The following is a 72,089-nucleotide window of genomic DNA, read 5'->3' on the forward strand; positions in this document are numbered from 1 at the left end:
ACACAGAAGAACCTCATCGGGATTTGCGGTGCAAGATTTCACTACTCTCATGATATCCACAAAATACCTCAAGAACAGTTAGTACCCACTCACAAAACGGTGAGTAGTGTTCCTTGGCACGGGTGCCAGGGATAGAACTCCACGGCTATAGTTCACAAAAGGTGAAATCCACACTTTTTGAAGCATAGTCGTGGGGATTATTTTAGGGTTGCTACTGGTCTTGGGGTATGGGTTGGACGGTGCACTGGTGCAAGGCATTAATCTGGTGTGGAGATGTTAAATGGCCAATACGCCATGGGCATCAAATTTGGAAATGGGGATCTGTTATTTCAAATGTATCCGAATTAAGTTGGGAATTTTTAAGGTGATTTTTAAAAAAAATTTGGGGTCTAAGGGGGGAACATTACTTAATAAGTTCAATTACGGATTTTTACGTTGGGCACATATCTAGGATATCAAGGTCAATTTCTTGGACACACGGATTGCCATGCAAGACGGGTGACTGATGACTTAGTCATTCACATCAGACAGGGGGGTGATATAATCCGATGTAATCCAGGCATGATTCATCTTAACAAAAAAGTGAGCATCTCCACACTGTGGCAAGGGAGCCTCGTTCTTTGCGGTGTTATGATGTTACCCGCCGCACTAAATACCCTCTCTGACGCCACACTACTGGCTGGGCAGGACAGCAGAGCCAAGGCAAACTCTGCCAGTTGAGGCCAAATCTCGAGTTTTTCTGCCCAGTACTGCACGGGGGCGGTGACACTTTGGGGCAGGGTAGAATCAAGGTAGGCTGTGACCTGGTGGCTGAGCTCATGCTGGTCCACGCCATGAGTCCGGTGCTGTGTCCTTTCTTCACCAGCTGGCTGCATGAAATCGCTCATGAGGGCTTGCAGGCTGTAGCGACTTCTGATACCTCCACTAGTGGTGGTGGGAGTGAAGCGCAATTTTTTTTTTAAACATTTTTGGTTGCGGGTGGCAAGAGGGGTTTGACGGCAACCAGCAGAGCACAAACGGACAGCTTTTGTGGGGCGCTGACTTTGCCTCAAATAGAACAGCTGATCACAAACAAACAAACCAACTTTTTAAAAAAAATTTTTAAAGGTTTTTTTTAAAATTTTTTGGTTGCGGGTGGCTAGAGGGGTTTGACGGCAACCAGCAGAGCACAAACGGACAGCTTTTGTGGGGCGCTGACTTCGCCTCAAATAGAACAGCTGATCACAAACAAATAAACAAACCAACTTTTTTTTTTTTTTAAGGTTTTTTTTTACTTTTTTGGTTGCGGGTGGCTAGAGGGGGTTTGACGGCAACCAGCAGAGCACAAACGGACAGCTTTTGTGAGGCGCTGACTTAGCGTCACCTAGAACAGCTGTTAAAAAAAAAATAAAAAATTTGGTTTATTTGTTAAGTTTTTTTTTAAACTTTTTTGGTTGCGGGCAGCTAGCCGGGGTTAACGGCAACCAGCAGAGCACAAACGGACAGCTTTTGTGAGGCGCTGACTTAGCGTCACCTACAACAGCTGATCACAAACAAACGTTTAGCGTCTCCTCTCTGTCACGGAACAGTAGCTGGTTCAATGCTACGTGTCCTGAGTGACTCTTCTCACTTTTCTCTCCCTATTTCTTTTTTTTTATCTCCCTATTTCTCCCTAGATATCACGATTTTTGAGTTAGATGGCTATCTCTCCCTCTCTCTACCTAACTCTTGATTTCTCAGCCTCTTTCACTATGTATGAGCTTATCAAGCTTTCCCTGTATCTTGCGATTTTTTTTTTTTTATCTTCCTCTCTCCGGCTTCTCTCACAAACAATATATACTTCTTCTCTATCTCTCCCTGTATTATCCAGTTGTTTTGATATGTAATCTATGTGTTTTCCCTCTCTGCCTAACGTACACCTCCTCTCTCTCTGCAGTCTAGACACACAATGAGAAAGAGCATGGACGCTCAGGCACTTCCTCACACACCTTGATATTCACATAATAACAGGATACAAAGGATTATAGGAGTAATAATCCTTTGTAGCCTGTTCTATTCTCTGATTAAAGTACAGTTTTGCGACGCTGTTGCGATTTTAACGAACTTCGTCACAAACTTTTTGCAAAGTTCGTAACGAATCTGGTTCGTAACGGTTCGGTTCGCTCATCCCTAATCCTAATATATTGCACAAACCTAAGTTTACATCCCGAAATACCAATACAATATATTGTACTGGAGGACATTTGTCAAGGTCTGTATCTAGTGCACACAGGTAAAAAGTCACTCATTTTTGGCTCAACAATTTTGTCTTCACTCTGCTCACCAAGTGGACAGAATGGGGGCACCGCATTGCAAAAAGGAGGCACACGGACGTAAACTGTATAAATTGTAATAACAACCTACTGTGTATCAAGTTGGTTTTTTTTTACTCCCTCCTGAGTACTTGAGGATGTTTCTTTGCTCAGATTTCTGTGACTTCTGCATAGCAGTCTCAGATAGCAGGACTTATTGAGATTTTTGCTTAATCCAGCAGACAGACAAAGGGCCACCCCCATTGTGTCAAGTTAAGCCCCTATTAAACGGGGCGATAAGCGGGAACAAGCAAGCGCAGGCCTCATTCCCCGCTCACTGTCGGCGCAACTACACGCATCAACAGCGAGCTGGTAAGTATGGGGGGGGGGGGGAGAGGCCGCAGGGATCTTGGGGGCGGGGCTCCTTGAATGATCCAGAGATAGTCCGGGGAACCCAAAGGAGATATTTGTGGTCTACTGACGCTGCTCTTATTACACAGAGCGATGGCAGAAGATTGTTGCTATCGTTGTATTTCGTCTTCCAACATGTTGAAAGACGATTAATCATGCATGTCGGCTGATTGTTGCCTTTTATTACACAAAGTGATTATTGCCCGTAATGGCCGATAATCACTTCGTATTATAGGGCCTTTAGTACACTCATATATACTGATATACACTTAAGCACAGGTGGTTCTGCTTTAAAAGTAAAGAATGCATGTGTGCATATATAGTATTGCATATGTAGTGTATTGCCATTAGGAGGATGAAATAGATATAACTTACTCTGTTATCTCTCTCTTCCTCTCACAGGTAAGGTTCAAACTATGTGAAACACCGGCAGTTCCGGGATTTTGCTAGGCACAGAGCCGAACTCTCCATTGTGTGACCTGTCAGGCTTGTGCAGCCGCTATTTAATGAATAGCTTCCGCACAAAACTGACAGGTCAGTTTTTCGTGCGGCCACTAGGCATCCCCAAAATCCCTCAGACTGCAGTGCAATGTAAATTTTGTATAACCAATGGGCAACAATTGCCATGATTAATACAAAAGTTACGTTGTGTGAACATAGCCACAAGAAAGAAAAAAAAATCCTTTCTTCCCTCCCTTTTTTAATCTTTATCCTACAGCTGCCTTTCAATTTTGCTTTCATTTGATAAGTTATGGTTTATTTAAGCCTAAGAAAATGCCAATTCTTCAGCCGTGGTTCCCTAGAGGTTTCCACAACAGGGGTTTTTCCTTCTCTTGAGTTTCATTGCTTGTTGAGAATTAGCTTTGTTTAGCACAATTTTAATACATTTTGCCTAAACTTGTAGTTCTAAGTTATACATTAATGGCATTGAACACTGAACTAAGGGTTTAAAAATTTGAACGTGTTTTACTATCACAGCTTTTTTTTGGTGATTTAGAAGTCAATGGCTAAGCACAGGAGTGAGGATATTCAGAAGGGTCATTGATGTCCTTAACATGTACTAGCTCTGCTAGAACACACATAGCACTGGAAGGCCCTCACATACTTTTATTTTGTCTTTAAAACAGCTAAAATTCAAATTTCTCAGCATGATAAAGACAATCTGCAGTAAAGAAGATAATGGATGTAACTCTAAGGTGTGTAAAAGTAGCAGTCATACCTAGTACCTGCAAATATATAATAATTCTGCCTTCTAGAGGGGGGGCCCTGTTACTGATTTTTATTGGAGGTCAGCATGTAATGCCACTGTAGGGTATATAGCAAAAGTGCAGCATTCTGTTGGATATCCACCTATAAAGCTATTATTCAGAAAGGGCTGGTTGCTAAGTAGTATACCATGCTGACTAACACCCCATTGGTTATGCCCATACTACTAGGACAGATGGGCTGCCCACGACCTTCTGAGTATACCACAGTATAGTTGGTTGTTTTTCCAACGTCCCCTGATGTGTCGTTCCCACAGGAAATGATAACTCAGCATAAACAGTTATCAAAAACATGACGAAGTAGAAAATGGAGGACAATGGGAGGAATGGAAAATGGCCGCAGCAGCAGAGCGGGACGGATAAGTATGCTGCATTATTGTGTTCCCCACAGCCCTGGTAATAGTGTAGATGTGCAGTTTATGCCAGACAACTCTTTTACTTTTTACTGTTACACAGAAAACCATTTGATGAAGAAAGAAGAGAACAATATTTAAATTGTGCACTCCAATCCTTAAAGCTCCATAACAGGAAAGATGTTTCACATTGGTCCCTCTAGGGCATTGAACAAATCTAAAAAACATTACAGGTCTGGCGGGGAGGTAAAAAATTATTACGGGCAGGTGGTGGGGGGAAAATAAAAAACACTATGCTTATTGCTCCCAGTGCCTGTGCTGCACCTCTGTCAGATACCGGGCCGCCTGACAGGAGAGCCGACAGTGTCCCTAGCGCTTTGCCTGGCTGATTGCCAGGGGCACGCCTCAGCCTCAATCACACATGGGGCTGGGACTCCAGGTTCCATAAGTATCCTCACTTTGCATGTATTCCTTGCCTGTGATGGTGCCTAGTTTACTAGTATATCTTAACCCAGCATTATATCCTGCATTGTATTTCTGGCTTTCTGACTTCTGGCTCTTGACTTTTCACTAGTCACAAACTAGCTGAGTGGGGCATGTGTCAGCTGGGTTATGACATAGTTGGCGGGGAGCTCAATAGACAGCCAACAGGGTCCAGGAGCGGTACATGGTTCTGCACCGGCAGTGGGATAGGTAACTATAACTTGTTTTTTATTTTGCCCCCACCCCCCTGCCCATAATCACTTTTTACTTCCTGGACAGACTTCTCCTTTAAAGAGAGGAGACTAAAAGATGAAGCTTGTGAAAAGTGAAATGTAATAGAAGACACTACAAGGGGGCTCAGTTACAAATCACTAAAAATAAAAAAGGAGAACCACTGCTTTACATACTGGCATGAAAGAGCTGGTAAGCTTTAAAGGGAACCTGTCTACCCCCATGTCGGGGCAGAGCCTGGCCGACCCCCGGAGCAGACCCATATACTTATGGCTTCCATGAAGTCCCGTTCCCGGAGCACGTCCCGCTACAGAGAAATCCCCGTCCGAAGCCGTGCGCGTGCTCCCCAGAGATGAGTCCGACGCCCGTAGAGAATGACGGCTCCAGTCATCTTCTATGGACGTCAGACTCATCTCTGGGCAGTGCGTGCGTGGCTTCAGACGGGGATTTCTCCACGTCAGGACGTGCTCCGGGAATGGGACTTCATGGAAGCCGTAAGTATATGGGTCTGCACCGGGGGGTCAGCCGGGCTCTGCCCCAGCATGTGGGGGTGACAGGTTCTCTTTAAAGGTCCTTACTCTTACATTATAAATCTTTTAAAATTTTTAGCTTTTTCCCTATAGCATCTTTTATATCTCCGTTTCTCAGACTGTATATGAGGGGATTCAGTGTGGGGGTTACAGCTAGATAAAAGAGTGAAAATATAATGTCAATTTTCTCTGATTTCTCGGATGGTGGCCGGAAGTAAATACAGAAGACGGATCCATAGAATAAGAGAAGAACGATGAGATGGGATGAACAGGTGGAGAAAGTTTTATATCTCTGCCCAGTGGAATGGATTTTCATTATGTTTAATATTATTTTTGAGTAAGAAACGAGGATGAGTGAGAATGGGCAGAGTCCGAATACAAATGTGTCCAGATAGTTCATAAGTTTAAACCTTTCTTTGTTCCCACAGGAAAGAATAGTGAGAGACTTCATGTCACAGACCGTGTGTTTTATGTCTCTAGAGCCACAAATATTTAAAGTAGATGCAAAAATTGTGAAAATAACAGCATTAGAGCATCCGGTGATCCAGCAACCTGCCACAAGCTGAAGGCATTTTCTTCTTTCCATGAGAAGGACGTAATTTAACGGGTTACAAATGGCGACATATCGATCATAAGACATTGTGGTGAGCAAAAAAATCTCTATAGTGGCCAAGGAAAATAAGAAATACAATTGAGATAAACAGGCAATATAGGATATTCTGTTATCTCCTGTGAGGATGACATCTAGTAATTTAGGAAGTGTTACTGTAGTATAGAACATGTCTACAAAGGACAAGTTGCGCAGGAAGAAGTACATAGGGGTATGTAAATGCTCATCCAGGAAAATCACTATAAATATGGCTAGATTTCCTATAATGCTTATGATGTAAAGCAGGAACAACATTACAAAGGACAAACACCGCTCCTCAATGCTTTTTGAAAAAGTGACTAAATGAAAGTAAAATGTCTCGTTCTCCATTTTGTAGTTTACACAAAGTAGTTCTCTTGGAAAGCTTTAATGGTCGTTGACATTGATCTGAAAATAAAATATCTTACTTTACAACCTTTAATAATTTATTTCTCTAAATATGGCTTTTCCCCATTCTAAAATGTTGTCACATTTGCATAAAACACAGGGCGCTGAAAATGAGGATTTTAAGCCCCATTGTCGTTGGGCGTCAGAGCGAAGTCATTACATTATGATTAGTGAAAGCAGTCTGAACAAAAGAAATGGTATTTGTTTAACTAAATCAATTTAAAAAAAAAACTTACCTGGGCTTGACCTTGACCCCAAATGAGTGAACTTATATCCTTGAACGAGCTCACTGGAGTTCTTTGAGTTCCCGCCTTCAGGACACTGGCTACAAAGTGTTGTTTTGTTGGTACCGGTTGTAACGCCCGGAGTAGTGGATCCACTGGACCGGCACCAGCGATGGCACAAACCTCACCTGGGAGCGGAGTCTAAGGGGCCGCTGGTTTTCACCAGAGCCCGCCGCAAGGCGGGATGGACTTGCTGCGGCAGGCGACCCCCAGGTCGCTACCCCTGGCTTGGTTGCTGGTGTCGGCAGGCGAGGCGTGGCAGGAGATGGCACAGGCAATAGTCTGCAGATGAGAGAGCACGTGACAGGCTGGACACAGGAACAGGTGGAGTGACAGGGGAACAGGAACCAGGAACAGGGACTTGGGACCAGGTAACGGACAGGACTCAGGAACAGGGACTTGGGACCAGGTAACGGACAGGACTCAGGAACAGGGACTTGGGACCAGGTAACGGACAGGACTCAGGAACAGGGACTTGGGACCAGGTAACGGACAGGACTCAGGAACAACAGGGAGCTGGGCCAAACGCTATGGGAAGCATGTAGAGGCTCCAACCCAGGGGACAGGGCATGCTGGGATTTATAGGGGAGTGATTAGGTGCAACTACCAATTAGGAGCGCACTGCCCCTTTAAATCTGAGACAGCCGGCGCGCGCGCGCCCTAGGAGGCGGGGACGCGCGCGCCGGCCGGCACAGCAGGAGACAGGAGCGTGGAGAGGTGAGGCGCCCCCCGGGGCCGAGGTGATAGCAGCGCCGGGTCCCCGACTATGGACACCGGCTGCTGCATGGGGCAGGAAGCGGTCGCGGCGGCGGCCCGGAACGCGGGACGCCGCCGCGGCCGTGACAGTACCCCCCCCCTTTGGCCTCCCCCTCTTTCTTGCCTGCAGATGGCACAGGAAGCCACAAAGTCTTTGACATCTTGAAACAGACTAGGCCACCAGTAGTGGCGAGAGATCCGTTGGCCGGTCTTACGGACTCCAGGGTGCCCGGCCTCCAACGAGGAATGACCCCACTTCAAAATACCTCTTCGAAGCGCAGGGTGAACATGAGTCTTTCCGGGGGGTACTCTCTGAAGCGAGGAGGTGACGACTGGTGCTAGGCGATCAGGCGGTAAAACATGGCAAGGGACTGTGGGTCTGTGGACGAGGACCTTCTGTAAGTTCTCCCGGTGGTGAGAGGACACGACCTTAGTCTTGGGTACGGAGAGAGGGTACACCTCGGCAGAGAAGGCATCCGCCGAGTCTTGGTCTTCTGCCGGTAGGTCGGGTAGAGGCTTGGCTGGGACAGGAAACGACATAGTACACTTGGTCTGAGGTGACCTGAGACACTGGTTGGAACAGTCCTGACCCCAACTGAGAATCTCCCCGGTTCTCCAGTCCAGTTGAGGGGCATGTTCTTGCAGCCACGGGAGTCCCAGGAGGACCGCGGGGGAAGAATGGGGCAGGACGTAGAAGGATATCTCTTCTTGATGTAAAGGACCCACCTGGAGGACTAAAGGTGCGGTCTGGTAGTACACACGGTCGGTAAGAATTTCGCCTGTGACCGAGGAGATAGACAGGGGCCTGGCTAGTCGGGTCACGGGTAGCCGCCATCTTTGGACCAATGTTGCCGCAATAAAACTGCCTGCTGACCCAGAATCGAGGAAGGCAGTAGTCTGATGATTTCGTCCTGAGAGAGTCCGGATGGAAACTGGCATAGACAGACTTGGAATGGTGGCATTCACACCTAGGGACACCTGTCCCACCGGACCTAGGTGCGAGCATTTTCCGGATGTTTGGGGACGTAGGGGACATCCCAGCCGGAAGTGATCGGAACCACCGCAATAGAGACAGAGATTCTGCTCCAGGCGCCGGATTCTTTCATCAGGCGTCAGGTGAGCCCGTTCCACCTGCATAGGAATCTCAGGAGAGGGTTGGGACATCGAAAGGTCAGGATTCTGGAAAAACCGGCGCCAGCTGGGGATGGCGACGGGAACGGGTTAGTAAATGTTCATGCCGAACCTCCTCCTCCCTCTCCGAAAAACGAGTATCAACTCGGGTGGCCAGTAGAATGAGTTCGTTCAGGGAGGTAGGCAGGTCTCGGGCAGCGAGCACGTCTCTCACACGACTAGACAGGCCCTTCTTGAAGGTGGCCAATAGGGCGGCCTCGTTCCAGTCCAATTCGGCTGCCAGGGTGCGGAACTGGATGGCGTAGTCACCAACAGAGGAGCTGCCTTGAGAGAGGTTGAGGAGAGCAGTCTCGGCTGAAGAAGCACGGGCAGGTTCCTCAAAGACGGAGCGAAACTCGAATAGGAAGGCCCGGAGATTGGCAGCAACTGGATCATCACGGTCCCACAGTGGCGTGGCCCAGGCCAGGGCTCTACCTTCTAATAGGCTGATGATGAAAGCCACTTTAGAGCGCTCGGTGGAAAACTGACTACTCAAAAGTTCAATGTGCATGGTGCACTGAGTCAAGAATCCTCTGCACAACTTAGAGTCCCCAGAGTACTTGCTTGGGAGGGCCAGTCGGAGTGAAGAAGAAGCGTCAGGAGGTGGTGTGCGCTGGGCAGTAGTCTGCTGCTGTAAGGCGGCAGTGAGTTGCTGGATCTGCTGTGACTGCTTCTGGATTTGTTGCACCTGCTGAGTGACCACTCTGGCGACATCACGGAGATCAGGCACCTCGCCGGGATCCATGGTTGGAGCCTACTGTAACGCCCGGAGTAGTGGATCCACTGGACCGGCACCAGCGATGGCACAAACCTCACCTGGGAGCGGAGTCTAAGGGGCCGCTGGTTTTCACCAGAGCCCGCCGCAAGGCGGGATGGACTTGCTGCGGCAGGCGACCCCCAGGTCGCTACCCCTGGCTTGGTTGCTGGTGTCGGCAGGCGAGGCGTGGCAGGAGATGGCACAGGCAATAGTCTGCAGATGAGAGAGCACGTGACAGGCTGGACACAGGAACAGGTGGAGTGACAGGGGAACAGGAACCAGGAACAGGGACTTGGGACCAGGTAACGGACAGGACTCAGGAACAGGGACTTGGGACCAGGTAACGGACAGGACTCAGGAACAGGGACTTGGGACCAGGTAACGGACAGGACTCAGGAACAGGGACTTGGGACCAGGTAACGGACAGGACTCAGGAACAACAGGGAGCTGGGCCAAACGCTATGGGAAGCATGTAGAGGCTCCAACCCAGGGGACAGGGCATGCTGGGATTTATAGGGGAGTGATTAGGTGCAACTACCAATTAGGAGCGCACTGCCCCTTTAAATCTGAGACAGCCGGCGCGCGCGCGCCCTAGGAGGCGGGGGCGCGCGCGCCGGCCGGCACAGCAGGAGACAGGAGCGTGGAGAGGTGAGGCGCCCCCCGGGGCCGAGGTGATAGCAGCGCCGGGTCCCCGACTATGGACACCGGCTGCTGCATGGGGCAGGAAGCGGTCGCGGCGGCGGCCCGGAACGCGGGACGCCGCCGCGGCCGTGACACCGGTTCCCAGTCAAACGGCTTGCTATCTGGCCGACCGGACTTGCTGGAGGTGCAGTGCCTCTGAGGGCACTTTCTTACATATCTTTTGGTCCTGCCCTTCCTTGTCCTCCTTTTGAGAGACAGTGAAGAGAGTGACTAGTGAGGTCACCGGGATACCGAATTTCCTTTACCCCGACTCTGTTTCTCCTCCACCACAGCAAGATCTCAGTGAAGAAATATCGACGTTCATTGCTCCACTTCCTTGTAATGGCAGCGAGAGCTTGCATCCCATTCTACTGGAAGCGGGCGGTTCCTCCACCTATTTCTCTATGGCTCACCAAGGTTAACGAATTGATGAGGATAAAGGTCCTGATCTCCTCCCTTGACAACTCCATTGGCTGATTCACATGCACCAGGATGGCTTGGTCTGAGTTATGAGACACTGCCACCTACGCCTCCCTGTTGGGGATGGACATGGATTTCTAGTACACAGGCATGCAATGGACAAATGTGGCGCCTGTAGTGGGTGGATTTCTTTGCCCCCCACACCCCATTCCCCTCTGTTTTATTCTCCCCCCCCCCTTTTTCCCCTCTGTTTTCTCTTCTTCTTTTGCTTGGATTCTCCAAGTGTATGCCTTTCTTTTCTCTCTTCTTCCTACATTCTGATGGTTTTTTGGCCAGTGAGTGGTCTGTCCGCTCACTTGCCTGGTTTATGATTCATTCAAAAGAAAATGGTTGTATGGAGGTGGGTGGGGCGGCTACGCTGTACCTGCAACCTGCTAGTGTCAGTTCATGATTCCGTTGTATTGTGGTAATTGCGGGGTCGGAGTTGTGTACACTCTGTCTACTGTCTATGGGTGGAAAACGGTTTAAATAAAGAATTTATATTTAAAAAAAAACCTACCTTTCCCTAAAAATAAGGGAAAAACTATATATTTAAAAAAAAAAAATCTGCTTTATATTACAATTTATTTGTATAGCGCCAACAGATTCCGCAACACTTTTTATACACAATGCAGAGGTTACATTTACACATTATAGAATAAAATTATTAAAATAAACTTAACCTCTTGACATACCGTGATGTATATGTAACCTCTTGACATGCCGTGAAGTATATGCCATGATGACTGGTAAATTACTTGCAATTGAAATTCTGCCCACAGGATCAAACACAGCTTTACTCCCCTGTGACTGCTGAGACTGGAGCTTGCCCTAGTCTCGGCAGTTTAACTGTTGCTGTTGAAGGTCTTGATAGGTGGGAGCCGGATGTGTCAGGGCAATGAGTTCCAATTACGCTAAGCTATAAAATATTCTGTTATCCTGGCAACTGAATGAGAAATTTGCCTGGATGAGGATGGTAATACATTATTTTTTCTTTACAGCTATTCAATTGTCAATGGTGTCTAATAGCGCTTGTGTAATAATTCTTAAACACAAGTTTAGTGGCATTGACATATAACAGAAAAATACCTAAATGTCTTGGAGCAACAGAAAATATGTTCTCACAATGTACATTTTATAACAAGAACAGACGTTGTTTTCAATTAAAACGGCCATTCTTTTCAAAGTGAAATGGGTTGCATTGACAATGGAAACATTGGCCTTTGTACACACAATGCTTTGAACAACGGCCGTTGTTTGATACGGCCTTTAAAATAATGGCCATGTCAATTATTGTAGATGGGTGAGAGAGTCATAGCATGGAGGTGCAGGAGGAAGAGGTAGCTAGTTGGGTCACAGTTAGAAAACGGGGTAGAGAGAAGAGTGTAAGGGAGGCTAGTCCTGATCTGGCACACCCCAACAAGTTTGCCAAATTATCGGATGAGGGGGATGTTCAGGGGTGGCAATGCTGCAGCAGGACACTGCCTCTGAAAGCCAGGGGGGTGTCTGCTCCAGTAAGGTGGGAAACAGGAGTTCAGGGCAGGCCAGGCAGGTACTGGTAGTGGGGGACTGAATTATTAGGGGGACAGACAGGGCAATCTGTCACAAAGACCGGGATCGTCGTACGGTGTGTTGCCTTCCTGGCGCTCAAGTTCGTCACATCGTGGATTGGGCTGACAGATTACTGGGAAGGGCTGGCGATGACCCAGCAGTCATGGTGCACATTGGCACCAATGATAAAGTTAGAGCTAGGTGGCGAGTCCTTATAAAATGATTTCAGGGACTTAGGCAGGAAGCTTAAAACTAGGACCTCCCGGACCCCCAAAATTCATCTGTTCATTGAAGTAGTGAATTTGAAATTATTCTGCTGAAAAACAGTCAAATAGTAAGAGCCTGTATATGTCTGCAAAGCTTCTATGGGGGAGATTTATCAAACATGGTGTAAGGTGAAACTGGCTCAGTTGCCCCTAGCAACCAATCAGATTCCACCTTTCATTTTCCAAAGAGTCTATGAGGAATGAAAGGTGGAATCTGATTGGTTGCTAGGGGCAACTGAGCCAGTCTTATTTTACACCATGTTTGATAAATCTCCCCCATATGGTGACTGGATAACTGTGTACTCAATAAAAGGCATTATGGGGCAGAGTGCCATACATTAAAATTTTTTTGCTTCATAGAAGATTTTGAGAATTTCAGATAAATTTGGATCCTGTATATAATCTTGTACATGATAATATATGCATGTCAGTGAAAGTCCCTTTCTGTTTTAGATGGTGGAAATGGTGGAGAAATTTTTGTGTATAATAAAAATAAATTTACAATATGTTTACTTACCATCCCCCCTTTTTATTCTATTCCAGGGTAAATCACATGTAGTATCCTAATACATTATATTTATGACTTCAATTTCTATATATGAAATGTAGAGAAAGCAAGAAGGTTCTGGATCCACAAGGATTGAGATGTAATCCTCTGCCTATGCACTTCATATATACTGAAGATTTCAGCACAAATCATCTCCTGGGATTATATTATGAAAATATTAAATTATTACAATATGTCTCAAAGCGATGAACGCTTTATATCTAATAATCAATGTACAGATGTAGCCAGCGTCACCCTGATCCCCGACCCATTAAGATTCTACTGCACTGCAGATGTTACTCTAATGCATTACACAAACCTACGTTTACCAGTGATCCTCAGTATACCAACACATGAGCGAAGCGAATCTGGCGAATCAAGATTTGCTGCGAATCCCGCTGCAGAAAGAAGCGAATTCACATTAATTCGTTAAGGAAATTCGTATAAAGTCATTTTTCTGTAATAGTTTCAGTATTGTAGCTACTATAGTTTGGGCTGTTTTGATGAAATTTTTTACGATTCGATTCGCAAATCTTAAGGAGTTTGACCGAAAATTTGCAAAGCTCGCAAAACAAATTTCTGGCTGCTTCGCTCATCTCTCGTTACAATCTTCACCAGTTTGGAGATGACATAGATTTCTACCACGGCAGGAATTATTAAGGGGATGGTGACTCTTAATAAATCCAGCAGAGCTGACACAGGGGAAATATGGGATTTTTAGACTACAATGGAGTATGAAGCACTGATCTTAATAAAATCATAAAATAAAAAAATCCATGTCAGAAAAAAGTTTTGATTGATCCGGGTCTAGGTATGCCTAGTAAGTGCATGCAAAAGGACACTGGTTGACCTCAGGAAGATCAACCAAAACACTGCAGAGACACCAACACGTGTCTCAACGTCAGTGTATTCTAGGACATTGCCCCTTGGGAAATAAAATATGCAAAGAACACTGCAGAGACACTATCACGTGTCTCGACGTCAGTGAGCTACTTTAGAATCAAAGGAGCCGCGTCATAGAGGGGAGGGAATTCCCTCCCACTGTGGGCGGTCCGGCCTACCTCCAGTGCTTGAGCACCAGCCGGTAACCGTGGAAAAAACGGTTCTATCCCTGTGTCAGGTTAAAGAGGACGTACCTGGTGGTACATCCTCTTTAAAATTATATTACCTATTTATCTTCTAAGGAAGTACAGTCATTAGGGGGAAACTATTTTTTAGAATCTCCAAAATTCTTTATTGTATTTTCCGGGGTATAAGACAACTGGGTGTATAAGACGACCCCCAACTTTTCTAGTTAAAATAATTTTGCTTGGGATATACTCGCTGTATAAGACTACCCCTCTTTCAATGCACACTAAATAAAAATTAATAAAAAACATCAGACAGCAGCAAGATCTGAGAGGCAGGATACAAGGGTGGTAGGATACAAGGGCACAATAACACTCTAACATATATCTTTTTTTATACCCCGGACGCTTTCAGCTTGCTCTGCCCCTTATACGGTCGCCACCTACAACTGGGATGTGACTGTTTTTTAGCTCCACCCACCATATGTGGCGACCACAGATTCTCCAGTCCGGTTCCAAAGTTTTTCAGCACCCGCCCTATAAGACGCCACCCGTCGAAAAGATGACTCCTGACCTTTGAGAAGATTTTCCTGGGTTAAAAAGTAGTCTTACAAGCAGGAAAATACTGTATACATACACCTAATAACAGTAAATGTAAAGTCAAACTCTTTAAGATTCATGAATCGAATCTTAACGAATTTTACGAAAACAGCCAAAACTATTGTAGCTACAATACTTTGACTATTACAGAAGGGCAATGTTGTTGTAAAAGTGTCAAAAATCGAATAATCACAATTTAAAAAAAATGTCAGCCAGCCAATCATCCAATTTCTGCCATTTCTCTCCTCTCTGTCCCTGTATTGCTCTGTTAGTCTCCCCCTGCTCTGCTCTAACTGCCTGCTGCCATCCTGCTCTCTGCTCCACACACAGCTGACTGGCCACCTCCGTTAACAAACCGCCTTATATAGAGGGGAAGGTGGTGACATCACAGAGGGGCCTGCAGCTGATTGGTTGGACGGGCACTAAGGATTATGGTTAATCCCTTTCTCCCACCACGTGATGCTCCAGACAGCATGTGCGGCCGCCATTTTGTTTTTTGTGTAAATCCCCTTAACAAATCAGAGGGAATTCGCTTTGCAGAATCAAACGAATTGACAGCGTAATTTGCTGCAAATCCTGATTCACCAGATTCTCTACTTATTACTTTTACATTATGAGGCCTGGTTCACACAATGTATGACAGTGGCCGTTCTCTGACATAGTCGTGTCACAGAACGGCTGCTGTCTGTGAAGTTCAGCCTGGCGGCTACTGCAGTATCGGATGGATGAACTTCATTTCTTTCTAATTCGAATGTGGGCACACACGGGTGTGACCACGTTCCAATTAGCCATTCAATGAATAGCGGCCACACAAAACTGACATGTTAGTTTTCTGTGTGGCAACATGGAATCCCCATCTGGGATCCCATAGCAATTAAAACAATTTGTTAATTCATTAAATAACAGTCATGGTTGCAAACTTGCAACTACGGCCGTTGTTTTATAAATTTATACATTGTGTGAACTTAGCCTTAATTTAATTAATATTTTTTATCTTTTTCCCTATAGCTTTTTTAATATCCTTGTTCCTTAAGCTATATATCAGGGGATTCAGTGTGGGGGTTACAGCTAGATAAAGCACTGAAAATATTACGTCAAGATTTTCTGAGTTCTCTGATGCTGGGCGCATGTACATGCAGAAAAGAGATCCATAGAATAAGAGAAGGACGATGAGATGGGATGTACAGGTGGAGAAGGTCTTCATTCTTTGTCCAGTGGAGCGAATTTTTACAATGTTTGCTATAATCTTTGAGTAAGAAATGAGGATGAGTGAGAACGGGCAGAGTCCGAATACAAATGTGTCCAGATAAATCATAATTTCAAACTTTTTTTTGTTTCCGCAGGAAAGCATGGTGAGGATCTTGGCGTCGCATACCGTGTGATTGATATTTCTAGACCGACAAAAATTAAAAGTAGAGGTAAGATAGGTGACAAAAAAACCATTAGAGCATCCGATGATCCAGCAACCTGCCACAAGCTGGAGGCATTTCCCTCTCTCCATTAGGAGCACATAATGTAATGGATGACAAATGGCGACATATCGATCATAGGACATTGCAGTGAGCAAGAAAACTTCTGTAGAACCCAAGGAAATTAGAAAATATAACTGAGATAAACAGGCAATGTAGGATATTCTGTTATCTACTGTAAGGATGATATCCAGCAGTTTTGGAAGGGTAGCTGTAGTATATAATATATCTACAAGGGACAAGTTTCGCAGAAAGAAGTACATAGGGGTATGCAAATGCTCATCCAGGAAAATCACTATGAATATGGTTAGATTCCATATAATACTTATTATATAAAGCAGGAAAAACATTACAAAGAACAAAGACCGCTCCTCAATGTTTTTAGAAAATGTGACCAAATGAAAGTAAAATGTCTGGTTCTCCATCATATCGTATACATATGATAGGTATCGTAGAGATAGCAACCTGAGGATAAAATCTCTAAACATGGCTCATTGTCAAATGTGTATCCAGCTTAACGCACGACATTGTCTAAGAAGAGAAGATATAATATGTTTCTGTATCATACATTGTATGCCTGCTGCTCAATTTACATTAACCTTGGCATTGGCCCACTAAATAATATATTCCTGTAGGTATGGGGTGATTCTGTCAGCATCGTCATTTACACTGTTTACTGATCAGTAAGTTGTATAATAATATATGCCTCGCTGCTCAGTACACAGGCTAAATGGCGTACATTTGTAGAGGAGCAGGGACTCCTGACATTTTAACAGGTGTGCCTGTTCCTCTACAGCAAATCTTCTCAAAAAAGTTATAAAATTTTGGGTACTTAAAGATATGCAGTTGCACTGTCTAGATGGACAGACAACGGACCTGATTGCGCCACAATCCGAATAGTGGTGCTGCACGGTGGTGAGACTGGACCTGTCATCCACAAAAAAGCAAAGGAATAAAGGCTTCTAGTTCACCGGCGTGGGGATCTAGAAGCAACCATCGGCACTACTCACTATTAAGTGTGCACAAGAATTCCCCTCACAACCACTAAGGATAATAAGTAATGGGAATGTGACATGCAGCAGTGACCTGTAAATGATGCAGGATACACTCCCTCAACTGAATACACACTAATCTTTCAGTTTGTAGAGCATATCAATACACATTGGTGCTCGTACCTAGGTGATTGGAGCAAGTCCCGATCAGAAGAGTTCATTCAGAGACGGTTTGCAGCAATCATAAACACAGGGTTATCTTTGTTGGTCAGTGGGGTGCTGAGTACAATGGTAATGGAGATGATTCCAATCGGAACCCAAGTCACAAGATAGGCGGTGTGATAGTTGGTGAAGGGACACGCGTGCACCATAAAACACTTCCGCCCAAAAGTCTAGTGACGTTACTGACATAAGATAAGGAGGCCGTGGAAGATCAAAAACCTCCAACGCGTTTCAGAAAATAGTTTGTTTTCCTTCATCAGGGAGGGACTCCATAGGTGTGTAATCCTCCTTATATCACTTGGTCTTGATTCTGTTTCTTGTCAAAGATCGGGACTTGCTCCAATCACCTAGGTACGAGCACCGATGTGTATTGATATGCTGGAGCGGGCAAGGTGATTATTTGATGTTCTACAGACTGACAGATTTGCGCGTATTCAGTTGAGGGAGCGTATCCTGTATCACTGTATCAGGTCACTGCTGCATGTCACATTCCGCCTACTTATTATCCTTATTGGTTGGGAGGGGAATTCTTGTGCAACACTTAATAATTTTGGATACTTGTTTAGGCTTGGTTCACACTACGTATATTTCAGTCAGTATTGTGGTCCTTATGTTGCAACCAAAACCAGGAGTGGATTAAAAACACAGAAAGGCTCTGTTCACACAATGTTGAAATTGAGTGGATGGCCGCCATATAACGGTAAATAACTGCCATTATTTCAATATAACAGCCGTTGTTTTAAAATAACAGCAAATATTTTCCACTCAATTTCAACATTGTGTGAACAGAGCCTTTCTGTGTTTTCAATCCACTCCTGGTTTTGGTTGCAATATGAGGACCACAATACTGACTGAAATATACGTAGTGTGAACCCAGCCTTATAGTGTACAGTATGTTGCTGCCCTATTAGAAAACATATTTTGTTTAGCTCTCCCTGTTCCCCTGGTGTCCTGCTGCTGCATCTCCACTTCCAAAACTAACTTGTTTTGGGAGTGACAGGCCAGTCAGCCAATCAGTATCAAAGATGGGAAAGCGCCACAGCCAGTGATTAGCTGAGCAGGATGTAACTTCCAAAGTTTATTTTCGTACATGGTGGTGGTTGCAGTCAGCAGGGGACACGCCACAGCAGGACATCGGGGGAGAGCAGAGAGGTAAGCATTAGATGTTTGTTATATTTCCTTTTAGGGCAGAAACATATTTAAAAGTATCTAAAGTCAGATAACCCCTTTAAATCTACACAGTTCTTTTTCTGACAGCAACAGTATGGAGCAATATCTGTAATTTACGCATTGCCTTCTACCATAGGATTGGGAAAAGTAGGAGATCGCGAACTCTGAACCCCCGGCAATCTCCGTATAGGACCCTGTCGGCTCTGTTATGAATAGAGCCCCTGGTCGTCACGTGACTTGCGGCTCTATTCATTCCTATGGAGCGACAGAAAGAGCCAAGTACAGCGCTCTTCCGCCGTACTCATCGCTTTCCAGCGCTACATAGAAATAAATAGAGCCACGGGTCACATGCCGACCCGGGGCTCTATTCATAACAGAGTCGGCGGGGTCCGATACGGAGATCGCTGGGGAGTTGATAAAATATAAAAATATGTTTTGTTTTTTTTAAATAAAGAATTTTCACTTACCGATAGTATTCAACAATAGTTTATATAATAATTAAAGTGTATTTGATAAGCCCTCATTTTTATGTCTCATTTTTATCTACTTCGTAGAAATTCTGAATAATCATTTTTGACTATACCTAGAAATTCCACAAAACACAACTTACATACGAGACACAAACAACAATGAACTAATATCATTTTTGATAGGCCAGGAGCTTCCCAGATATCCATATACAATCATGACTTTATTTCTTCAGGACAACCGTAACTGTGCATGTAATTTGTTGATGAATCCATTGCCATAGAAAACTCTGAAAGGGTTATCTAGGGAAAAAACAAAACCAAAAAACTTTGGACAGATGCATAGAACAGAATTTTAAGGCCAGTACTGCAGTACCGGCCAGATGATCTTCATTCCTGGTGAATTCGGATGCGGGCGCCCAGTGTGTGCCCGCATCCCAATTTACTGCTGCACACAATGGAGCATGCGGCCGGAGCCGAACGCTCCATTGTGTGAACTGACATGTCTCTGCGGCCACAATTCAATAAATAGTAGCCACAGAAAACTGACATGTCAACTTTTCGTGTATGGATGGAATCCCAGCCGGAGCGTATACTATGTGTATACTCTCCGGCCAGGATTCCATTCATTCAAATACAACGTATGTTTAGCATAAATCCCGGCCGCAAATTGCAACAACAGCCGTGATTTATGCTAAACATACGTTTTGTGAACATGGCCTCAACCTGTTACATGCAAAACCTATGGTACGCGCAAAGATAGCCAATGGTGTACTCGGCTACCTTCAGCACTCCCTTAGACAAAACGCATTGGCTGAGTATACACACTGATGCTCCATTTAAGGCCGTATTACACGTAGCGATTATGGTTCAAACATTCGCTATAACGATCGTTTGCTACCAATAACTTGCGATTTTGTAGCGAACAATTCTGAAGTTATTACATTCACTGATTACTGTTATGAACAATCATTTTTATGTAGTTATATCGCTAATCGTTCCTCAGGACAGCCCACACAACATGTTTCATCTGCGAACTACCTATTACACGGAGAGATATGTGAACGATCTGCGAACTACCAACCATAATTTTTTTAATATGTTGAAAGACAAAAATGACTGATTTTTCATTCATCATTTGATTGTTGGGTGTTATTACACGGACACTTTATCTCTCATTTCGATTGTTTTAGCAAATTTTTAAACAATAATCGTTCTGTGTAATTAGTCCCATTCTTTTTTTTTTTTTTTTTTTTTTTTAAAACTGTTTATTTAATTTTTTTAAATTTTTTCTTATCAAAAAGCAACATAACAAGGATCAATCACAGAGAAATGCTTAGACATCTATAAGAAGCACATATCAATGTAGAAGGAGTACCAATTTTTCAATATTGACAATATGGTAACGGACGGACAAGAGCGGCCTAGTAAATGGGTACATATTACTGCTTCTCCTCTCAGTACTCAGGAGAGAGCACCTGTTCGCCAAAGGTGAAATGGCATAGCAAATCTCTGTAGTCAGACTATGTATTTTGAAACAGAAACACTGAAAAAACTGAACCAAACATACATACAAACATACAAACAAACAAACCCACAGACAGGGGGGAGACAGGGAAGAAACATTAGGAAGAGGTTAGGATGCCCAGGGTCGTGTCCCATGGTTCCCATATTTTCTCAAACTTTTCTACCCTATTGTCGTTCAGTGCAGTCAAGTACTCCATCCGCCTGATATCCCTAATCCTCTGGACTAGCATATCTCGGGATGGGGCCTGTGTATTCTTCCACATGGCAGGTATCGCGCATTTGGCCGCTGTAAGGATGTGCAGGAGGAGTCTGGCTTCAGGTTTTCTCAACCGTTTAGGTGGGACATTGAGTAGGTATGTCAGGATATCTAGTGGAAGTCGTGTGCGCAAGACCGAGTGTAATAAGTCTCTAACTACTCCCCAGTATTGTTGTATTAGCGGACACTCCCAGAATATATGTATCAGCGTGCCTGGCACTTGGGAGCATCTCCAACATAGGGGAGACGTAGCCGGGAACAAGCGGTTCAGTAAATCAGGAGTATGATACCAATGCATGAGGAGTTTGTATTGGTTCTCCTTGTAACTGACGCATGCCGAGGCCTTCGCCGCTTGGGACCATATAATTTGCCATAGTGTGAAAGGGATGCTTTTCCCCAGGTACGTCTCCCATTTGGACATGTAGCTCCAGCCTCGGGAAGGGTCATCAGGAGGGAAAGCTAGCAAGTTGTGTATACTGGTGATCAGTCCACTAGTAGACGTGTTTAATTTGCACAACCACTCAAAGGGGGAAGGCTTGGAGAAAGGCCTGTCTCCGCACAGGGATGTTGCATATTGGCAGAGGTCGTCATAAAAGTGACAAGCCCTCGGGGGCAAGTCATATCTATCCTGAAGCTTAGAAAAAGGTAAGATAGTCCGCTTTAGAGGGTCTATGATGTCAGCAAAGTGGAAGGTTTTTGCACGTAGCCATGGGTCGACTGCTTCTGCCACCATACTATTAGGAATGGCGGGGGTGTACAGGAAGGAGGTCAGGGGGGAGAATCGAGACTGTAATGCAAATTTATCCCTAGCCTCCACCCATATTTGTCTAGTCAGTCGCATGGGGCCTAGCATATCTCTATCTGGGATGTCTAGGAGGGGGTTCCAGATTAAGACCCCTGGATGAATGGGCGCCAGCCACAGCTTCTCAATCTGCGTCCATTTCGTGTACGCCCAAAGAGACGTCCACGCTGGGACTCTGCGGAGGTGAGTTGCTAAGTAATACCTATGGACATCTGGGAGTCCCAGACCACCATGTTCTGTTTTTGCTGTGACAATCTGAGCTGAAATTCTATGACGCCCATTCCTCCAGATGAATTTTAGGAGTACCTTCTGAAAAGAAGACATGAAGTTTTTGGAGATTGGGACAGGTAGGGTTTCGTACAAATAAAGAAGCTTCGGGAGGATGGACATTTTTACGGCCGCTATCCTTCCCAGGAGGGATAAGGGGAGAGAGTTCCATTTAGAGAGAAGCGCCGTCACTTCTTGCAGGAGTGGCGGGAAGTTAATTTTGAATAAGGTGGAGAAGGAGGAGGTTATGTTGGTTCCCAAGTACCGAAGGGCACTGTTTTTCCATTTGTAAGGGAAGGAGTATTGTAACGTCTCAGTCAGGGAAGGTGGAAGATTAATTGGCAAGGCTTCCGTTTTTGTCTTGTTGATTTTATAGCCCGATAACCTCCCATACTCGTCTAGGATGTTGTGTAAGTTAGGGAGGGAAGTATGGGGGTCACGTAGGGTCAACAGGATGTCATCCGCAAATAAAGATAATTTAAATTCTTTCTCATGGATCAGTATCCCTTTAACATCAGGGCTTAGTCGTATGCGAGCTGCCAGTGGCTCTATACAGAGGACAAACAGCAGGGGTGATAGGGGGCACCCCTGTCTGGTCCCATTATGTATGGATATGCGAGGGGACATGGCATGGGGGAGGCGCACTTCGGCAGTCGGGGAAGAATACAGGGAGCTTATTGCGGAAAGGAAGGGCCCGGAAAATCCAAAGGTTTTCAGTGTGGCCATCAGAAAGGGCCAGCCCAGCCTGTCAAAGGCTTTTTCCGCGTCTAGGCTCAGGAGGAGCCCTCCAGTCCTGGTTTTATTAAGGACGTCAATTAGGTCTATGGTTCTCCGTGTGTTATCCCCCGCCTGACGATTAAGCACGAAACCCACCTGGTCCTTATCAATGAGTTTCGGAAGGAGCGCTCCTAGTCTATTCGCCAGTAGTTTTGTGAAAATTTTAAGATCCGAGTTTAACAAGGAGATGGGTCGGTAACTGGCACAGTCTGTAGGATCTTTATTTGGTTTGGGCACGACCGTTATGTAGGAGTCAAGCATTCGTTGTGGAACAGGGGAATCGGAGAGGAAAGAGTTAAATAGGGGCAGGAGGTGCGGGGATAACTCAGTCGTGAAGGTCTTATAGTACGAGTATGGGAGGCCGTCAGGGCCTGGGGATTTCCCATTAGGGAGTTCCTTAAGTACCTCCGCAAGTTCCTCATGGGTGATCGGGCTGTTCAGGGTTGTCAGGTCCTCTGGTAAGAGGGTTGGCAACTGACAGGAGAGCAGGTAGTCCTGAAGGGCCCTCGCTCCGTCGTCCGGGCCGAGTGGTAGTTGGGAAGGCAGAGAGTATAGATTAGAATAGTAGTCAGCGAACAATGATGCCATACGTACTGGGTCGTATGTCAAACCCCCAGTGGGATCCTTAATGGCAAATGGCGAATTCATACATCTATTATCCCGGAGCTGGGCTGCTAATAGAGAGTGCGCTTTATTGGCTTTTTCGTAGTATTTATGTCTCGTGTAGGTCAGTAACTTTTCTACCTTCAGTATCGCCAAATCTTTCAGTTTTGCACGAGTTTCCACTAGCTGCCGGAGGATACGAACCGATGGGGAGGAGATCATTTGGGTCTCCAGTGTTCTGACCCTTGAAGCTAGGTTCTGCGCCTGAAAGTTTGCATCCTTCTTCAGCTTAGCGGAGAGTGCTATACAGTGCCCTCTAAGAACCGACTTATGGGCCTCCCACAGGGTTGCCTGTGAGGGCACACTGCCTACGTTTAATTGAAAGTAGTCATTGATACATTTTCTCAAGGAATCTCTATGGGCTGATTGTTTCACCAGGAGCTCGTTAAGGCGCCAATGGCAAACCCGACGAGGGGAATGTATATCCTTGAGATCTAGGACCACCGGGGAATGGTCTGACCAGGTAATCCCCGGGATGTCAACATGATCAGTCAGTCTCAGGCCCAAGATATTGCCAAAGAAAAAGTCAATGCGGGTATGGGTTAAGTGTGGGTGGGAGAAGAAGGTGAACGTCTTCTCGTTAGGGTGCGTCACCCTCCACAGGTCAAACAGGTCATGTCTCCTAATCAACTGTCGGAATTTCTGAGACGTGAGGCTTACTGTCTGCGGGGTGGGGCCAGGGGTCTGAGGGTGGCGGTCTGTCGAAGGCGAGAACGGGACGTTAAAATCTCCTCCCACCAGGAGGGTTGGAGAGGAGAGTGTGTTTGCCAGGGCGCTGACTTTATTAAATACTGTCGCTAGAAATTTCACCTGACCCGTGTTAGGGCTATACACATTACAGAGGATCACCGGGGAACCCTGTAGGGTACCAGCCAAAATAATGTAGCGGCCTCCTGTGTCTACATCTGAATGTGTGACCAGGAATGGGCATGATTTGGAAATCAGGATCGCTACCCCTGCCCTCTTTCTGTCTAATGTTGCTGAGTAGGTTGTCGGAAATTGATAATGGGCAAATTTGAATGTGCATGACCTATCATGGTGCGTCTCCTGGAGGAATACTATGTCCGCTTTTAGAGCTCTCAGCTCCCGAAGAAGAAGACGCCTCTTAACGTTTGAGTTGAGGCCCTTTACATTAAACGTAATCAGACGCACCATGACAGGGCACGAACAGATAGGATATCTCGCATACCTTGTGGACTACCAAGTGCGGGGGCCCGATAGGGGTAGGGCCGGTCCCATCTCCAGGCATAGGGAACAGCTGGGACTCGGAGGAAGGATACCTCAGTTCTAATAGAGAGGGGGGGAGGAAGGACAAAACATGAATACCACATAACAACATAAAAACACCACAGCCAGCAAAACAACAACAACATTTCTATTGTTTATGTGACCGTCAACTCAGTCGGACAGTCCCTATCCAGACAACCGTAGCAAATGTATTATATTAAAGGCCCTCTGAGACCCTATAAGGCCACCCAGGGGCTAGGAGGTCTGAGATAGGAAGGGGGGAAACGAGGCAGATGCCCCAGCTAACAGACACTTTACTGACTAAAGATTTGTATATACGAAAAAATAAAAGGAAACACTCTTTCTACATCCAGCTCAGAGCTAACCCGCAATAAACAATAAAATTAAAACAGAATTAAGGCAGTTAAATGACAACTTGGAGAAAGTAAGGGGGGGACCCCTTTATGGTTAGGGAACATCCGCCATCAGACCTATCGATATCCAGTTCAGCGGGGGTTGGACCTCGGGGGGGATCGGAGGTCCGGGGGGGAGCGCAGCTGAGAACCCCGCTTTTTTCTTTGGCGAGTTGAGGACCACACTGGTCTGGGGGGAGGTGGTGGGGGGATCAGCTCCCAATCCGGTAAGTCTGGCATCGGAACATCCAGGGCAGAGCAGAACTGTTCCAAGTCCTCTGCAGAGCGCAGGGTCAGGGTCGCTCCATTTCGCCGGACGTTGAGGCTGAAGGGGAACCCCCAACGATAGGGGATATTCCGATCCCTAAGACATTGTAGCAATGGACGTAGTAATCTGCGTTTCTGGAGCGTCACCCACGACAGGTCAGGAAGGAGCTGAATGTAGGTTCCACGGAAGCTAATATCATTCAACTCTCTGGATTTTTGCATAATGGCTTCTTTAAGCATGAAATCAGTCACACAGCAAATTATGTCCCTTGCTTGGGAGTTTCCAGCTCTAGGTCTGAGGGCTCTGTGAGCCCGGTCTAGCTTTATCTCGTGGTCCCGTGGTGTACCCAGGATTTGATTAAACAAAGCCGAAAGAATTTCTCTCAGGTCTTCAGCATGTGGGGATTCAGGGAGGCCCCTAACGCGTATGTTGTGCCTGCGCCCCCTATTATCAAGGTCTTCTAGGTGGCGTTGGTAGTCCCCCAAAGCATTATGTTGTGCCAGAACGGTGGACTGTAGGTCCATTATGTAGGATCTGGTATCATCATGTTCAGTCTCTAGGGAATCCACCCTGTTTCCCACCTGCTGCAGGTCATGGCGCAATGCTGCTATTTCCCCTCGGCATGCTGCTTTAACTTCTTGTATTAGGGCCTTAAAGTCCTCTTTGGTGGGTATATTATTAAGGTATTTACTCAGGGGGTGGTCAGGGGCCATAATGTCCTCATCAGACTCTGACTGCCGCGACCCCCATGTCCCTACAGTTCCTGCATGGGGGGACTCAGTGTGCTCCAGTGCCTGTGTGCTGTCCTCAGAGCCCGTAGAGAACCAGTCTGGGGGGGAGGAGGACGGTGTAGGCGGGGGGGTCACTCTAGGGCCCTTGGTCTTATGTGGGGGCCTGGGCGGCAGTGGAGGTTGCTGCGGCGGGGCAGGAGGGACCGGGTCCTTTAAAGAGGCGGCCGGTTCCTCGGCTGTAATGGCGGCCGCCACGTGTGGGGCCGGGTTACCTCGGTCCTCGCCGCCGTCACCAGATGCCAGGCTGCCGTGGTCGGAGGCAAGATGGGGTGAGTCCAGGGCTCTCTCGGACGTCTCCACTGCCTCCGAGTGCCGGGTTGGAGAGGGAGGATGTTCCGCAAGCCGCTGCAGCGCCTGGCGCCCTGCCGGCGCCATCTATTAGTCCCATTCTTAAGACTAATGTGATGTAGCCTTGTAACACTGGGATCCTGAATTAGATTCTGACCAGAGAATTATCTGCAAGGTTCTTCAGAACGTCTCTAACGCTATGTCCTCCCTATTCCTAAAACTAAACCTTGCTAAGACTGAGCTTCTTGTCTTCCCTCCCTCTGCTAAACACCCTCCACCTGACATCTCCATCTCTGTCTGTGGTGCGACCATAACCCCTACACAACAAGCCCGCTGCCTTGGGGTTATGTTTGACTCGGAACTTTCCTTCACTCCTCATATTAAATCTCTTTCACGTTTCTGTAATCTGCATCTAAAAAACATCTCTAAAATCCGTCCCTTCCTTCCTGTTGAATCTGCTAAAACTCTCATAGTCGCTTTGATTCATTCCCGTCTTGACTACTGCAATTCCTTACTAATCGGCCTTCCTTCCTCTAAACTCTCCTCTCTCCAGTCCATTCTCAATACAGTGGCCAGGCTCATCCCCATGTCCAGCCGCTATACCAATGCCTCCCCCGTGTGCCAGCCACTACACTGGCTCCCTGTTAAACACAGGATACAATATAAAGTCCTCCTGCTCACCCACAAGGCTCTCCACAGTGCTGCACCTCCATACATCTCCTCCCTCATCTCTGTCTACCGCCCTACCTGTGCCTTACGCTCCTCTAATGACTTACGACTAACATCCACCTTGATCCGCACCTCTCACTCCCGTCTCCAGGACTTCACCCGATCTACACCAGTTCTATGGAAATTATTACCCAAGACTGTCAGACTCACCTCCAATACACAAAGCTTCAAACGTGCCCTCAAAACACATCTGTTCAAACAGGCTTACCAGGTTCCCTAATCTTGACTGCTACCCTCAAACCCCCCCCTCCACACACACACAGACACACACCTCCACCACGCGCACACACACACAGACACATACATACACACACGCCAAGCATTTAAGCACTTAGACCTGTGCATGCAGGCATTGGCTGGTGACAGGTTCACCACCCCTTACCTGCACTGCCTTATTTATAAAGATGGCCGGACCATAAGAACAATGAAGCACTTTGCCCCTCTGCCATTTTGTCTCGCACCCCCTCCTGATAGTATGTAAGCTCATGCATGCGAGCAGGGACCTCACTCCTCATGTATGGATAATTATATGTATATGTCTGTAATGTCTATTTTTGTCTATGTATGTACCCCAGAATTGTAAAGTGCTGCGGAATCTGTTGGCGCTTTATAAATAAAAATCATTATTATTATTATTATTATTATTATTATTATGGTGTCTGTATGTTCCCTCTATGTTAGCCAAGGCTTCCTATGGGTACTCCAATAGTTTCCTCCCATACTCCAGGCGTCCTGATAGGTTTACTGACTGTCTATTGGGCCTAATGTGTTTATGATTAGGGACAGGAAACCTGACTGTTGGAAATTTTGGTCCCATTTAAGTAACAGGAAATAGTTATTATGAATAAATTACCAGGAAAAATAATTACTACATGGCTATGTTCACACTAAGTAAAAAAATAAACTAAGAAAAAAAGGAATCCACTTTTTAATTAAAAAAATAACATTGTTATTGCATTATTTTAATTGACTTCAATGAATAATGGACGTCATTTGCACACAGTGTATTAAATAACGGATGACTTTTGAGGCAGACGCCAAATAATGTTTATGACAATTATTTTCGGACATCTTTTGCAAACAGCGACTGGTATTTTTTATTGCATATTCATTGCACTGATGGCGGCCAGACAGCTAAATAACAGCCGTTATTTTAGACCCAAAATGGTAATAATTAGAGATGAGCGAACCTCAAGCATGCTCGAGTTCATCCAAACCAGAGCGTGTGGCATTTGATTTGATGGATGTAGTCATTGGCTGGATCCATGTTTTCCAGACAAGATTAGAGCTTAATCCAACTTTAGCAGCCATGCTAATCAAATGCCGAAACGCTTGGGTTTGGACGAACTCGAGCATGCTCGAGGTTCGCTCATCTGTAGTAATAATAATAATAATAATAATCAATCATCAAAATATTGTATGAAGATTTATGAGAAAACCTACTTAGAAAACATTTTTTGGGCCATTTCCTAGCATTGGGGATCATTGTCACTTAAATAAAATAAAGCACGGTCCTGTCATTTTTAATGATCTTTTTTTTTCCATAGGATTCTTTCAAGAAGCCTGATGTCAGGGATGGGGGCAGCAGGGACAAGACACGACAGTGAGCCCTAATGCTAAACCCACCAACTGTCCCTACCTACTTGCCTCATCCGGCCCTAGGTTGCCATGGACATCCACAAAGACGTTCCCTGTACTAGATACGTGCACACAGAACAAGACAGACAAACACAATATGGGATAGTCAACGAAACAGGCAACGTATTACAAAATCAAGTAACAATTAGATAGTCAAATGTCAAGCAAGAGGTCAGGTAACAAAGTCGAGCAAGCAGAGGGAGTTAGGACGGGGATCGCAGGAATAGACAGGGGGGGCCTGGACCAGGGTATGAAACCTAACCAGCCAGGAGTATACAGACTGGGAGTGTAATATAGGAGGCCAGGGGTCTAGTCCAGAATACAATTGGACCACCCCCCTGATCTCAAACCACAGGCACCTGCCAACAAAACACATCCACTGGCAGGAAGACCTGTCAGTTACAGAAAGAACCAAAACAAAAGATTAACCATGAAGTGGCCAGACAGAACTCAGCAGGTGAAGTCAGGTGTGTCCATGAAATCAAGTGAGCAGACAAAATAAACCAGTGTTCAGACTAATGCAAAACAAAACATAGAAACAGAATAAACTCAAGAGAATCAGCACCTTCTCGGCCGCACAGCATGAGCCAAGGGGCGCATCACGCTCCGCAAAGATACAGTCCTGACACCTGAGAAATACACATACAAGATCATGTAGGATACCAGATCATGTCCCTTCCCTGGCCCCCAACCGACATGGGCTCTACATGGTTGATGAAACCCGCGTATGTCTATATCTACAATGTGATCCCCTAATAAAGTGGAATGTTTGGGTACATACTGATTTTTTTTAAAAAAAATTTACTGTTTGCACTATTGACAAAAAAAAAAAAGAAAAAAAAAAGAATATTTTTAAAATTATATTTCATCATATTTTTTAAAGTTTGTGGAGAAATTGTAATAAACTTTAGCAAAAACTAAACTAATACACTAGAAATAAAATAATCTGAGTCAATATAAACCCTTTCCATTAGCCACTGTTCAATGATACGTCTGTGTGTTAGATACTCTGAATGAATCCATGACTAGAGATGATCAAACAGGGCCGAGGTTCAGGTTCGTATGAACCCGAACCATCGGCATTTGGCTCCCGCTGCCTTACCGTTCAGTGGGAAAGGTGGAGACAGCCCGAGTACCGCCTGGAAAACAGAAATACAACCTAGGTAATAGGCTGTATCCCCGTTTTCCAGTCGGTACTCGCGCTGTCTTCACCTTCCCGACGGAACGGTAAGGGAGCAGGAGCCAAATGCCAATGGTTCGGGTTCGTACGAGCCTAAACCTCGGCCCTGTTTGATCATCTCTATCCATGACATAAAGAGGCAGACGTTGCATCACACAATCTCCTATGAATGTACAGTACACTGCATCTTTTCACATAAGCCCGTAGAATGTTTACTTACCATCATGTCTTTCCAATTGCTTGCATATCATATATAATATCTTAATGTAATGTATGCAGTATATACACATATTGATATGTGACATATGCAAGAAGTTTATAGATCCTACAGGACTGAATGTATTTGTTTCTTTGTTGTGCTAGTGTTATATACTGAAGATTTTAACACCAACAAATCTCTGAGGATTACAATACAGACATTTAAAATGATTAATTCTGATCTCAATGCACTGAACATTTTTACTTGCCTTTAATTTATCCATGTTAAACATGTTAACAAATATGATCATTTATTGCAATATATAAAATTCTTCATCAGTCATTCCAGATTGGGAAGAGGCAGGGCCGTATTTGCCACTAGGCACCCGTGGTCCGGTGCCTAGGGCGGCACCCTGCAGGGGGCAGCACAATAAGAGCAGTACATTTAAAAAAAAAAATTATAATAATAAAAAAATAATAATAATAAAATATATATATATATATATATATATATATATATATATATATATATATACGATCGCGGACAATGTCGTGTGGTGGTGGTGGTGGGGGGGGGGGGGCAGATGGAGCGCTTAGTCAGCTCCACACTTCAGTAATGGGGTAGGCAGCACAGCTCCAACAGCTTCACTGTTCTTACAATGAAAGAAGGTGCTGTGAGGGCTGCCTACTACTACCAGAGAAGACCTGCATGTTTTAGATAAGAGAGAGCCCCCACCACCACCACCACCACCACGGGTGGAGGGGCAGGGCCAACATTATGGGGGCGGAGCCTTGTGTGTGTGTGTGTGTGTGTGTTAAGGGGCTCATCTACTAGTCCCTGAAAAGTATCTTAATCTTTATTATGCATTATACAGGACTACCCCCCCCCCCCCTCTTAATGTACTGTCCAGGCCCTGGTGAACAGTATACAAAGAGAGGGGAGGAGGGAAATCCTGTATGATACAGTACCCCAGGGGCGTAGCTAGGGGTTAAGCCTAGGGGGGGCGAGTGAGGCTGAGTGGGCCCCCAACCAACGTTACCCATAGGGAACCCCAGCAGGTGACAAGGATTTTTTTGAATAATAAAGGGAATATTCTTCTACATTTCTTATAGTGAATAAGGATACAGAGCCGTGTAAGAGGCTTCTACATCTGGAATATAGAACCACAAAAAAAGTAAAAGGGCTTAAGATTAGAAAAATATAGCTGCCTTCTTCCACAGACAGCACCACTCTTGTCCTCAGTTTGATTCTCCTGGTGGCTGCAACCTGTGGGTGACAACCATCAGCCCTGAAGTTCCAGCAATACATCTGTCTACAGCGGCAGGTATCGGAGGATTGTACTACTGTACTACAACTCCCAGCATACCCTGAGGGCTGCAGACTGTCAACCTGGAGCCCCCCTTCCTCGACCAAGTGCATGCTACTGGTATATATATGGTATTACCAATAATACCAGTATACAAGGGGGAAATATCGCCACAACCACTACCATCACCACCATATTGTTACTGACTAAATCCTCTATACTAAATCCAATAAAACACAGTACCAGATTACAAGTAACAAATAACACCACTACTTACTGACTAATACCAGCACATACCGACAAATACCAGCACATACCGACTAATACCAGCACATACCGACTAATACCAGCACATACCGACTAATACCAGCACATACCGACTAATACCAGCACATACCGACTAATACCACCACATACCGACTAATACCAGCACATACTGACTAACACCACTGCTGCAACTGAATAATCCACTGTACACAGAGCAATATCACCTCTTCAAGTCATTTAGCAGTAGCCCCAGCTCTACACAGGCTCTACACACCATATACATTACAGTGCAGATATATTTAGTGACTCACAGGTGACGTCTTCTCTGATCAGAGTTCTTCCCTTTTCATCTTCTTCTCCATCTGCCCTGGGCCGTTATGAGAACTTCTCCGAGCCACGAATCCACAGAATCTGCCAGACATACATATTAGGCTCCACACTCTGGCACCATCCTTATCTCTCTACACACTGCACATCTGTATTGGCCCCTTTACACCCTTGTTTAGTGGGTAGGCTGACTCTTATAGATGGCTCCCCCCTGTATTGCCCCCTTATAGATGCCCCCCCTGTATTACCCCCTTATAGATGGCTACCCCTGTATCCCCCCCCCCTTATAGATGGCTCCCCTCCCCTGTATCCCCCCCTTATAGATGGCTCCTCCTGTATTCCCCCCTTATAGATGGCTCCCCTCCCCTGTATCCCCCCCTTATAGATGGCTTCCCTCCCCTGTATACCCCCTTATAGATGGCTCCTCCTGTATTCCCCCCTTATAGATGGCTCCCCTCCCCTGTATCCCCCCCTTATAGATGGCTTCCCTCCCCTGTATACCCCCTTATAGATGGCTACCCCTGTATCCCCCCCCCCTTATAGATGGCTCCCCTCCCCTGTATCCCCCCCTTATAGATGGCTTCCCTCCCCTGTATACCCCCTTATAGATGGCTCCTCCTGTATTCCCCCCTTATAGATGGCTCCCCTCCCCTGTATCCCCCCCTTATAGATGGCTTCCCTCCCCTGTATACCCCCTTATAGATGGCTACCCCTGTACCCCCCCCCTTATAGATGGCTCCCCTCCCCTGTATCCCCCCCTTATAGATAGCTTCCCTCCCCTGTATACCCCCTTATAGATGGCTCCTCCTGTATTCCCCCCTTATAGATGGCTCCCCTCCCCTGTATCCCCCCCTTATAGATGGCTTCCCTCCCCTGTATACCCCCTTATAGATGGCTCCTCCTGTATTCCCCCCTTATAGATGGCTCCCCCCCCCTGTATCCCCCCCTTATAGATGGCTTCCCTCCCCTGTATTCCCCCCTTATAGATGGCTTCCCTCCCCTGTATTCCCCCTTATAGATGGCTCCCCCCCTGTATCCCCCCCCTTATACATGGCTCCTCCCCTGTATCCCCCCCCCTTATAGATGGCTCCCCTCCCCTGTATCCCTCCCTTATAGATGGCTCCCCCCCTGTATCCCCCCTTATAGATGGCTTCCCTCCCCTGTATTCCCCCCTTGTAGATGGCTCCCCCCCCTGTATCCCCCCTTATAGTTTGCCCCCTGCACAGCAGATTAAAAAAAACAAACACACAACTCACCTAACAAGCGCTCCCCCGTCGCTGCTGTCCTCTCTTCTGCCCCCAGCTGATGCGTGCCTCCCTGGGGGATTCCCGGGCAGCGCACACATCCGGAAGCTGAGTGTGCGCCCAGGCCGGGACTTCCGGTACAGGAAGTCCCAGCGGCGCGCACTAAGGTTCCTGATATGTGCGCTCCCTGGGAATCCCCCAGGGAGCGACGCATCAGACAGGGGCAAGACTGCCTCTTGCGGCCGCAAGCAAGACCGTGCTTGCGGTCGCAAGAGAGGCATAAAGGAGGGGGTGGGCTCGGCGGTTCGGGGGGCGTGTGCGGATGCGGAGCGCAGCCTCTTGTGGCTGGAGGCATAACGCTGCCTCCGGCCACAAGAATGATTGACACAGCCAGGAGCCAATGGCTCCTGATGCTGTGTCAATCACATCCTGGCCCAGTCGGAACTGTATGCGCTCATTAGGAGTGCGAGCGCATACAGTTCCGGCCACTACTGACGTGTTAATGCTGTCTGCAAAAGCAATAGCTTTTGCAGACAGCATTAACTGTCTAAGACCTCAGTGGGCCCCTGTCTGAGTGGGCCCGGGGGCGACCGCCCCCCTTGCCCCCCACCAAATTTCGCTACTGCAGTACCCCCACACACTCCATTTACTGTTCAGGGCCTGGTGCCCATATATGCAGATGGGTGGGGGTTCTTTATGGGCACCAGGCTCTGAACAGTACATGAAGAAGGGGGTACTGTATAATACAGGATCCCCTCTCTGTATACTGTTCACTAGGGCCTGAAGGTTACATTGGGGAAGGGTGGGGCGGTCACCCTGCTTTTCCAGCATCTTGCAGGCAGTATAATAGGGTCATCCAGCTTACCCAGCATCTTGTAGGCAGTATAATGGGGTCATCCAGCTTACCCAGCCTATACTTAGTATGATTGGGTTCACTCAGCTTTCCCAGGATCCTGTACTCAGTATGATGGAGGTCACCCAGCTTTCCCAGGATCCTGTACTCAGTATGATGGAGGTCACCCAGCTTTCCAAGCATCCTCTACTCAGTATAATGGCGGTCACCCAGCTGTCACCAGTGGCTTGCAGTTGGTATGATGGCGGTCACCCAGCTTTCCCAGCATCTTGTAGTCAGTATGATGGAGGTTACTCAGCTTTCCCAGTATCTTGTAGTCAGTATAATGTAGGTCAGCCAGCTTTCTCAGCATCTTGTACTCAGGATGATGGAGGTCACCCAGGTTTCCAGCATCTTGTAGTCAGTATGATGGAGGTCACCCAGCTTTCCCAGTATCTTGTACTCAGGATGATGGAGGTCACCCAGCTTTCACAGTATCTTGTAGTCAGTGTAATGGAGGTCACCCAGCTTTCTCAGCATCTTGTTATCCAGCTTTCCCAGGTTCCTAACTGTGCCTGCTTTTTAGCTCCCCAACCAGTACAGGAGGCTAGGAAAGCTGGGTGACCTCCATACTGAGCATAAGATGCTGGGAAAGCTGGGTGACCTCCATCATACTGACTACAAGATACTGGGAAAGCTGGATGAGCTCCATCATACTGACTACAAGATACTGGGAAAGCTGGGTGACCACCATTATACTGACTACAAGATGCTGGGAAAGCATGATGGAGGTCACCCAGCTTTCCAGCATCTTGTAGTCAGTATGATGGAGGTCACCCAGCTTTCCCAGCATCTTGTAGTCAGTATGATGGCGGTCACCAAGCTTTCCCAGTATCTTGTAGTCAGTATGATGGCGGTCACCCAGCTCTCCCAGTTTCTTGTAGTCAGTATGATGGCGGTCACCCAGCTTTCCCAGCATCTTGTAGTCAGTATAATGGCGGTCACCCAGCTTTCCTAGTATCTTGTAGTCAGTACTGTATGATGGAGGTCACCCAGCTTTCCCAGTATCTTGTAGTCAGTATGATGGAGGTCACCCAGCTTTCCCAGTATCTTGTAGTTAGTATAATGGCGGTTACCCAGCTTTCCTAGCATCATGTATAATACGCAGTACAATGGTGGTCACCCAGATTTCCTAGCATCTTTTATAGTAGTCAGCATGTTGTGCCAAGTAAAAAGAGGGTTTTTTTTTGCTTAATGCAGTGTATTAAACAAGTCTTACAGGGTATTAGGAGGGTTCCCCCCTTCTGCCACTGGTTGACTCAGTAAACCCCCACACAGCTCCATACACATTGAATATATTATAAGCAATACATTTACAGAGACAAGTAGCATAGAACAATGAACCAATTTAATATTTGGAGGGGAAAAATCAGTATTGGGTCAGTCTGGGTGACAATACAGTATACTGCTTTTCATCAGGTACTGTACATCACCGGGTTTTTTACATAAATAGACCGTCGCCAGAGCGGGGATACTGGTGGTGTGGTCCTTTTTTTTTAACCATAATTTAGTCCCCGCACGCTGCACTGGTCTATTTCCAAGCATCGGCCTGGCATCTAGCACTGGAGGTGGGCCCGCCGGCCCCCAGTCTGATGAAACCCCATCTCCTCTGTGGTGCTTCATGACCGGCCTGTGCTCTGGAATAGACTGGCACAGTGCAAGGGAACTAGAAAGTGGTTTAAAAAAAAAGGACCACCGTACCAGCATCCCTATGACCACGCTGGTCTATTCATGTAAGAAAACCCAAAGCAATGTACCTGATGGTACATTTGCCTTAATGCTATGCTTCACTTGTACCTATAATTTTACATTACTAATTTAATTTAATATTCTTATCTTTTTCCTTATAGCATTTTTTATATCCTTGTTCCTTAAGCTATATATCAGGGGATTCAGTGTGGGGGTTACAGCTAGATAAAGCACTGAAAATATTATGTCAAGATTTTTTGAGTTCTCTGATGCTGGACGCATGTACATGCAGAAAAGGGATCCATAGAATAATAGAAGGACGATGAGATGGGATGTACAGGTGGAGAAGGTCTTCATTCTTTGTCCAGTGGAGCGAATTTTCACAATGTTTAATATAATTTTTGAGTAAGAAATGAGGATGAGTGAGAAGGGGCAGAGTCCGAATACAAATGTGTCCAGATAAATCATGATTTCAAACTTTTTTTTGTTCCCGCAGGAAAGCATGGTGAGACTCTTGGCTTCGCATACCGTGTGATTGATATTTCTAGACCGACAAAAATTAAAATTGGAGGCAAAATAGGTGACAAGAAAAGCATTGGAGCATCCGATGATCCAGCAGCCTGCCACAAGCTGGAGGCATTTTCTTCTCTTCATGAGGAGCACATAATGTAATGGATGACAAATGGCAACATATCGATCATAAGACATTGCAGTGAGCAAGAAAACTTCTGTAGAACCCAAGGAAATTAAGAAATAAAACTGAGATAAACAGGCAATATAGGATATTCTATTATCTCCAGTGAGGATGATATCCAGTAGTTTGGGAATGGTACCTGTAGTATATAATATATCTACAAGGGACAAGTTGCGCAAGAAGAAGTACATAGGGGCTTGTAAATGCTCATCCAGGAAAATCACTATAAATATGGTTAAATTCCATATAATACTTATCATATAAAGCAGGAAAAACATTACAAAGAACAAAAACCGCTCCTCAATGTTTTTAGAAAATGTGACCAAATGAAAGTAAAATGTCTGGTTCTCCATCATTTTGTATACATATAATAGGTATCGTAGAGACAGCAACCTAAAAAAATAAATATAACTTTACATGGTCATTTTACATTGTCAAATGTGTATCCAGCTTATCGCATGATTAAATGGTGTATCCAGCTTATCACATGAATTGTTTAAGAACAGAAGACGGAACATATTAAATGGTGATCAGTATTAGAGATTAATTTGCACAGTATTATGGTCCTTTTACACGGAGCGATAATTCGCACAATCGATCGTTTAACGATTTTGAGGCAAAGATTTTGTTTTTATAACGATCAGCGTTTAGACGGAACGATATATCGTATGGTATGCAATGGTATCTACTGCGAACGACCGAACAACGTCTTATTCAATGCGAACGTTTTGCGAACATTTTGCGAACGAGCATCGATAAAAATAGGTCCAGGTCTTATAAAGCGATCAACGATTTCTCGTTCGGTCGTTAATCGTTAACTGCTATTCAAACAAACGATTATCGTTTAGATTCGAACAATTTAACGATAATCTGAACAATAATCGTCCGGTGGAATAGGGCCCTAAAGGATTTGAAGCTGTATAGTCTGGAGGAAATAAGGAAAAGGCTGGACATGAACAACACCTCTAAATATGTTAAAGGACTAAATAAGGTTTTGGAGGGAAGTGTTTTAATTTGGAAAAAAAAACCCCAAAAAAACCTTAACACAAGTACAAGGGAAACAAGATCAGAAGCAATGTGAGAAAATATGACTTTACTGAAAGAGTAGTAGATGCTTGGAATAAACTTCCAGCAGATGTGGTAGGTACATCTACAGTAAGTGAATGTAAACCTGTCTGGGATAAACATCTATCCATCCTAAGGCAATGTTCACATGGTGTAAAAAAACGTCCGTTACTTGACCTGGGCGGGTCACGGAGCGGCTGGTCTCTAAAAAGATCATCCCGATCTTTCAGGCCGCAGAGTTCTGATGCGGGCGCATCAGCATGCGCCCGCATCAGAACTCACCGCAGCTGGCTTCATAGTGTGCACTGACAGAGCTTTCTGTCTGACGTCAGTTGTTTGCAGCGCCGCTAGGCACCCCATAGACAGCAAGCCAACGTATTTTTTCCTATTAACTATGACCGTTTTTGCCAGTTGCAATAGAAATACGAAAAAATACGTTGTGTGAACATAGCCTAAGATAGGAAGAAGGGAAATACTAAAAGGGCAGACTAGATGGACCGGGAAGGAGGGGGGAGGGGGACTTTTTCTGCTGACAGTCTTCTATGTCTCTATACACTGTATTATCTGTGGCATTTTCCAATAAAATCTTTCTAATATAGAATTTCCACTTACCTATATAAAAGAAATCCTCACTGGTCTAGACTTTTTATAATAATTGAAGTGTATTTAATAATTTTCATGTCATATTTCCCAAGTTTTCTCCACTTCATAAAACTTCAGAATATCCATTGGTGAATATGCCTAGAAAGTCTACAGAACACAGGTTACTTAGGAGGAAAAATCAACAATGAAACACTATCAAATCTATCTTGAGGGCAAAATGGGAACTTCATAGCAACCCCAGTGGGCCCTTTTATGATTCACTATGATGCATTAGCCGCTATACTGACACCAATCAGGAGAGCTGATGAATATCTTACATTGTGTTGATTATAGTAAGATGATCTAGAAATTTTAAAGGGATTATCCAGGCTAGAACAAACATTACCTCTCCTCTACTTAGTTGCTTTTTTGCTGCTCAGTTCCATAAAAGTGAATGACGACATTGAATTGTAATACCACACACAACCAGATGGGGCGCTGTTTTTGCAAGAAAGTAGCTGTGCTATTTCTAATTCTGCATAAGCCCTTTAATTCTAATTGAAGACCTTACATTCCATAATGTACTGTACTTAAAAAAAAAAAATTGTAAATCTATGAGAAAGTCTACCTTTAAAACATTTTGTTTTGAGCGATTTTCTAGCAACTTGGGGGTCACTGGCATTTCTGTCTAAATGAAGCACCATCCTGGTATTTGTTATGACGTTTTCCCTATAGGGTTCTTTAGAGAAGCCTGAAAAATGTACAAGATCAAGTACAAGACCAAACCATGTCTCTTCCCTAGCCCTAAACTAGTCTCTGCATGGTTTTACATGTGACCAATGTACGCCCGTGTTCTGCAATGTGAGTCTTCAATAATCCTAAGTGGGATGTTTGTGTACATACTGTACCGGAAATAATTTTTTTTATAAATTAAAAATATTATTGCTTTCTCTATTTAAATATAAAGATTTCTTTCTGATATTTCACCCTCACCTGATATTGCCCTCACCTGATGCCCAAAGGTGCAACTCATCCTGGCACAGGACAGGTAAAGAGCAGTACAGGACATGTAGTATCACACTGTACTGTAGAGAGGAGATACCAGACACACAGCAGTACAGGACATGTAGTATCACACTGTACTGTAGAGAGGAGATACTAGACACATACAGCAGTACAGGACATGTAGTATCACACTATACTGTAGAGAGGAGATACTACACACACACAGCAGTACAGGACGTGTAGTATCTCACTGTACTGTAAAGAGGAGATACCAGACACACAGCAGTACAGGACATGTAGTATCACACTGTACTTTAGGGAGGAGATACCAGACACACAGCAGTACAGGACATGTAGTATCACACTGTACTGTAGAGAGGAGATACCAGACACACAGCAGTACAGGACATGTAGTATCACACTGTACTGTAGAGAAGAGATACTAGACACACACAGCAGTACAGGACATGTAGTATCACACTGTACTGTAGAGAGGAGATACTACACACACACAGCAGTACAGGACATGTAGTATCACACTATACTGTAGAGAGGAGATACCAGACACACAGCAGTACAGGACATGTAGTATCACACTGTACTGTAGAGAGGAGATACTAGACACATACAGCAGTACAGGACATGTAATATCACACTGTCCTGTAGAGAGGAGATACTACACACACACACAGCAGTACAGGACATGTAGTATCACACTGTACTGTAGAGAGGAGATACCAGACACACAGCAGTACAGGACATGTAGTATCACACTGTACTTTAGGGAGGAGATACCAGACACACAGCAGTACAGGACATGTAGTATCACACTATACTGTAGAGAGGAGATACTAGGCACACAGCAGTACAGGACATGTAGTATCACACTGTACTGTAGAGAGAAGATCCCAGACAGCCAACCAGTGTTTGCACTTCACTAATACTGGGATTTTACCAGTAAAATGGTCACTTTCATTGGTCAATTAGCTATTTTTTTTAAAAATTTTTTTAATGTGCCGCAGATTCGGACTGTCTGTAGCATTGTATGTTGTATGTTGAGTCTGGTCTCAAGTTTCAATGGTCCTTAAAGGACCATTGTATGTTGAAAATATTGTATCTTGAGGCCATTTATGTTGAGGGATCACTGTATACATGACTAGGGAAGTTGCCAAGGCCCTTCCGCCTCCCAAGGTCCCCCCCCCCTTTTTTTCACCACTCTGACCCCCTCCCTTACCAATAACCACAGACACCGTTCTGGAATTAAATGGCCACAGCAGCCGTTTATTACACCAAGTATAAACATCTCAAAACTGTAACATATTTATTTTGATGGGGCGGTCCTCGGAGCCCCAAAATTTCCCCTCAGGCGGCTTATTTAAACTTGACCCCAACAGCACGCAGGATTTGCCTCTGGCCGACGGGTCACATAACCCAGAGGCACCAACTAAACACCTGTGTGCGTATAACTGTACCCTTTTTAATGGTGGCTAACTACAGCCGCCCAGCCCAATAATTGCATTTCCTTTTTCCCGGGAGTCCAGAACCACTCCGAGGTCCCCTCCCACCACGACCAAGTCCACACCAACCCCGAGGACCCCCACCGCCACACAGCTGCCATGACGATTGCCACAACCAAACCCACCACCGCTGCTGCACCACCCAAACCCCAGACTCCAAACCAAAAAACCCGCAACAAAAAAGGGGGAGGGTGGGTGGGCGATCTCTGCCTGCTAAACCACAATGGGTGACCACCCCCCTTAAGGCTAACTTTTATACCCCGGCCCCTTAAGCTACTCCCCCCACTACCTTCTGACCAACCACTTCTTCTGTTTACTAATCCACGCTCACTTGTTCTCCTCCCCCCCCCTTGTACACATGCTCCCCACCTGCTCACCCTGAGCGTGTTGCCCTCTATCTGACCTGCTACTGGTCTGTCAATCCCTGTCATGAGGGACTCCCTTTAAGCTGCGCCTTAGTCCGTCCCCACTCACACACACACACACACGCACACATATATATTACTGTGTCACCATAAACGCTTTAAGAATGGGTTCACACGTACAGAATCTGCAGTAGATTTTGATGGCGCAGATTTGAAGCTGCAGATTTGCTTTGAATCTGCAACTTCAAATCTGCTGCAGATCCTGTACGTGTGAACCCACCCTAAAGGGAGCTCCAAATCACCCCCTAAACTTAAGTTATCAGTAGATTATACATTTTACACTATGGGGGAGATTTATCAAGCATGGTGTAAAGTGAAACTGGCTCAGTTGCCCCTAGCAACCAATCAGATTCCACTTTTCATTCCTCACAGACGCTTTGGAAAATGAAAGGTGGAATCTGATTGGTTGCTAGGGGCAACTGAGCCAGTTTCACTTTACACCATGTTTGATACATCTCCCCCTATATCCGCAATTTGTATCTTTCTATGTTCTTGCATTCCTTTGCTATAAGCCCACAAATGAAGGAGTCTAAGTCGTCCTCTCCATTATATTCTGTGTAGGATTACAGTGGGAAATACAATGGAGGAGAAAGCTACAAATTACAGATTTGGAATCAGCATCCTTTATCCTACTTACAGATGACTTTAGTTTAGGGTTTGGAGGAGGTTGGTTGGAGGTGACAAAGTCCCTTTAAATTGGCCGCTGGTCAGTGATACTTCGGTATATGAGTTATTATGCATGAATCCATGATGTGTTTCATCTCACAGTTTCCTATGAACATACAGTGCACCTTTTCACATAAGCCCATTGTATGTTTACTTACCATCATTTCTATCCGATTGCTTGCATATCATATGCTGTATCCCAATGTACTGCACACAGTATACACACATGATGATATGTAACAAAAGCATTTGCTTTCTCCAGAATAATTTGTTGCGTGTTATATACTAAAGATTTTAACACCAACAAATGTCTGGGGGTTACATTATAGAAATGTTTACCGTAATTATTAAATCATGGCTCAATGCTCTGAGCATTTTTACTTACCTCTAAATATATCCATGTGAAACCTGTTTTTTAACATATAAACCTATTAAAATTGAAATAATTTTATAGTAATATACAATATTGTTTTTATCAGCCATTCCAGATTGGGAAGAGGTTTTCTATAGTAAGAAGTTACTGACAGGCAGTTCTGACACATGTGTAATGTCCCAGTACAAGGGGTCACAAATAATAATCATAATAATTTTTATTTATATAGCGCCAACAGATTCCGCAGCACTTTACAATTCAGGGGTACATACATACACAAAAATACAGAGATATACATATAATTATCCATACATGAGGAGTGAGGGCCCTGCTCGCATGCATGAGCTTACAGACTATTAGGAGGGGGTGCGAGACAAAATGGCAGAGGGGCAAAGTGCTTCGTTGTTCTTCTGGTTAGCCTGCTTGAACAGATGAGTTTTGAGGGCACGTTTGAAGCTTTGGGTATTGGAGGTAAGTCTAAGGCTGGGTTCACACTGTGTTTTTGCAATCCGTTTAAAAAAAAAAAACGGATGAAAAACGGATTGCAAAAAACTGATGCATTTGTGTGCATCCGTTTTGATCCGTTTTTCCATTGACTTCCATTATAAAAAAAAACGGATCAAAACGGATCCGTTTTTTTTTTTGATGGACACAAAAACGCAAAAACGTTGCTGACACTATTTTTTTGTCCCTTAATAAAAACTGATCCGTTAAACGTATGCTAAAAACGCAGTGTGAACCCAGCCTAACAGTAATGCATTTTATAGAACTAGTGCAGCTTGAATGAAGTCCTGGGGACGGGAGTGTCACGGGTAGGGCGCTAGACAGAGATGAGGGAGCCAGTGTAGTGATTGGCACAGGGGGGATGCATCGGTATAGCGGCTGGACATGGAGATGAGCCTAGCCGCTGCATTGAGAATGGACTGGAGAGAGGAGAGTTTAGAGGAAGGAAGGCCGATTAGTAAGGAATTGCAGTAGTCTAGGCAGGAATGAATCAGAGTGGCAATGAGAGTTTTAGCTGAATCAACAGTAAGGAAGGGACGGATTTTAGAGATGTTTTTTAGATGCAGATTTCAGGGGGGGGTACAGGAAAAAATGGGGGGGGGAGTGTGGCAGAGATGGGTCGAGTAGGATAGGGAGACGGATGGGGAGGTTTAAGGGGAGAGTGTATTAGGTGTTGAGGTATTAAAGGGGTTATCCAGGACTAGTGATGAGCGAACAGTAAAATGTACCTCGAACAATAATGAAATTCGGTTCGAAGTTCGACTCAAACTTGAACTCTATTAAAGTCAATGGGAGATGTTCGAGTTAATTTTGACGCCTATATGTAGTAGGAGAAACTGTAATTATCATCCAGAAGAGTAAACTGGAAACATGGAACAACTTTAAGAATGAAAGAGATATAGCAAAATATTCGATAATTTGAATAGAATAGCTCCAGATATTCGTTCGAATATTGAATCCCATTATAGTCTATGGGAGAAAAATACTTGGGAACTCCTCTTTACGAAATATCGATACATCTAAAAGATGAGATTATTTTTTTTAAAAATTGTTCTGCAATGCAAACTGTCAAATATGGGCTCTGTACCCACTCAGGATAAATTTAACCACCAACTACTCTGTACAAAACATCGATACATCCAACAGATGTTGAGATTGATTTTTCAACAAATTATTCAGCAATATAAACTGACCAAAATGGGCTTTTTAGCCACTCATGAAAAATTTGACCACCAACTCCTCTGTATCAAAGATTGATTAATTGTCAGGACTGTGCGCTGGCGCTCCTCGGTTTGAGCTGTGCGGCCGAGAAGGCGCTGAGTTGGTGCATTCCAGAATCCTGTCTGAACACAGGTTTATTTTAGGTACAGACAAAAAACAAAAGGTGCAACAGCAACCCACAGGTGTAAGGGCTCACCGTATATACTCCTCCCAGCGTACACACGGTAAACACCTACTCTGTAGATATTAAAAATTAAAATATATATTTTTTTTTTTAGAAAAGTGAGGATTTATTTTAGGTTTGTTCAGCCCCACCGACTTGCTTGTTGTGCCTTGGCAGCTTGAGGGTTAACCTGCTGCTGTGCAGGTGAGCTGTGTGGAGGATCAGGGGCTGATTCAATCAGCTGCTGGACTGAGTTCCTGATCCTGTATAAATAGTAGTTAAGCCCAGCATTCTGAGCTGGCTATTAGTTGTTACTAGTCCAAGCTTCCCCGCTCCTTTCCCAGCGTTCCCCTGTCCTAATACCCTTGCTATTGCTCTGCCAGTTTTGTGACCTTTTGCCTGACCTCCGACTATCTGCTCTCTTTCTGATTTTGTACTGCCTTGTCCGTTTGGTTTTGACTTGGCTAGCTGACTCTCCTCCATTTTGTTTGTTTGTCTGTCTATGTTCTGTGTTCACCTACTCAGTGTAGGGACCGACTCCGTGGTTGTCCCCGGCCATTTAGGGCCGTGCGTGGCAAGTAGGCAGGGACATTGGTTGGGGTAAGTTCAGGGCTCACTGTCTTGTCCGTGTCTCCCCAGCCTGACATTAATCTAAAAGATGTTCAGATTAATAGAAATTTTTTTTTTTTTGCAATGCAGACTGAGAAAAATGGGCTTTTTGCACACTCAGAAAAAAACTAACCACCAACTCCTTTGTACCAAAGATTGATCAATCTAACAAATGTTCAGATTATTTTTTTTTTATTATTCTGCAATGCAGACTGACAAATATGGGCTTTTTACCCACTCCTGAAAAATTGGTACCATTGGTGGCAGCGAGAAGAGCCCAACGGGGAACACAGAGGTTGCGGTTCAACTAAATTAGGTAGCAGAACATGGCAGGAGAGATGGAGGCATTTAAAAAATAACCATTTGAATGCCTACAAAGAGGATGAGGAGAAAGAGGTGTATGCAGTGCGAATCAAGCTCATACAGGTGTATCTTTCAAAAATACATTAAGCTGTAACACTTGGAACACTAGCTGTAGGCAGCAGAATTCAATTTTTAGAAGAAGCAGGTATAGGAACTACAGACGTGAGATGTAGTGTAATGGAAATGTGTGTCTGGGTCAGTGCATTTCCAAGACCTGGTCCCCTTGGGACACATAGGACATAGAACAGGAACTGTAATCTCCTCATAGTTTATAGATGAAGAAGCAGAGTATTACTGCCATTAAAAGCTGTTGACATGTCATGGAGAAATACTAAGTAGGGATGAGCGAACCGGACTGTTACAAACCAGATTTGTTATGAACTTTGCAAAAAAGTTCGGTTCGGCACCAAACCGAACTTTGAGAAAGTTTGTTACGAATCTGGTAAAAATAACAACGGCGACGCTATCCCATCAGCTGTCCCATCACTGCACAGTTTTGAAGAAAAATGGTGACTCACTGGGATTCTTGGTGCAAGGGCAAGGGCAGTACATGTCTGTTACTGCACATTGGGTCAACATTCCCCCAGAAGACCATCAGAAAGTTAGCCCATTCTTGCCACTGTCACCTCCCCGGTGCTTTAGGGGGCCAGTTCTGCAAAAGTTCTGCCTCCACCACCTTGCAACCATCCGCCGCTTTGACTGCAGTCCAACCTGCCCCGGTGTCTTACCAATGATGTCAGGCCCGGCGCTCTCAGGCTGTCCTCCATTTTGTGAGCCTGGGTGAACGGAGCCACAGTGGGCAGGAACTCCTCCGGACCATCAGGGAGGAGAAGGAGATAGATGAATGTCTGACTCCAGGTCAACTATTGGTGGGAAGTGTTGTAGCCCACAAAGGGAGGAACCTTTTCTCTGCAGTGCAGCAGGGAGGGCTGTGTCATACACCTTGTATGGCACATGTGATAAACCTCATAGTGCACAGGTTTCTACGAACATGTCCTGCCAATTGTTGATCCCTTTTGAGGACGCGACTGTTTTTGAGCAGGCATGACTATGGGATCAACGACATCATCCCACTCATCCGTGTTCTTGAAAGTGCGGTGAACAACATCATCAGTGAGGATTCCAAGGCCACCACTCCAAGGCTGAACATCCTCCTCCTCCTAAGTGAATTGTCTGTTCTCATCCATACTGGCCTGGGTGCAATCAGGTACTGCCTCCTCCTCCTACTTCTCAAATAGTCTGTTCTCAATCATACTGGGCTGGGTGCAATCAAGTGGTGCCTCCTCCTCCAATAGTCTGTTTTCAACCATACTGGGCTGGGTGCAATGAAGTGCTACTGCCTCCTCCGTCAATTGTCTGTTCTCAACCACACTGCGTCCAATACAGTGCTATTACTGCTGCTGGTTCCACTGTCAAATGTCTGTTTTCCACCCTACTGGGTCCAAGGAACTTTGTGTCCTATGTCCCGTGTAATCACTTACACCACTTAAACCTTGGCTAATTTTTTTTTCACAATTTTTGCACTTTTCTCCACTTTTTTCCTTGTAATAGCAACTGCAACTAAACAAAACTATACCCTATCAGACTCCCACTATTGTAGCTGCAATTATTCAGTCGTTATAGCAAGGTTCGTTTTAGGTTCGGTTCGCACGAATCCGAACTTCACGAAAGTTCGCCGGATCGAACTGAACCGAACTTTTCAAAAGTTTGCTCATCCCTAATACTAAGTTTAAACCAGGGCTCCATAGAATTCCTATAGAATTTGTCCCCTGCAGCGAAAAAAGAGAGACAGGAAGATGGGTAGTCAATTTAAGCCCAAATCTTTGGCCCTATATAACCTTAGGGCCCTATTCCACCGGACGATTATCGTTCGCATAATTGTTAACGATTAACGATCTCAAACGACCGCTATTGCGAAAGACCTGAAAACGTTCACTCATTTCCATGGAACGATAATCGTTACTTATGATCGTAATTCGATCGTTTCTCCTTCGCTATTTATTCGCAATTGCATTCGTATCTATTGTGAACGACCGAACGATGTCTTATTCAATGCGAACGATTTGCGAACGTTTTGCGAACGAGCAACGATAAAAATAGGTCCAGGTCTTATAAAACGATCAGCGATTTCTCGTTCGGTCGTTAATCGTTAACTGCATTTCAACCGAACGATTATCGTTCAGATTCGAACGATTTAACGATAATCTGAACGATAATCGTTCGGTGGAATAGGGCCCTTAATCTTGATAGGGATGTCTTGGGGTGACAAACATTTCATCATAAGTTCCCTAATGGTTAAAAGAGAGAACCACTGCTATACATGATAATATTAGGACAAAGGTAACCTATACTTGTCTGTACAACTTTCATATTGTAAATTTCAGTTGAAATGTATATTTTTCCTTATAGCATTTTTTATATCTTTGTTCCTCAGACTGTATATCAGGGGATTCAGTGTGGGGGACACGGCTAGATAAAAGAGTGAAAAGATGAAGTCAATTTTATCTGAGGTCTCTGATGCTGGCCAAAAGTACATACAGAAAATAGGTCCATAGAATAAAAGAAGCACCATGAGATGGGATGAACAGGTGGAGAAGGTTTTATTTCTCTGTCCCGTGATATGGATTTTCATTATGTTGGAAATTATTTTTCCATAGGAAATGAGGATAAGTGAGAACGGACAGAGTATTAAAAGAAAAACATCCAAATAAATCACTAGTTCAAACATATTATTTTTTCCACAGGAAAGCATGTTGAGACTCTTGAAGTCACATATCATATTATGTATATCCCTAGATTGACAAAAATCGAATGTAGATGCTAAATATTTCGTAAAAGTGGCATGAAAACCTCCAATCGTCCAGCAACCTGATACAAGCTGGAGGCATTTGCTTCTTTTCATGATGAGGCCATAATGTAATGGATGACAAATGGCGACATACCGATCATAAGACATTGTAGTGAGCAAGAAAACCTCTGTATAAGCCAAGAAATTTAAGAAATACAACTGAGATAAACAGGCATCATAGGATATTCTGTTATCTCCTGTGAGGAGGACATCCATGATTTTACAAAGGGCTACGGTAGTATAGGACATGTCTACAAAGGACAAGTTGCGCAGGAAGAAGTACATAGGGGTATGTAAATGCTCATCCAGGAAAATCACTATGAATATGGTTAGATTCCCTATAATACTTATCATATAAATCAGGAAAAACATTACAAAGAAGAAAGACCGCTCCTCAATGTTTTTGGAAAAAGTGACTAAATGAAAGTAAAATGTCTGGTTCTCCATGATATATAATTTGCACAAAGTAGTTTTTTGTTGGTCCATAATAGTTATGCAAAAAATAAAATGTCACAATTTAACATTTTAAAGCTTGTTTTCCCCCTAATTCTCATGAATATCTTACAATTATTAGGCATATGGCGTGTGAAAGAAGCCATGTGTTTGGGTTAGGAAGCCGATGTCCATGCAATAATGCTGGGAATACTGGTGATATTTATCAGCCTTTGGCCCCCACATGCAGACAATGCTTCACCCACATGAGGCAGCTACAACGTACTTGCAGAGATACAGCCCGACCCCTTTAAGTGTTTGGAAAGAGATATGTGTCAGCACATACGGAAATGAAGGTACTGGGAGCGAGGTAAGGAAAAATTTTATGTAGCCTCAGACAACACCTTTAAAGGAGAAGTCCGGGCAGGGACATTTTTTTAAAACTTGTTGGGGAGGGGATGGGTAAAAAATAGCATGCACCTACCTCCCCAACTCTGCTGGTGCCCGCAGCCTGCCGCTCCGGTTCTTTGTCCCTGCTGCTTCCTGGTGTAGAGACAGGGCTTGGGATGTGACATTCCAGGCCTGCTTAGACAGTCAAGGGCTGTAGTGGTGTCCCACCACTGCCTGGTGGAGCGGGCCTGATACGTCACATCCCAGGTCCCATCTACACCAGGAAGCAGTTAGGGACCAGGGACCGGAGCAGCGCACTGCAGGAACCAGCGCCAGAGTTAGGGAGGTAAGTGCACATGTTTGTTTTTTTTCATCCACCCCCTACCAACAGGTTTGGAAAAAATGTCCTTGCCCGGACTTCTCCTTTAAATGACCAAAGCAAGATAACTAGTGACATATAATAAAATAATGCAAAATCAGTTCTTAATAGTGATTAACACTCAAATGCCATAGCATTATGGACAATTGTAAGTGTCCAACTTTATGGGAATAGTTTGGGGTTGACAGCCCTAGGGGACTGTGGGCAGCCGGGTGACAGTCCCTAGCTTGCGATAAGGAAACTTACCTCTAAGGATAATGAAAAAACCGGGTCAAAACTAAACGGGCAGCTAACTACAAAAAGAGTAGTTAGAGTAGTCCAAAGAGTAGTCAGGTAACATAAAAGCATTATGATTTGTTATGATAGAAATACAGCACTTTTTTGTTTGTTTGTTTTTAAATTTCACAGCGCAAATTTTTTTAAAAACATAAGGTTTGTCATTGCAAAGTACAATTGGTATTGCAAAAAAGCAAGGGCTCCTGTGGGTCTGAGGAAAAACGAAAGTGCAAAAATGAAAATTGGCCTGGCCATCAAAGGGTTCAAAAAATTTTTTTTTATTTTTTAGAAATCACATTGTTTTTTCTATTTTTAAATTGTAATGCTATGTTCACAATTTGTTTAACAGCATCCGCTGCATAGCAGCAGGCGCTGTTAAACTGCTGTCACCCGGGCTGTCTTCAGGACATTCCTGCAGCTGCCACCTCTGTATCGGCTGCAGAAACGTTCTTTTTGTACAATTGACTTGTGGGCACTGTCAGGTGTATCCGCAAATCAATTAGCTATTCACTTCAATGCAATGTACGGCCGTCGCTGCACTTTACATTGGGTGAACAGCTATTTTTTCCGGACACTATTCGATGAACAGCGTCAAGAAATAATAGGCAGGTACATTATTTTATAGACTGGCATTAGAATAACAATGTGTGAATACAGTGGGTGGCATTGCATTCCATTGCAAAAAAAACAACAACAACAAAAAAAAAACAATGTGTGAACAAAACCTAAACCAGGCATGTATATATAGCTTTTCACATTAGTTCATTGTATGTTAACTTACCATCCATTTTTCTTTATGTTTTGTTTTCTTAGTTTAGTTTAAATTTTATGTCATATCTCAATATAGATGACTTCAATTTCTAGACTTGTTGATATATGCTGAAAGTAAGGAGATCGACCAGGAGTCAAAAACAGAGATGTGACCCTCAGTCCTAATGTTAATTCCTTTTGATCACATTGGTTTGCTGTGCACTAATAATATGCTAAAGAGTTCAACCCGAATCATCTCTAGGGATAAGATTATGAAAATATGAAATCATATTGCATCATATCCCAATGCACTGAGCATTTTTTCCTTATTCATTAATACATCCATAATAAAAACATCTTTAATATATATATATATATATATATATATATATATATATATATATATATACAGTGGTACCTTGGATTACAAGTAACTTGGATTGAGAGCGTTTTGCAAGAAGAGCTCACAGTTTTTCAAAAATGTAACTTGTTTTAAGAGCATTGCTTTGGTTTAAGAGCTCCCTGTACTGGGTGGGAGGTGGAGTGGGGGAGGGGCATGGCCTGCATAGCGGGGTCTACAACCCTGTACTCTGACCCAGGAAGTCTCCCTCACCTTCCAAATCATAGCAGATCCACTTCAGGCTGGGGCTTACATCAGGGGCCAGGACTGTGGAGGTAATCTCTTCATAGCTGTAACCCCTCTCTCCCCAGACAGAGAATGCTGTATGTATGTGCCCACATCTGCCCTGCTCATTCCTTCATGCTCCCTGCAGTCTCTGTCAGCCCTTGTGTTTCCCATCCTCTCCATTCCTGCTATAATGTGCCTGCACTCACACTCAGCTATACACAATGCTGCTATAATGTGCCTGCACTTACACTTAGCTATACACACTGCTGCTATAATGTGCCTGCACTTACACTCAGTCATTCACACTACTGTATAGAAAGTTTCTGTCACTGTCCTCCTGCACAGCCCTGTGATTGTATTCCTCCCCATAGACAAAACATAGCCGTCAGTTATTTAGGCTATGTTCACACAACATCTTTTTTCTACATTTTATGACTGACATTTTGGACCACCATCATTTTGGTGCCAAAGTGCCACATGATAATTCTCTTATATATTATATACTATATGACTAAAAGTTACGCTTTATAATGGGGCTAACCTAGGTTTCAGTGGGCTCAGTGGCCCTATGTGCCTTTCTAGTGTTCTGTTCATATAACCTGGTAGCCCCATTCCAGTAAGCACTAATTTTTGTTAGTCACTCCTAATCAGGAGCGCATACAGTTAAATGTGGCTCTGTGTTTGACAGGGTGTAAAGCCATTAACTCCCTCCCCTGATAATGAATTTTGTGGTCAGAGACAGCATATTTTTAGGATCAGGAAACACTGATGATTTTCTTAAAGTGATACTGTATCCACCAACACCCCCAAACTGCTGGTACTGTCTATTTCATAAGAGTACGTCTTTCCCGTTCATGTCTTTAAAAATGCTCCAGATGTTTTGGTTAGGTAAAAAAAAAATATTTTTTAATCTGTAGCAGCTAAATCAATGAGGCCTGGCATCTGCACTGTTTAAACGAGTGATTAATAGAAGAAATCCCAGGGCGTTCCTAATGACAAGGTGGGTGGGGAGGAAGAAAGGAGAGGCGTCGGAGCCCTAGGGCACAGACACTCTTTGCTACACCTCATTGACTCGGCTACTGCAGATGGGTAAAACATTAGTTTTTACCCTAACCAAGGCACTAGGCACATTATAAAAGACATGGCCGGGAAGGCCTTACTTTCATCAAATGGACGGTACCAGTGGTTTGGGGTGAGTCTGTTGGTGGATACAGTATGGCTTTAAACTCCCTGAAAGACTAACTGATCAGTATTTCCTGACCATAAAAACTGGCCACATTCACACTTCCGGTGAATTCATCTGGATTTCTTTTCAGGAAACCCGGATAAATTTGCAGTCCCATAAATGGGCCCATGGTGGGCAGTTTTTTTTCCTGAAGGGTGTTCGTTCTAGAAAATAGATCCAGAAATGATAGGACCTGTTCTATTTTTTGTCCAGATTTATGGCATGGATAAACCCCATAGAAATATAAGGGAACATCTAGAATTCCGGATAGCTCTGTATGCGCATCCGAAAACTGTCCAGAAGGAGGAAGACAATCAAAAATGTACAGGGATGTGTTTGGAAAAGGTGCAAAGGTACATTAGAGAAGAGCCCCTAGTGTAGTTGTTGTAGTTATACCCATGAGTAGCTCGGCCAGCAAGCTCCTTAGCTTCGGTAACTCAGACCTACAGACATTGTATATATGTATATGTCTGCTGTTCTTGCTTTATGCTCACCGTGAGCGCTCAACTTATACAGTATTTGTGTACACTCACTCAGGTTATTTTAGTTGCATCCGTAAATTCAGTTTCAGCTGGGGGGCGCCACTGATAGCAGGCTATTTAACCATTATGATACCACTGTCAAAACAATGGAATGGTCTAATGCATGACATTGCTGGGACAGTGGTTCCAAGTTATAGGAATGCCTCATGCTAAACATAGGGGGAGATTTATCAAAGGGTGTAAAATTTAGACTGGTGCAAACTGACCACAGCAACCAATCACAGGTCAGCTTTTTCTTTCAGCACTGCCTAAAGCTGAGCTGTGATTGGTTGCTGTGGGAAGTTTGCACCAGTCTAAATTTTACACCCTTTGATAAATCCCCCCCATAGTCTATTAGCAGTATGGTGCATCTCCACATTTCCTTTTGAATGTTTACTAATACCTAAAAGAAACCTTACCAGAAAAGTAGGTCGGTTGCACCAGAAGCTAATGGCGTGCTGGCCCCCACAATCTCCAGATGTAACACCCTGTAATAATGTTCTGTGGGGCCACTTTAAGTACTCAGTTTATCTGTGCTCCAAGCCACAGGTTGTGAACGACCTGAGACAACACATTACTGAACCAGTGGAGTCCATCTCTGACAATATGCTGGCACTGGGCTAATAGCTAGACATCCACTGGAAATCACTTTATACATTTGTAGAGTATAGAAAAAGATGAATAGATTACATTGTGCAGATTACAATGTGAATAAACTTTATTTGCTATAATTATTATTTTTAATCCTCCTGTAATTCCAAAGTTACACATACAGATGGATCAAACATATACTGTACATAAGTAATCAAATAAAGCAAGAGGAGTTATTTCATGCATACATGCTTTTACAAATTAAGCTATACAGTTGGGGGGAGGGGGTGCACCCAAAAGCCCAGCTATGTAAATCATAGAGCTTGCCTTCAATACCCCCTGTGCTTACTCCTATATACCTCCAGCTGCTTGATTGACATTCATTAGGCTTTACTTTCAGCTACGCCTAGGGCTTGTCAAAAGCCAAGGCACAGACCAATCATTTAGGCTGCTGGAAGAAGCTTAACTTTCCGTAGGTGAAGTTAAATGTAAAGCCTTTTGATTGTCAATATGGCAGCTGGAGGCTGATAGAGCTGAGCACAGGGACATTGCAAGCAGGCAATGGAATATACTTATCTGGGCTTTTGCATACAGTGGGAACACCCCATGAGCTTTTGGATCTCATTTCCATATTCAGAAAAAAGGTTCAAAACATAACTTTTACTAATAGCATTTCTCCTGTATGCAAGTATCCTTCACCAATGTGTATCCAAGGTTTAGAGTGAGACAGTGAGACAACTATCCAAAAATCTAAAAGACACTTAGGTTGAGGCCCTATTATTATACTATATATTATATTATATATACCATACTATAAAATATTATTATTATTATTATTACAGTGGTGCCTTGGATTACGAGAATAATTTGTTCCAGGACCGTGCTTGTAATCCAAATCCACTCTTAAACCAAAGCGAATTTTCCCATAAGAAATCATGTAAATGTAGACAATTGGTTCCACACCCCAAAAATAATGATTTTATACTCTGAATAACATGTAAAACAAATGAAACAAACAATTATAAACAGCTGGATATGTGATATTATAAGTTACTGTACCGTATAGCAATCGGCAGGTGGAGTATAACGTATAGTAAGGGCATAAACCTGAAAAAACAACAGCAGCAGTTTGTAGATACAGGATGGAACTGCAGATCCCCATAATGCAGTAGCGTAGTACAACAGGCTAGAATAGAGAAGTAGGGTTGCTGTCAGAGGTCTGTGGGGTCACATGACAGTAATGGGGAAGGGGTGTGTGTTCATGGACCAATCAGGAGTGGCAGAGACTGCAGGGAGCATGAAGGAATGAGCAGGGCAGATGTAGGCACAGTATAGCAGCACTCTCTGTCCGGGGAGAGGGGGGTCACAGCTATGGTGAGATAACCTCCATAGTCCTGTCCCCTGATGCAAGCCCCAGCCTGAAGTTGATCTGCTTTGATTTGGAAGGTGAGGGAGACTTCCTGGGTCAGAGTACAGTGCTATAGACCACACTATACAGAATATGCCCCTCCCCAACTCGCCCTCCCACCCAGTACAGGCAGCTCTTAAACCAAAGCAATGCTCTTAAACCAAGTCACAATTTTGAAAAACTGTGAGCTCTTAAACCAAAACGCTCTTAAACCAAGTTACTCTTAAACCAAGGTACCACTGTATTATTATTATTATTATTATACTATTATCACCTCTTTTTATCCCTGCCTGCCTATCATTGTCCCTCTTAACCCTATTTATTTCCCTTTTCCGCCACACAAGTTCTATAAAAAACTGCAAGGTGCAAGCCTTTGATTTGCACCACCAAACAAAAAAAGTGCTACATATCTTTCTTTACGGTTGTTCAGATGCATACAAATGTATTTTCCCGAATAGAGTTGAGCAAACTTCGAGTATGCTTGACTTCATTTGCACCTCAGTGTGAGGCATTTGGTTAGCTGTGGCTGCTGAAGTTGGATAATTCCTATGATCTTATTAGAGATGAGCGAACCTGGAGCATGCTCGAGTTGATCCGAACCCGAACTTTCGGCATTTGATTAGCGGTGGCTGCTGAAGTTGGATAAAGCCCTAAGGCTATGTGGAAAACATGGATATAGTCATTGGCTGTATCCATGTTTTCTAGATTTATCCAAGTTCAGCAGCCACCACTAATCAAATGCCGAACGTTCGGGTTCGGATCGACTCAAACCCGAACCTGGTTCGCTCATCTCTAGATCTTATCTATTCTTATTTCCATATTGGTACAAGAAAATCTGTCTCAGCACTCCAGGGCTCAAGCAAACTTTCCCTTAGTTTAACCACCTATCATTTAAACGTTTTAAGAGTATGTTTAATTTTTCTTTTTTCCAATATATTTAAAGGGGAGATTTATCAAACATGGTGTAAAGTGAAACTGGCTCAGTTGCCCCTAGCAACCAATCAGATTCCACCTTTCATTCCTCACAGACTCTTTGGAAAATGAAAGGTGGAATCTGATTGGTTGCTAGGGGCAACTGAGCCAGTTTCACTTTACACCATGTTTGATAAATCTTCCTCTTAGTGTTTGGTGGTTGCAGTATGGCTTTTGATGTTTGAATAATTAAAAGATATGAAGAAACAATATATTAAAATTATGTTTAGTATCACCAATGGATTGAACTACCCATACGACCTTATCTGCAGCCTAATATTTGCCCTATCTAATCATTATCTATGTCTGGGTTTCTGGGGGTAACAAACATTTCATCATGGATTCCCTAATGGTAACAAAGAAGAATCCCTACTGTACGTGCTGCGATAAACTGATCCATGCAGTATCTGTAAAACTTTTAAGATGGTAATTTAATATCAGATTTAATCTTTTTCCTTAGAGCGTCTTTTATATCTTTGTTTCTCAGACTGTATATCAGGGGATTCAGCGTGGGGGTTATAGCCAGATAAAACAGTGAAAATATCATGTCAATTTTCTCCGAGTTCTCAGATGCCGGACGGAAGTACATACAGAAGATGGGTCCATAGAATAAAAAAAGGATGATGAGATGAGACGTACAGGTGGAGAAGGTTTTATTTCTCTGCCCAGCGGAATGGATTTTCATTATGTTGGATATAATTTTCCCATAAGAAATGAGAATGAGTGAGAACGGACAGAGAATTAAGAGAAATACATTAAAATAAGTCACTAATTCAAACTCCTTTTTCATTCCACAGGAAAGTATGGTGAGATTCTTGAAGTCACATACCAAGTTAGGTATATCCCTGGATTGGCAAAAATCTAGAACAGATGCTAAATATAAGGCAAAAAAAGCATTAAAACCTCCAGTCATCCAGCAACCTGCCGCAAGCTGGAGGCATCTTCTTCTTCCAATGAGCAGAGTATAATGTAATGGGTGGCAAATGGCGACATATCGGTCATAAGACATTGTAGTGAGCAAGAAAACTTCTGTATAACCCAAGAAAATTAGGAAATACAACTGAGATAAACAGGCAATATAGGATATTCTGTTATCTCCTGTGAGGATGACGCACATTATTCTAGGAAGGGTTACTGTAGTAAAGAACATGTCTACAAAGGATAAGTTGCACAGAAAGAAGTACATAGGGGTATGTAAATGCTTATCCAGGAAAATGACTATAAATATGGTTATATTCCATATAATATTTATTATATAAAGCAGAAAAAACATTACAAAGAACAAAGACCGCTCCTCAATGTTTCTGGAAAGTGTGACTAAATAAAAATAAAATGTCTGGTTTGCCATTGTATAGAATTTATACAAACTGTTTACTGAAGAAATCTTTTATTGGCCCTTGACAGTGATGGAAAAATAAAATGTCTACTTAATTTTTTTTTTTTCAGAAATAAACATTTTAACCCCCCCCCCACACAAAAAAGATTCCCCCCCAACCTTAAAGAGGACCTGTCACCCCCCGTGCCGGGGTAACAGGCTCCCGACCCCCCGTTACAGCCCCCTATACTCACCTGATCACGCCGGGTCCCGCTTCCTGATCCGGTCGGGTCGCGGAGATATCAGCTCCCGAAGCCCGGCGCGTGCGCTCACAGACTCCCCATTCATTCTCTATGGGCATCGGACTCTCTTGTCAGCACGCGCGCCGAGCTTCGGGAGCTGATATCTCATTGACCCGACCGGATCTGGAAGCGGGACCCGGCGGGATCAGGTGAGTATAGAGGGCTATAACGGGGGGTTGGGAGCCTGTCACCCCGGCACGGGGGGTGACAGGTCTCCTTTAAAGCGTAACTGTCATTTCAGGGTCATTTTTCGAGAAACATTAAATATCAACAGTTCAAGCGATTTTAAGAAACTCTGTAATAGGTTTTATGTACTAAAAGAGTTTCCTTCTGTAGTGAAAAAGCAATCTCCCAGCCTCCCCCCTCACTTCAGATGAAGCAGGATTTCTGTCTCCATTATGTGGCTATGGAGAGGGGAGGGGCTGTTAGGAGTGACTGAGCACGGAGCAGTCCTGCACAGCACAACACCCTGCAATCTTCTTTCAGTAAGTTCATAGATAAGCACTGACCTTTTTGACCCCAGAATCCAGCGGTTTAGGTGCCCAGAGAGTCTACAAACAGCTGACCTTCATGTCACCTCTTCCTGCTCCCTCATCTCCCTCAGCCCCTCCCCCCCTCATAGGCTTACAATGGAGAGAGCAGAGCCCGTCTTCACTGGCTTCTCTGTAATGAAGACGTGTTTGCCTGATAATGCACAGATAAGAAGTCGGGGGGAGGCAGGGAGATTGCTTCTTGAGTACAGAAGGAGGCTTTTTTGGCTGATAAAACCTATTACAGAGTTTCTTAAAATCACTTAGACTACTGATTTCTGCAATAAAAAAAAAAACATGACAGTTACGCTTTGAGGCCAGGTTCAGACTATGTAACTGTGCGGCTGTATTTGCGGCTGTAATTGTGCGGCGGTATTTTTGGTGGTTCATGCGTACGCTGGAAAGTATACGATATACGGCTGCACAGTGCACACTATGTATGAATCTACGGCCCGATCGTAAACGGACCCATAAAAAATGAACAAGACCATTGTTTGCGGCTGGAGATGCGGCCGAGGATTGACAGGCGGCCCGTACGGAGTACTTCAAAAATAGCCGGCAATGATGCCGAATGCCGATGCCTCTAATAGTTAATATATTAAATTAATAAAACACATTCTCTTTGTAATAAAGTGCCTTTCGTTGTTCAATAATTTAATTCTAACGAATCCATCATTTTGCAATAAATATACTGTTAAAATAAATAGATATATAAATAAATGTATATTTATATATATATTTATTTTTTGACAGTATATTGAATTGCACAATGATGGATTCGTTAGAATTAAATTATTGACCAACGAAACTGAATTTATTTCAACGAAATTGTGTTTTATTAATTAAATATTAATTAGTACAGGAAGCTCCATAAGCCGTTAATTCATATGCCGGCAATAGAGCTTTCTGTACTAATCATCACTTTACTTTAATGAAAACATCAAATGTTTCTTCTAATTATGTTATCACAATAGCATTATTAGAAGAAACATTTAGAATTATATGTGCGCTCAGATGATTGGCTGATCGGCTCAGCGCACATATAATTAGCGGGTCCGCAGCACAGTCACTTCATTGTGCTGCGGACCAGCGAAGAGGACACATCGGGGTGAGTATAGAGCTCTCCCCACCCCCTCCCCAGCACTGCACCCCTCCCAGCAAGGAAGGGGGGGTCAGTTAACCCCTTCCTTGCTGGGATGGGTGCAGTGTGACATCAGTCTGGCCCCCAAGGGGTTAAGGGGGATGCAATACATCCTCCCTTAACCCCTTGGGGGCCAGACTGTAAGCAGCGATCTGTAAAGATGCTGCATACTATAAAGAGCACAACACCGCTCACAATGATGGGTGTTGTGCTCCTGTTTGTGTGTTTTTTGTGTGTTTCTCCCTTTTTGTTTTTCAGATATCTGTATCCTGTGGATTACGTCGGATTCCGTGGACTATGTCGATGACCAGCGTTTTTTTAATGTTTTTATTTAATAAAATGGTCAATGAGGGGTGTGGGGGTGTTTTTATTTGAATAAAAAATTTTTTTAACTTGTGTCTTGTCTTTATTTCTTTACTTTATAGACTTAGTAGTGGAAGCCGTCTAATAGATGGAATCCATTACTAAGTTGGAGCCTAGTGTTAGCCGGTATAAAATGGCTAACACTAACCCCCTATTATTACCCCAGTACCCAATGCCACCAGGGGTACTGGGAAGAGCCGGGTGCCAGTGGTCCCGGAGCGTCAAAATTGGCGCTCCTGGACCGGGCGGCAGCAGGCTGGTAAGATTTAGGCTGGGGAGGGCCTAAACCAATGGCTCTTCCCACCCTGGTGTTACCAGGCTGCTGTCGTTTGGTTTTTAACCAGGTTGGTTATAAAAATAGGGGGGACCCTATGCGGGTTTTTTAAATAAATAAATAAATAAATAAATAAATAAATAAATAAATGTGAAAAACACAAAAAACACACAAACAGGAGCACAACACCCATCATTGTGAGCGGTGTTGTGCACCTTACAGTATGCAGCATCTTTACAGATCGCTGCTTACAGTCTGGCCCCCAAGGGGTTAAGGGAGGATGTATTGCATCCCCCTTAACCCCTTGGGGGCCAGACTGATGTCACACTGCACCCATCCCAGCAAGGAAGGGGTTAACTGACCCCCCCTTCCTTGCTGGGAGGGGTGCAGTGCTGGGGAGGGGGTGGGGAGAGCTCTATACTCACCCCGATGTGTCCTCTTCGCTGGTCCGCAGCACAATGAAGTCACTGTGCTGCGGACCGGCTCATTATATGTGCGCTGAGCCGATCAGCCAATCAGCTGAGCGCACATATAATTCTAAATGTTTCTTCTAATAATGCTATTGTGATAACATAATTAGAAGAAACATTTGATGTTTTCATTAAAGTAAAGTGATAATTAGTACAGAATGCTCTATTGCCGGAATATGAATTAATGGCTTATGGAGCTTCCTGTACTAATTAATATTTAATTAATAAAACACAATTTCGTTGAAATAAATTCAGTTTCGTTGGTCAATAATTTATTTCTAACTAATCCATCATTGTGCAATTAAATATACTGTCAAAAAATAAATATATATATATAAATATACATTTATTTATATATCTATTTATTTTAACAGTATATTTAATTGCAAAATGATGGATTAGTTTAAATTTAATTATTGAACAACGAAAGGCACTTTATTACAACGAAAATGTGTTTTATTATTTTAATAGATTAACCATGAGAGGCATCGGCATTACTGCAGAGGATCGCAAACCCCGGTAATAGCGATTCATGTAAACTGTTTCCCTGCTTTCCCAGATGCATCCAGAGGTGTTTGCATCACTTTATTAAGATTTTATTTGTTATTTTTAGTTCAACCAGATTTCAAAGTAAATGACCGTATGTTTTGAGCCGCATGTCTATTTTTTCCCACGGCCGGAGTTTCATCCGCACATTTACAACCGCATAAAAAATACAGCCGCACAGTTAGATAGTGTGAACCTAGCCCCCGTATTGTATGGTATAATAGAAGGTGACATTACAGAGAAAATTCAGTTTCTCAAAAAATAAGCCTTCATATGACTTTTGTGATGCAAAGATAAAAGAGTTATGAATTTTATATAGCGAGGAGCGAAAAACAGAAATGCAAAAATGAAAAATCATTTTAAACCCTTTGATTACGTAATAAGTAAAATCTTAAGTGGGAAAAGATTGACATTTTGCATCACATTGGTAAAAAAAAAAAAATATATATATATATATATATATATATATATATATATATATATATACATACTGTATATTTACTTACCATCCGGTTTTGAGTTTTTTGTTTTTTTTTAGTCTGGTGTAAATCTTATGTAGTATTTGAATATAGAAGACTTTAGAAGATCATCCAGGAGTAAAAAACACAGAGATGTGACCTTCAATCCTAATCTTGATCTCATTTGATCTGAATGGTTTGTTTTCCCCTTATTATATGCGAAAGATTTCATCTCAAACAATCTTTAGGGATTATATGATGAAAATATAAAATCATTACATCATATCTCAATGCACTAAGCATCTTTTCCTTAACCTTTAATGTATCTGTGTTAAAACTTTTATTACTGGATAAACATATTAACACCATGAATAATAATATCTGCTATCAGCCACTCGTTTTTATTTTACTGTGTGTGAACATGGCCTAAACCTTTAGCTCTGCTCTTTGCCAGCACTACTTTGCCAGCACTACTCAGGCATGTACTTCCTCTCCCTTATTTCCTATTATAGTATGGTCAATGGAAAGGAGCACCTGACTGCAATGCCCTCCACATCTTATAGTTAGCTTTGTCACTATTGCAATTCTGTCCCGGATGAACACCCAGCTCAAGCTATTCTGTAACTGTACAGTAACAATATCAGAATGGATGAAATAGTGTATCTGTATGTTGGGTGGGTCATTGTAGATAATAGAGAGACAGTTTGCAGTAGAAGCAGAAGGAAAGCATGAAGGACCAAAGACAATAGAAAGTTAGTAGAATTAGGCTATGTTCCCACATCATTTCTTTCGAGAAAAGAACGGACACTGACTGCAATGGAATTATCATCCATTCTTTACTGCAGGTGTGGCGTCCCACCACGGGTGTTGCTCATAGTTACCCCTTTCGCAAAAGCCTGTACTTTTTGTGTGTAAGTGGTGATGTAGTAGTAACAAAGTTTCGCCACAAGATGTCGCTATTGTAAATATATGTACTTAGTTGCTGCACAGCTGTAGTATTGCAAGGGTTATTGTCTATCTGTCACATGGATCTGTAGACCAATGAGCGTGTTCTCTTCTTCTGTCCTTTCATTTCTCTCTTTACTTCTTACATATGCACTCTTCACCCATTCACAGCACACCTTATAGGGGCTGTAGATAGGAAGCCACATGGGTAGAGGAAGCGTAGAGGTCTTTTGTCACTGGACTCTGTAGAGGAAGGACACAAGCCAGAACGCTCTCTATAGTGGTCTAGTTGGGCCCTGGCCCTCTGCCAGGTCCCCAGTCTCAGCATGTAGTCTAGAAGCAGACTCAGGCACGTGAAGTTAACTTTTATTCCTTAAGTTACTCCACTCAACACTATGCAGTATTGAACCCTTCACTAGTGAGGACAAGTCAGAGATCTTCTCAACCCACGCCATGGACAAGGAGAGTCACAGTGCAGGACAGTATCCACAAAGCTGAAGGCTAGGAACTGATCCGGATAGAGCAAACTTGCTAGAAGCCTATGAACTTTATCTCTCAGCGTGGGTGTCAGCAGGGAACCCTCAGCATTCCACTCATCCCAGGTAACAAGGTCTGGGGCTTGTGTCACCCACCAGGACGGGTCCCTGCCACTGGTAGGGCAATAGGTGGTGCAAAGACCCAAAGGTCAAAAAACAGGCACAAATGTTCTCTCTTTCTTCTCAAGTATTCTTCTTCCTCCAACATCCCGGCAGAGCACAGTACTTCTTGGGTTGGGACTCTCACAACCTCCTCCTCTCTACTCTTCTGATTCTTCTGTATACCTCTCAGCATGCGAACTCAGTCCACACGACTGTACTACTCCTTCTCCACTCACTACAGATCAGGATCCTAACTTATCAAGTGTCTTATTAAGTGTGAAGTATTGTTTCAAGGCAAAGTTGGATGACCTGCTGCACACAAGTGTTTTCTAAGTAAAGCAGATCTTATTTATGATAAAGAGACTCTGTGATTCCTCATCCCGCACCAACACAGTACACTAACATTCCATCTCCCCTTTCTGTGGGTGGTAGTGCCAAAAGTCCGGGTGGGTAATTGGCCCACTGCGGACCATTGTGACAACAACCCAACAACCCGGCAGTTCACTGACCACAGAGGAACAAGGTATAATCGGCCCTTTAAAATAAAAGCAGGTGTGCCACCATACCTGTGTGCCCAACTGGCGACACAACACAACATCACTGGGCATAGCTATAACCAACCACCATAGAACCTCACCATCTGGCAAGTGACTGGCCGTACCCTCCACAACGGGGGGGGGTCATACCACACAGGGCAGCATTGCATTGAAGTCATCGTAACACATCATCATTTTAATGCCTTTCTTTAGAACATGCATATTATTTATGTTTACATAACAGAAACAATAGCTGTTCACCCAATCTAAAGTACGGCCGTACTTTACATTGAAGTCAAAGGTTAATTGATTTGCGGGCACACCCAACAGTGTCTGCAAGTCAATGTTAACCCTTTGAGGATCAATCCCAAAATGACCCAGTGGACGGCTCCAATTTTCATTTTAGCATTTTTGTTTTTTCCACCTCCCCTTCTAAGAGCTCTAGCACTTTTAGATTTCTATCTACAGGGCCATGTAAGGGCTTGTTTTTTTTTCAGGAATAGGTGTACTTTGTAATGGAGTCTTTCATTCTACCATAAAATACATGATGGGACCCAAAATTTATTATTTATGAAAATATAAATAGGTGAAATTGGAAAAAAGAATGCATTATGGTAACTGTTGGGGGGTTCCTGTGTCTACGTAATGCACTATACAGTAAAAGCGACATGATACCATGATTCTATTGTTCTGAACACAACCATATGCAGGTTTAGGCTATGTTCACACACTGTGAGAGACCGGCCGTTCCGTGACCCCGGAACCGGCCAGATGATCTTTTGGCCGTAGGGTTCTAATGCAGGCGCATCAGCGTGCACCCGCCTCAGAACCTCCCATAGCACACTCCGCCAGTAGAAAACTGACACGTCAGTTATTTGTGGCCCCGTATGGGATCCCCGCTGGAGTGTATACGATGTGTATACGCTACGGCCAGGATTCCACATCAGATAAGGTTATGTTGCGCTCCGCAAAAAGTACAGCCGTTGTTGCCGATGGCAACAACGGACGTGCTTTTACGTAGTGTGGACATAGCCTTAAACAGATTTTCTCTCTCTTTTTTTTTTAAATGAAATCCTTTTTTTCTTTTTGAAATTAACCCCTTAATGACAAAGGGCGTATAGGTACGCCCTATTGCCGGTAAGGGCGTTCAGAGCGGGGCCGCGCGGCGACCCCGCTCTGAACCGCGGCGGTCCCGGGTGCCGCGTGTAGCCCGGGACCGTAGGTATTAGCGGGCACGGTCCGATCGCCGTGCCCGCTAATACAGTAATCAGATGCAGCTGTCAAACATTACAGCTGCATCCGATTACCGGATCCAGCATCTTCCTGGTGTCTAGTGGCGGAGATCGCTCCTCCGGGATGTTATCCTGGAGGAGCGATCTCCGTTTCTGAAGCCAGCCGGGGACCGCTCCAAGATGGCGCCGTCCCCGGCTCGGCACTCGTTTGTTTCCGGCTGCAGCAGCCGAAAGCAAACGAGTGCCGATCTCATGGATCTCTGCAGCATATCTATGCTGCAGAGATCTCAATGAGAGATCAAAGTGTATATACTAGAAGTCTCCCAGGGGGGCTTCTAGTATATGTGTAAAAAAAATAAGAAAAGTGTTGTTGTGAATAAAAAGCCCCCTCCCCTAATAAAAGTCTGAATCACCCCCCTTTTCCCAGGTTATAAATAAAAGTAAATAAATAAATAAAAAAACAAACATGTTTGCTATCGCCGCGTGCGCAATCGCCCGAACTATTAATTAATCACATTCTTGATCTCGTACGGTAAACAGCGTAAGCACAAAAAATCCCAAAGTGCAAAATTGCGCATTTTTGGTCGCATCAAATCCAGAAAAATTGTAATAAAAAGCGATCAAAGAGTCGTATGTGCGCAATCAAGGTACCTCCTACAGCCCCATAGACCAAAGGATAAAAGCGCTATAAGCCTGGGAATGGAGCGGTTTTAAGTGACGTATATTTGTTGACAATGGTTTGAATTTTTTACAGGCCATCCGATACAATATAAGTTATACATGTTATGTATCGTTTTAATCGTAACGACTTGAGGAACGTGCATAAAAAGTCAGTTTTACCCCAGAGCAAATGGCGTAAAAACACATTTCCCCCAAATAAACAAAATGTTTGTTTTTTTTCAGTTTCATCACACTTTGAATTTTTTTCTGGTTTCGCAGTGTACTTTATGCAAAAATTCAGCCTGTCATTGCAAAGTACAATTAGTGACGCCAAAAATAAGGGCTCATGTGGGTTTCTAGGTGGAAAAATGCAAGTGCTATGGCCTTTTATGCACAAGGAGGAAAAAACGAAAACGCAAAAATCGAAATTGGCTCTGTCCTTAAGGGGTTTAGTATTACTAAAATGGCCCTATTTTGACTCTTATAAGAGTTTTAGGCTATGTTCACACTGCGTACGAATCCGTACGCATTTCGTACGGCGCCGTACATGTGCGGCTGAAACTACGGGTGTGCGAATATTCGATGTGCGGCCGGATGCATACGCAATGCGAACGTACGCCCGTAGTCTACTTACGCTTCCCGAGCCCCCTACGAAGCGATCTGACAGCGGTCTTTTACTTGGAAATCTTCGCCTAGCCCCGGACACCCCACAGAACCTTTTGGATCGGCATAGAAGAGTGGAAAAATGAAGAAATCACCACTTTGTACGGATTCGCGCAATACGCTATGGGCGTAAGTTACAGCCTTCCAGCCGGAAACAATGGTCTGGTTCATTTCTTACGCCGCCATATATGATTCGGGCGTACATTCGTACGAAGTGCAAACTGTGCGGCCGGGATCGTATACTTTGCATTGTACGCTAACTACGTAAGTTTCCTGCCGCATATTCACGGAGCGCACTACGGCCGGAAGCTTATGTAGTGTGAACCTAGCCTTAGTTTTCACCTACGGGGCTGTAAGGGGTGTAATTTTTTGCACCATGATCTCTAGTTTTTATTAATACCATACTTGTGTAGATCAGACATTTTGATCACTTTTTATTAATTTTTTTTATATATAATGTAACACAAAATCTGCAATTCTGGTGCTTTTTCCCCACTTTTTGTTTACGCTGTTCGCCATACGGGATGTCGATTGTTATATTTTAATAGATCGGACAATTATGCATGCTACATAATATGTTTATTTATATTTTTATTCTTATATGTTTTATTTATATAATGGGATAGGGGGGTGATTTTAATCTTTATTGGGGAGGGGCTTTTGGGTATTTTGAAAAACATTTTAACTTTTTTTTTGTTACACATTTTAAGTCCCTCTGGGATACTTTTCATGCAATCATTAGATTGCATACACTGGTCAGTGTTATTGATCAGTGTTATAGGCGCTCTGCCGATCGGACCTTACGGAGGAAGGTAAGAGACCTCTGGCCACATCCGCAGTCACCCCCGCTATTGCGGCGTTTATGGGGTTAATGACATGCTGCAGCATGATCGCTGCAGCCTGTCATTAACGGTGAGAGCCCGGCTGCTATGAAGCGCGCTCCAGAGCACATCAAAAATGATGTGTGACCCTGTGCCGGGGTGACAGGCTCCCGACCCCAGCTAGATCCCTTTATACCTACCTCATGTAGCCGGGTCCCGCTGCGGGAGCCGGTCCCGGGACGGAGATATCCCGGTCAGAAGCCGGCGCGTGCTGCGGGGAGAGGTCCGGCGTCCATAGAGAATGAATGCGCCGTGCGCGCGCTGCAGAGATGAGTCCTGCTCCATTCATTCTCTATGGATGCTGGACCTATCTTCACAGCGCGCGCGCCGGCTTCTGACCGGGATATCTCCGTCCCGGGACCGGCTCCGGAAGCAGGACCCGGCGACATGAGGTAATGTAACCGGATGGGTTTATTTCAGATAGTTAAAGTGTCTTATTCATGTGATAGGAAGGAATGTAGTGTTTTCATGTCTTATTTGTATCTCCTATCTATCTATCTATCTATCTATCTATCTATCTATCTATCTTAGCTGGCTGTGTAAGTGGGATTGGTTTGTATTTAGCTATGTGCATGGGAATAGGTATTGTTATGTCAACTGTTCGGCCATAAACCTCCCCAGTAGTGTCAACATTGGAGGACACAGTTGTTGTTATTGCCCAAATGCATGTAGCTGTAATTGTACAACCACATTTTGCTTGATAAACATGTACAAAGCCTGGGAAACTTCCATTCATGGTCATCAGTGGTCTACATAGACATTTCTGGAAGCACATCACCCCCACCCAAACTTACTATAAAGGTCGGGGGTATGTAGCTTCTAGTCAGCCTCAGCTGGGACCATGGATGGAAGGTGCCCAGCACCCTGTCATCGAGCAAAATGGGTGTATATTAGTCCATAATATACAATGGGGCTCCCCATTTCATTGTGGAAGGAACATCTATGCATCTGTACCATCTGTAACTGCAGCTAAGTATTGTTTTCTGTAATAAATCCCTTATTTTTCTATAAATCTGTGTGGTTATAGCCTTCTCAGACTATTATCAAAAGCAACCGGTTACATAATGGTGTCAGAAGTGGGATAATAGTCCAGGAATTGCTATAACTATATAATAGAAATATAATGTATGTGTTAGCTGAGATGTGTAGTTGTGGGGTAGATGACAAAGCGAGTCCAGTCCCCTGGTGGGTGTGTAGTTCGCGACCCTGGGCACCCAGCACTCGAGGTGGTGACACCATTTCAGCTGACAGACCCCAGTCGGCTGGTGGTGCCTTGTTATGTCTTTTGAATGGCAGAAGACCGCAGCAGATGTGGGATGGATCTGTCTGCTGGCGCGAATTGAGAGAGACATACAAGAAAAAGAAGTGAAGCAAGTGGGCTTCATGGATGTGGAGATTGTAGGGTGGGAGCAGGCTCCTCACCAGGTTTTGGCCAATGAGTGGCCGCAGTGTGTTGCTTTATAGGTTTGAAGTAACTCATGTTAAGAGTTAAGAGAGATGTGAAACCTGTAGTAATGTGTTTGCAAAGAGGATGAGTAGAAGTTGTGTGTTATTGGCAGGTAAGAATGGATGTTATTGTATTACCGGTATTGGAACGACGGATGTGTAGAAGGTAACAGTGCGATAGTGAAAAGTGTAACTTCCAGCCTTAAATGAAGGCTTGTATATTTGTGTTGTAATGGCCTGTATATGACGTTGCATGTGTATTTGCACTGCAGAAAAGTTTTTCTCTCTGTATCTAGAAGAGCAGAGTGAGCAGCAGCTTGTCAGGTAAAAGTCTTTGTTCAGTCTCTGAAGCTGATCTATGGATTATATTAGTAGCATGGAGTTGGTGGAGTTTTGACAACAAGTCTAATATTACTAGATATTCACATTGAAACTAATGAAGATCATGAATATATTGGCTAGAATGATATAAGTTGGGGACTCTGTTTGTCATTTGAAGGAAAGTTGATGGATATCTGGTGGTGAGATTTATAGACTTAATCCCTGTGCAAAGTGTTGTCCATTGTTTTAGTGTTTGTATTTTCTGTATGTGGACCAGTCAGATAAAGGTTAGTCTGATGGAACATGATGACTTCATGGGATTATTTAATCTATGATATAACTAATATGTCTGTGTTTTATCTGCAGGTTCTTGGAGTATTGCTATATATAGTATGTGTATAACCTGGGATGTAATGGATATCCTTTAACATTAATTTAAATCCACGTGGTAAGAAATTGGCCAAATGTCAGTACTTTTGTGTTGTGTACATGTTATGTTTTCCTTATTGTTTTGTATTCTGCAGCTGTTGAGAGAAGAACAGAAGTAAAGAGACACCTCCTGCTAATGTTTTTCTTCCCCTAATTACAACTAATGATTTGTTTGTTTGCAGGAGTAAGTGGCCATCCTAGCAGAGAAGCCAGGTTTGATATCACCTGTTGAGTCCTGGCCAGAGTAAAACTTAATGTTCTTTTTTTGTAGTGCTATCCACATGTGTTGTTTGGTTATACTGGGGATTGTAGTTCAGTGAGTCACCAGACTGAATAAAAATGCGCATTTAGGTTTTTGGTTTTTGTTTGGAGCTCCAGTTAGAGTTGATAAGAACTCTTGTTTTTGTTTTTTTGTTTTTTGGAAGTGACTTTGCACTTCCTGTGAGACTGTTGTGAATGGGCCCATGTATGTCTATTGTTTGTCTGTACTGCCATATGTTATATGTTTCTAAACGTTTGCGCAGCGATTTTGAACTCAGCTGAAAGCAATAGAGTGATCTATTTAGATCATTCTATGAGCTGTATGTATAGTTGTATTACCTGTATGTATAGATGGCTCAGACTGATGAATAGTTCTATGAGTCGTATGTTGGGGTTATATGACAGATAAAATGTAAAAGTAACCTGCCTGCATTGTAAAAATTTATACATGATACGATCTAAAATGTGATGTACTAAATTTTATCAAATTTTACAGATGGTAAAGGAAAGTTGACATGTTTTATACTCCCTCTTGCTATAACAGAAATATGTACTTTTATTGATATTAATAAGATACCTGAGAGCCTTAAAGTATTTAGCAATAACGGTAGAATGATTAGAGACATATAGGAGGACAATATGTGTTTGTCTTGTTTGTTCTATAACAGAAATCCTCAGGTGCTGACTGGGCAATGTTACTAGAGGAAGGTGTTGGATTGACAAAATTAGAGTGTGACATTTGTTACTGTTGTTTCATTCATGTAATGAAGGGGTGGTGAAGAACAAACACCATAGATACAAGAGCCATCAAGGACGCTGCAAGTCATGATATTCTGCTCTTGTGTGACTGAGACTGAGTTGCTGAGCCCACCCCACACAACTTGAATGTTTATCTGCTATGGTCTGTCTCTAACTCCATCTTCAGCAAAGTGCAAAGTGCAGATGAGCCTGAAGAGGCGACAACCTGAGATGACTGTCTGCCGAGGTGCCAAGATGATGGAGAAAAATGACCCTCACCAGGCACAGCACTGCCACAGAAAGGGGCTCTAGAGTCTGCACCTCCAGCCATATCTGCAACCCCCCTGACCTGAGAGAGAGGAGGGGGAAGGACTGAGACAGACCAATCAACTTGCAAAGACATCTATAAAGAGAGACATTTACGAACTAAAGAGACATTTTTTCATTGCTATGACTGATAATCCAGCACACCAGTCTTTTCCAGTTTTGGTTTTTAGCCCAGTCAGTGCCAAGGTAATTTCTGTGATAGACAAATAAGAAATAGTGAAATATTGTCCTACAGCAATCTCATGTCCATTATGGACCAAGGGGTGGGAAGTGTCATTACTTATATGTACTTGTCATGGTCTCAAGTTTAGTGTATTACACAAAGGTTTAGAAACAGGAGGTGAAGTATAAAATGAAGAGAATAGTATGTGAATAATTACATGTTCAAATGAGGATGATACCAAATCTATGACATCACAAATAATGTTTTGTAACTTCCTTAAATCACATCAATAAGACAAGGGGTGGAGTGTAACCGGATGGGTTTATTTCAGATTGTTAAAGTGTCTTATTCATGTGATAGGAAGGAATGTAGTGTTTTCATGTCTTATTTGTATCTCCTATCTATCTATCTATCTATCTATCTATCTATCTATCTATCTATCTATCTATCTATCTTAGCTGGCTGTGTAAGTGGGATTGGTTTGTATTTAGCTATGTGCATGGGAATAGGTATTGTTATGTCAACTGTTCGGCCATAAACCTCCCCAGTAGTGTCAACATTGGAGGACACAGTTGTTGTTATTGCCCAAATGCATGTAGCTGTAATTGTACAACCACATTTTGCTTGATAAACATGTACAAAGCCTGGGAAACTTCCATTCATGGTCATCAGTGGTCTACATAGACATTTCTGGAAGCACATCACCCCCACCCAAACTTACTATAAAGATCGGGGGTATGTAGCTTCTAGTCAGCCTCAGCTGGGACCATGGATGGAAGGTGCCCAGCACCCTGTCATCGAGCAAAATGGGTGTATATTAGTCCATAATATACAATGGGGCTCCCCATTTCATTGTGGAAGGAACATCTATGCATCTGTACCATCTGTAACTGCAGCTAAGTATTGTTTTCTGTAATAAATCCCTTATTTTTCTATAAATCTGTGTGGTTATAGCCTTCTCAGACTATTATCAAAAGCAACCGGTTACAGGTAAGTATAAGGGGATCTAGCTGGGGGTCGGGAGCCTGCGAAATTTTTTTTTAAAGCCCTTCACATGTGGCCACACATCGGGCGGGGGGGGGGGGAGACACGCAGGGGGGCTATTCTATGGGGGGGGTGAGGTGTGAAGGGGGGCTATAATATTGGGATGTAAGGGGGCTGTTCTGTATTGGGGGACTATTCTATATGGGGGGATGTAAGGGGGCTATTCTATATGGGGGGATGTAAGGGGGCTATTCTGTATTGGGGCCTATTCTGTAAGGGGGCTATTCTGTATTGGGGGCTATTCTGTAAGGGGGCTATTCTGTATTGGGGGGCTATTCTGTATTGGGGGGCTATTCTGTATTGGGGATGTAAGGGGGCTATTCTGTATTGGGGGGCTATTCTATATGGGGGATGTAAGGGGACTATTCTATATGGGGGATGCAGGGGGGCTATTCTATATGGGGGGATTACACCGGGGGGCTATTCTATGTGGGGAGATGCGGGGGGGGGGGGCTATTCTATATGGGGGGGTGCAGGGGAGGCTATTCTATATTGGGGGATGTACAGCAGGGGGGCTATTCTATATGGGGGATGCACGGGGGGGCTATTCTATATGGGGGATGCACGGAAGGGCTATTCTATATGGGGGATGTACAGGGGGGCTATTCTATATGGGGAAATGTACAGCAGGGGGCTTTTCTATATGGGGGGATGCAGGGGGGGCTATTCTATATTGGGGGATGTACAGCAGGGGGGGCTATTCTATATGGAAGGATGTACAGCAGGGGAGCTATTCTATATGGGGGGATGCAGGGGGCGCTATTCTATTTGGGGGGATGTATAGATGAGGATGTTGCTGGAGCAAGAAGCCTAATATGTCTGTCTGGCAGATCCCGTGGAGAGGAGTCATGGCCAGAGAAGCCTTCATGATGGCCGGAGCCAGATGGAGAAGAAAAGGAAAAGTGGACGTCTCTTCAGGCAGAGAAGACACCTACTGTGAGTTACAGGATGTAACTGCACTATAATCACTTATCAGGTCTGCAGAACCTTTATACAGCTGGGATTTACCTAA

General features: G+C 44.0%; 1 long non-coding RNA gene across 1 annotated transcript; it reads left to right on the forward strand.

Annotated features, from left to right (window-relative positions):
* The first annotated feature begins 11,544 nt into the window (after positions 1-11,544).
* Positions 11,545-36,861, forward strand: LOC138786582 (uncharacterized). The gene is made up of 3 exons (XR_011362219.1): positions 11,545-11,662; positions 16,061-16,135; positions 36,284-36,861. It is a non-coding gene; the product is annotated as an uncharacterized lncRNA (long non-coding RNA).
* Positions 36,862-72,089: the final 35,228 nt, after the last annotated feature.

This window comes from Dendropsophus ebraccatus, chromosome 1, assembly GCF_027789765.1.
Source record: "Dendropsophus ebraccatus isolate aDenEbr1 chromosome 1, aDenEbr1.pat, whole genome shotgun sequence".
Lineage (NCBI taxonomy): Eukaryota > Metazoa > Chordata > Amphibia > Anura > Hylidae > Dendropsophus > Dendropsophus ebraccatus.